This window comes from Nomascus leucogenys, unplaced genomic scaffold (assembly GCF_006542625.1).
Source record: "Nomascus leucogenys isolate Asia unplaced genomic scaffold, Asia_NLE_v1 001123F_53179_qpd_obj, whole genome shotgun sequence".
Taxonomy (NCBI): domain Eukaryota; kingdom Metazoa; phylum Chordata; class Mammalia; order Primates; family Hylobatidae; genus Nomascus; species Nomascus leucogenys.
Window position 1 is genome coordinate 1 of NW_022096854.1, and position 53,217 is coordinate 53,217.

The window sequence follows — 53,217 nt, forward strand, 5'->3', positions numbered from 1 at the left end:
GGAAAATAACTCCAAAGGACTAGCTTTATTTATTTATTTATTTATTTATTTATTTATTTAGAGCAGAGTCTCCCTCTGTCGCCCAGGCTGGAGTGTAGTGGTGCTATCTCGGCTCGCTGCAACCTCTGCCTCCCAGGTTCAAGAGATTGTCCTGTCTCAGCCTCCCAAGTAGCTGGAACTCTAGGTGTGTGTCCCCATGCCTGGATAACTTTTGTATTTTTTTTTTTGAGACGGAGTCTCGCTCTTTCGCCCAGGCCAGACTGCAGTGGCACTATCTCGACTCACTGCAAGCTCTGCCTCCCGGGTTCATGCCATTCTCCTGCCTCGGCCTCCCGAGTAGCTGGGACTACAGGCATTCGCCACCACACCTGGCTAATTTTTTGTATTTTTAGTAGAGATGGGGTTTCACCTTGTTGGCCAGGCTGGTCTTCAACTCCTGACCTCAAGTGATCTGCCCTTCTTGGCTTCCCTAAGTGCTGGGATTACAGGCGTGAGCCACCAACCCCGGCCGACTGGCTTTGTTTAATATATCAGTTTTCATAAGTAATCTAGGTATAATTGTTAAAATGAATAAATGAGGTAACTGTGAGATACATGTTTATAAGTGAACTTTTCATGTAATTTGAGATGTTTTTTTCTTTTGCTCTTACCATATGGAGATGAAATATTAAAGTTACGTTATGTCAGATTAAGTAATAGGTACTCACTAAATGCCAGGATCATTTCCAACTAAGAAAACAATGGATCCACCTGCCTAGGCCTCCAAAATGCTGTGATTAGAGGTGTGAGCCACCATGCCCAGTGAGGAAAAGAAGTATTAAACGCTATTGTTATTAAAGAAATCAAAGATCGTGATGCCTGGAAGGTGATTCTAAGACTCGAGATAATGGACTTCTGGCCAAGCCAACCCATGGTGACATCATCAGGTTTGCGCCTCCACTGGTGACCAAGGAGGATGAGATTTGAGAGTCCAGTGAAATCATTAACAAGGCCATCTTATCGTTCTGAGGGTAGCAGCTGTTTTCAGTGGTCCCTGGGAGCCGGCTGGAGACAGGTGGTCCTGTAAAAGCTCTGCTCTAAATGTAGGCACATTCCACTCCATGTGTCTTCAAAACTGTTTCTTGGAATATATGTTTTTCTTCAGTTGATACATAATAGAAGAATGTTTATGAACCTGCCGTTTGCTTTGTAATATAAGTAAGAGAATGTAGTGGCATCTATATTCAGTGAAAGTGTTTTGATGTGCACATGTACTTTATAAGGTGAAACACATCTATGTATACAGATAGCTTTTAAATCACATCCTTCACTATACTTTATATAGGCTTTCATAATTTCCTTGCTGGTATAAATGTTTTGTATTTGAAAAAGTTATCTCTAGCATATTACACAAAAGGCTTCACCTTATAAAGTCAAATCATTGTTATCATTGAATTTTAGGAAGGATGAATGGTTAAGCATATATAAAATACTAATATTAAGTAAACTTCATGTTGGCCAACATCAGGATGTATTCTATGGATGTCATTATTTTCAATTAAGAATTAGTGTTTAAAATTCCTAAATTGTTTGAGTGCTTGATCATAATTTGTAAAAAAAGTTTAATATTTCTTTAAATTTAAAATAAAGCTTATATTTCAGAAAAAAAGAAAAGATAAAGAACATGGCCAGGTGCAGTGGTTCACGCCTGTAATCCCAGCACATTGGTAGGCCAAGGTAGGCAGATCACTTGAGGTCAGGAGTTGGAGACCAGTCTGCCAAGATGGTGAAACCCCGTCTCTAATAAAAATACAAAAATTAGCCAGCGTGGTGGCACGTGCCTGTATACTCAGCTACATGGGAGTCTGAGACAGGTGAATGGCTCAAACCTGGGAGGCAGAGGTTGCAGTGAGCCGAGATCCTGCCACTGCATTCCAGACTGGGTGACAAAGTGAGACTCAGTCTTGGAATAAAAAGAAAAAGGTACAGACCATTTCCATCACCACAATGCCATCCCTTGTGCTACTCATTTTTAGTAATACTCACTCTCCTCCCATCCACCATCCCTAACCCCTGACAACCACTAATCTATTTTTCATTTCTACAATTTTATCTTTTCTACAATGCTGTACAAATGAAATCTCATAGTATATAACATTTTAGAGGCTTGTTTCACTCAGCATAATTCCCTGGAGATTCATCCAAGATATTAATATTTGTGTATCAATAGTTCATATTTTTGTTGTTGTTGTTGTTGTTGAGATGGAGTCTCAGTATGTCACCCAGGCGGGAGCGCAGTGGTGCAGTTTTGGCTCACTGCAACCTCTGCCTCCCGGATTTAAGCGATTCTCCTGCCTCAGCCTCCCAAGTAGCTGGGACTACAGGTGCATGCCACCACGCCCAGTTAACTTTTGTATTATTAGTAGAGACAGGGTTTCACCATATTATCCAGGCTGGTCTCGAACTCCTGACCTCATGATCTACTTGCCTCCTGACCTCATGATCTGCCTGCCTCGGCTTCCCAAAATACTGGGATTACAAGTGTGAGCCGCCACACACGGCCAGCGGTTCATTTTTATTACTGAGTAGTATTCCATGGTATGGATGTACCACAGTTTGACCATTCACCTATTGTAGGACATATTGATTATATCTGGCTATTTGGCTATTACAAGTAAAGCTGCTATGAACAATTATGTACAAGTTTCTGGATGGGGATAAATTTTAATTTCTCTGAAGTGTAATTGATGAATTGTATGGTCACTGCATGTTTAGTTTTATAAGAAACTACCAAACTGCTTTCCAGAGTGGCTGTAAGATTTTACCTTCCCAGCAGCACTTTACTAGATGTCCAGTTTCTCTGCATCCTTTCCAGCATTTCGTATTGCCACTATGTCTTTTATTTTAGCTGTTGTAATAAGTGTGTAGTGATGCCTCATTGTGGTCTTAATTTGCATCTAGTGAAGCAGATAAGTGTTGAACAGTCTTTCATGTGCTTATTTGCTTATTTCCTCTTCAGTGAAATGTATGTTCATATATTTTCATAATTTGCTAATTGAATTATTTGTTTGTTTGTTTTTACCATTGTTTTGTTTTGTTTTGTTTTTGAGACAGAGTCTCGCTCTGCTACCGAGGCTGGAATGCAGTGGTATGATCTTGGCTCACTCCAACCTCTGCCTCTCAGGTTCAAGCGATTCTCGTGCCTCAGCCTCCCGTGTAGCTGGGATTACAGGTGTGAACCATCTTGCCTAATTTTTGAATGTTTAATAGAGATGGGTTTTGCCATGTTGCCCAGGCTGGTCTCGAACTCCTGGCCTCAAGGGATCTGCCCTCCGTCCACCTCGACCTCCCAAAGTGCTGGGATTACAAGCGTGAGCCACCACGCCTGGCATACCATTGAGTTTTGAGAGTACTATACATATCCATTATATATTCTGGATGTGAGTCCTCTGTTGGATATGTGGTTTGCAAACATTTTCTCCCAGTTTATACCCTGTTTCTTCATCCTTTCAACATGGTTTCTACAGAGCAAAAGTTTTAAATTGGATGAAATCTAATTTATTTTTTCCTTATGGATTATGTTTTTTGAACCGTTCGCTATGCCTAGATCTCAGACGTTTCTCCTACTCTTTCTTGTAAAAGTATTTTTCGTGTTATATTTTAGATTTAAAATCTATGATCCACTCGAGTTTTATATATATATACATATGAAGAGCAGGTGTTGTTTGTTGTTGTTTGTTTGTTGTTGTTGTTGTTTTGTCTATGGATATGCAACTGCTCCAGCACCATTTGTTAAGCAGACGATCCTTCCTTCTTTTTGTCTCTTGGGAAAAATCAGTGTGGGGCTATTTCTAGGTTCTCCATTTTGTTCCAGTGATCTATGTGTCTATTCTTCTCCCAGTACTACACAGTCTTGATTCCTGTAGCTCTATAAGAAGTACTGAAATATGGTAGAGCCATTCCTCCCACCTTATTCTTCTTTTTCAAAAATTGTCTTAGCCACATATACATTTTTTGAGAAGGAGTCTCACAATTGTCGCCCAAGCTGGAGGGCAGTGGGGTGATCTCGGCTCACTGCTATCTCTGCCTCCCGTGTTCAAGCGATTCTCCTGTCTCAGCTTCCCAAGTAGCTGGAATTTCAGGTACCCGTCACCACACCCAGCTAATTTTTGTATTTTTAGTAGAGACGGGGTTTCTCCATGTTAGCCAGGCTGGTCTCAAACTCCTGACCTCAAGCGATCCACCCATCTCGGCCTCCCAAAGTGTGTTTGTTCAGTTCAGAAAATTCTAGGACATTATTTCTTCAAGTGCTGCCTTCTCCCCAGTCTTAATATTCTTTTTTTTTTTTCATTTTTGTGACATAGTTTTGCTCTGTCACCCAGGGTGTAGTGCAGTGGCAAGACCTCAGCTCACTGCAACCTCCGCTTCCCAGGTTCAACTGATTCTCCTGCCTCAGCCTCCCAAGTAGCTGGGATTTCAGATGCCCACCACCACACCGGGCTAATTTTTGTATTTTTAGTAGAGACAGGGTTTTGCCATGTTGGACAGGCTGGTCTCGAACTCCTGACCTCAGGTGATCTGCCTGCCTCGGCCTCCTGAAGTGCTGGGATTACAGGCGTAAGCCACTGCGCCCGGCCCAGTCTTTCTATTCTGTATGTCTGGAACTTCTATTGGATGAACGGTGAAACTTCTGGGATCTATTCTCCATTTCCTTTATTACTTTACTTTCACACTTTCTATTTCGTAATCCTTTTCTACTAGACGGTGAAGTAGTGCCGTGCCTGAATTTTTTCATTGGGTTATTCCAATTTCTCTTATGATATGCAAAAGCTTTGTTGCATATTAGACATGGTTACTTTTACTGCGGATGCTTCACCATTTTCTCCCAAATTGCCTTTTTACATACACAGTTGTTTATGGTGTCTTTTCACTTAAATGATACTTTAATTTTTACATCTTTAAGTATGTCAGATTCATTGTTCATAGCCTTGGTGTAATGTCAGGAAGTGCCTATGCCAACTCAAGATGTCTTACACTGTAGTATTTTCCTGAATTTTCATCTAGTTCTTTATGACTTCACGTTTTCACATTTAGGTCACTGAATTTTAGAATTTATTGTTTTATGTGGTTTAAAGTAAGTATTTTAATCTTTATTTTTTCAAATGGATAGACACTTGTCAAGCAATCATTTATTATACAACCCGTCTTTTGCCCAGTGTTTGGAAATGCATGCTGAATTTTGCACATAACTTAGTCTGTTTCTTGAGTATGTTTTTTTCACTAATCTGTTTCTATATGTATTCATTTTTTATTGTTGCTGTAACAAATCGTCAATAGCTAAGACAACGCTGGGCTGGGCATGGTGGTTCACGCCTGTAATCCCAGCACTTTGGGAGGCAGAGACGGGGGAATCGCTTGAAGTCAGGAGTTCGAGACCAGCCTTGCCAGCATGGCGAAACCCCGTCTCTACTAAAAATACAAAAATTAGCCGGGTGTGGAGGTGCACGCCTGTAAGCCCAGCTATTCGGGAAGCTGAGACAGGAGAATCCCTTGAACCCGGGAGGCAGAGGTTGCAGTGAGCCGAGATCACCCCACTGCCCTCCAGCTTGGGTGACACAAGTGAGACTCCATATCAAAAAAAAATTTATATAGCTAAGACAATTTTTGAAAAAGAAGAATAAGGTAGGAGGAATGACTCTACCATATTTCAATACTTCTTATGTAGCTACAGGAATTAAGACTGTGTAGTATTGGGAGAAGAATAGGCACATAGATCACTGGAACAAAACAGAGAACCTAGAAGTAGCCACACACTGATCTTTTACAAAGAGACAAAAAGAAGGAAGGATCGTCTGTTTAACAAATAGTGCTGGAGCAGTCGCATATCCATAGGCTAAAAAAAAAAAAAAAGAACTAATCTTCATAACTTTATACAAAAAAGTAACTCAAGTGTATCATATATTTAAATCTGAAACATAAAACTAAAAAAAAAAGCTTTTACAAGAAAACACAGGAGAAACGTCTGAGATCTAGGGCATAGTGAACAGTTCAAAAAGCATAATCCATAAGGAAAAAAAGTAAATTAGATTTCATCCAATTTAAAACTTTTGCTCTGCAAGAAACCCTGTTAAAAGGATGAAAAAACAAAGGATGGACTGGGAGAAAGTGTTTGCAAACCACATATCCAAGAAAGGACTCACATCCAGAATATATAATGGGTATGTGTAGTACTCTCAAAACTCAACCATAGGCTGGGTGTGGTGGCTCAGTCGTGTAATCCCAGCACTTTGAAAGGTCGAGGTGGATGGAGGGCAGATCCCTTGAGGCCAGGAGTTTGAGACCAGCCTGGGCAACATGGCAAAAACCCATCTCTACTAAAAATACAAAAGTTAGACAGGCATGTTGATGCATGCTGGTAATCCCAGCTACACGGGAGGCTGAGGCACAAGAATCGCTTGAACCTGGAAGGCAGAGGTTGGAGTGAGCCAAGATCATGCCACTGCACTCCAGCCTGGGTAACAGAGAGAGACTCTGCCTTAAAGATAATAATAATAATAATAATAATAACTCAACGGTAAAAAAACCAAATAATCCAATTAGAAAATTATGAAAAGATGTGAACATACATTTCACTGAAGAGGAAATAAGCAAATAAGCACATGAAAAGATGTTCAACACTCATTTGCTTCATTAGATGCAAATTAAGACCACGATGAGGTATCACTACACACTTATTAAAATAGCTAAAATAAAAGACATAGTGACAACACCAAATGGTGACAAGGATGCAGAGAAACTGGACACCTCATTAAGTGCTGCTGGGAAGGTAAAATCTTACAGCCACTCTGGAAAGCAGTTTGGTAGTTTCTTATAAAACTAAACAATGCAATGACCACACAATTCAACAATTACACTTCAGAGAAGTTAAAATGTATGCCCATCCAGAAACTTGTCCACAATTGTTCATGGCAGCTTTACTTGTAATAGCCAAAAGCTGGAAATAATCAATATGTCCTACAATAAGCGAATGGTAGAACTGTGGTACATCCATACCATGGAATACTACTCGGTAATAAAAATGAACAATTGGCCGGGCGCAGTGGCTCAGGCATGTAATCTCAGCACTTTGGGAGGCCGAGGCGGGCGGATCACGTGGTCAGGAGATTGAGACCATCCTGGCTAACACGGTGAAACCCCATCTCTACCAAAAAATACAAAAAATTAGCCGGGAGTGGTGGCGGGTGCCTGTAGTCCCAGCTACTCAGAAGGCTGAGGCAGGAGAATGGCGTGAACCCAGGAGGCAGAGCTTGCAGTGAGCAGTGATTGTGCCACTGCACTCCAGCCTGGGCAACGGAGTGAGACTCTGTCTCAAAAAAAAAAAAAAATTACCCGGTCGTGGTGGCACGCACCTGTAGTCACAGCTGCTCGGGAGGCTAAGACAGTAAAATCTCTTGAACCTGGGAGGCAGAGGTTGCAGTGAGCCAAGATCGCACCACTGTACTCCAGCCTGGGCAGCAGAGTAAGACTCCGTCTCAACAACAAAAACAACAACAATGAACTATTGATACAAAAATATTAATATCTTGGATGAATCTCCATGGAATTACGCTGAGTGAAATAAGCCCGTAAAATGTTATATACTATAAGATTTCATTTGTACAGCATTGTAGAAAAGACAAAATTGTAGAAATGAAAAAGATTAGTAGTTGCCAGGGGTTAGGGATGGTGGATGGGAGGAGAGTGGGTATTACTAAAAATGAGTAGCACAAGGGATAGCACTTTGGTAATGGAAATGTTCTATACCTTTTTTTTTCTTTTTTTTTTTGTCTTTTTTTATTTTTTTTTTTCCCGAGAGGGATTTTCACTCTGTCACCTAGGCTGGAGTACAGTGACACGATCTCGGCTCACTGCAACCTCTGTCTTCCTGGTTCAAGCTGTTCTCCTGTCTCAGCTTCCCATGTAGCTGGGATTACAGGTGCCTGCCACCATGCCTGGTAAGTTTTGTATTTTTAGTAGAGATGGGGTTTCTCCATGTTAGCCAGGCTGGTCTCAAACTCCTGACCTCAAGTGATCCATCCACCTCGGGCTCCCAAAGTGCTGGGATTACAGGTGTGAACCACCACACCTGGCCATGATCTGTATCTTTTTTTTTCCTGAAATATAAGCTTTATTTAAAATTTAAAGAAATATTAAAAATAAACATTTTTCGGCCAGGCGCGGTGGCTCATGCCTGTAATCCCAGCACTTTGGGAGGCCGAGGCGGGTGGATCACAAGGTCAGGAGATGGAGACCACGGTGAAACCCCGTCTCTACTAAAAATAAATAAAAAATAAAAATAAAAATAAAAATCTCAAAAAATAAAAACTAAAAAACATTTTTCTACAAATTTTAATCAAGCACTCAAAACAATTTAGGAATGTTAAACACTAATTCTTAATTGAAAATAATGACATCCATAGAATACATCTTGGTGTTAGCCAACATGAAGTTTACTTAATATTAGTATTTTATATATGCTTAACCATTCATCCTTCCTAGAATTAAATGATAACAATGATTTGACTTTATAAGGTGAAGCCATTTATGTAATACCCCAGAGCTAACATTTTCAAATACAAAACATTTAGACTAGCATGGAAATTATAAAAACATATGTAAATTATACTGAAGGATGTGATTTAAAGGCTGTCAATATACATAGATGCATTTTACCTTAGAAAGTACACATGCGCATCAAAACATTCATTGAATATAGATGCCATTAAATTCTCTTACTTACGTTACAAAGCAACGGGCAGGTTCGTAAACGTTGTTCTAGTATGTATCAACTGCAAAAAAACATATATTCCACAAAAAGGTTTTGAAAACACATGGAGTGGAATGTGCCCACATTAAGAGCAGAGCTTTTACAGGACCACCGGTCTCCAGCTGGCTCCCAGGGACCACTGAAAACAGCTGCTACCCTCAGGAAGACAAGATGGTCTTGTTAATGATAACAACTGACCCTGGAATCTCATCCTCCTTGACCACCAGCGGAGGCGAAACCTGATGATGTCGCCATGGGTTGGCTTGGCCAGAAGTCCATTATCTCGAAGTCTTAGACACACTTTCCAAGCATCACAATCTTTGGTTTCTTTAATAACAATAGTGTTTAATAATTCTTTTCCACGCCAGATGCGGTGGCTCACACCTGTAATCCCAACACTTTGGGAGGCCAAGGTGGATGGATCGATCACCTGAGGTCAGCAGTTCGAGACCGGTCTGGCCAACAGGGTGAAACCCCATCTCTACTAAAAATACAAAAGTTAGCTGGGCATAGTGGTGCGTGCCTGTAATCCTAGCTACTCAGGAGGCTGAGTCAGGAGAATCACTTGAACCCAGGAGGCGGAGGTTGCAGTGAGCCAAGATCACGCCATTGCAATCCAGCCTGGGCAACCAGAGTGAACCTGTGACTTAAGTAAACGAATACATAAATAAAATAATTATTTTCTTCTTACAGCAGTTACAACATCAGAAGATAGCTTCATGGGTTCATTTCTCAAGAGAATACCCATTTTTTCTGCATTTTCAGCAAGGTTTTCTTCTTCTAAAACTTCAAGGGCTGCGATGGCCACTTGGCAGCCTAGTGGATTGCCACGGTATGTGGACCCATGTTCCCTTGGCTTAATGGTCAGCATTATATTATCATTCCACAGCACCACAGACACAGAGTATCAGCCCCCAGAAAGGGCCTTTCCAAGGAGGACTATATCAGGCCTAACATTTTGATGATCAACAGCCAGCCATCTACCAATTCCGGCCACTCCTGTCTGTATTTCATCAACAATAAACAGAACCAAGCTGGGATCACGAGATGGGACGAGGGTAAGTTAAAATATCACAAAGCTTACTGTTCTTACGGAGATTCAGCTGGTCTTTCTTTCTTTCTTTCTTTCCTTCTTTCCTTCCTTCCTTCCTTTCCTTCCTTCCTTCCTTCTTTCCTTCCTTCCTTTCTTCCTCCCTCCCTCCCTTCCTTCTTCCCTTCCCTTCCTTCTTCCCTTTCCTTCCCTTCCTTCTTCTCTTCCCTTCTTCCCTTCCCATCTTCCCTTCCTGTCTTCCCTTCCCGTCTTCCCTTCCCTTCCGTCCTCCCTTCCCTTCTCCCTTCCCTTCCTTTCCCTTCTCCTTTCGCTTCCCTTCTCCCTTCCCTTCTCCCATCCCTTCTCCCTTCCCTTCCTTTTCTTTTCGATAGTTTTTCTCCGTCGCCCAGGCTGGAGTGCAGTGGTGAGATCTCAGCTCAATGCAACCTCCCCTTCCCGGGTTCAAATCATTGAGTGAACCCAGGAGATCGACACCAGCCTGGGAAACATAGCAAAAGGCAGGGTGGTGCAGGCCTGCAGTCCCGAGGCCAAGGCAGGAGGATCACTTGAGCCCAGGAGGTGGAGACCAGCCTGGACCACACAGCGAAACTGTCTCTACCAGAAAAATTAAAAACATTAGTGGGGGCTGGGTGGTGTGTGCCGATGGTCCCGAGGCCGAGGCAGGAGGATTGCTTGAGCCCAGGAGGTCAAGGCAAGCCTGGCCAACATGGTGAAACCCCATTTCTACTAACAACGAGAACAACAAAAAATAGCGTGGGCGGGGTAGCTCACCCCTGTAGTTCCCAGGCTGAGGTGGGAGGATTGCTTGAGCCCAGAAGGTCGATAGCAGCCTGGTCAACATAGCAAAAGCCTGTCTCTCCTAAAAAAAATTATCAGGGCAGAATGGCACACGCCTGTAGTCCTGAGGCCGAGGCGGAAGCATTGGCTTGAGCCCAGGAGGTTGAGGCCAGTCTGTGCAACATAGCAAAACCCGGTTTCTACTGAAAAACAAAAAAAATACCGTGGGCAGGGTGGTGCATGCCTGTAGTCCCCAGGCTGAGGAGGCGGGAGGATCCCTTGAGCCCAGGAGGTTGAGGCCAGCCTGGCCAACATAGAGAAAGCCAGTTTCAACTAAAACAAAACAAAACAAAACAAAACACAACCTGGGCAGGGTGGTGCATGCCTGTAGTCCCGAGACCGAGACAGGAGGATTGGCCAAGGCAGATGTAACCAATACCACAATCACATCCCATAAGTAAATACCTTTTCCTCTCTCCAGGGCTACAGGTAAAGGATGGTAATTGTGCGCACCTTACTTAGATTCCCTTCCAAAAATGCAATCAGAGGTTGGAGGGCCTTGGACTGTTTTTTTAGTTCCAACAGATGTAGAAGCCACTGAAGAATGAACTCCACGCTAAGTACAGCAAAGCTCCGCAAATGTGCTAGTTTGGAAAACATTGTGTCTTTCAAAGAGAAAAATCACAGATCGACTGTTGTTTTCTTCCCACGGTTCAGACTAGAATACAGATGTTTAACCCAAGATCCAGGGACGGTCTTCAGAGAGTTCAAAATCTCCTGATGGCGCCTGAGGACCATCCACTTTGTCGCACGAAGTGTTGCTGGAGGAGGCGACAATAGTCTGCAATGTCACTGCCCAAGGATGATGGACCAATCAGGGCAGTTAGTGAACTCCATCTGGCCAATTAGAAGTCAGAACACTAGGCGAAACAAGCAAAGCTGATGTGGCTTCTGTCAGTCCAGGCTCTAGGGACAGAACCTTCTCAAAGGGGGGGCAGGGGCGGAGACTCTGATTTTCCCGCCGAAAGCGTCCCCTTGGATTGGCTACTTTAAGTTCAGAGTACACACACTCTGATTGGCTCTTTTGATTCTTCCACAATCAGGGTAAGCATGCGCTGATTTTCTCTTTCCATTCTTCCTACCCCTCCGCTCCCCCGTGGTGCATTTCTTATCTAATTTTAATAATGTATTTATGTGAGGCAGGTCGCCATCTCAAATCCTTCCTGTCAGTTTCTAACTTTTTCAGGTATGGGATTTTTCCTAGGAGCTCTGTAGTAACTTAAGAAATCTGGACTGGGCGTGGTGGCTCACGCTTGTAATCCCAGCACTTTGGAGGCCACAGGTGGCGGATCACTTGAACCCGGGAGGCGGAGGTTGCAGTGAGCCACGATCGTGCCACTGCAACACAGCCTGGGCAACAGAGCGAGACCCTGTCTCAAAAAAAAAAAAAAAGCTCACTCAAATCATTCCTCCTGGGCTCAAGCGATCCTCTCGCCTCAGCCTCCCAAAGGGCTGGTACTACAGACATGAGCCACTGTGCCAGGCCTAAGCTTGTCTCTTAAGAAATAAACATTTTTGCTCCTTTCTAGGTTTCAAGGTCACCCTCCCACCTTTCATGTGTAGCAAACGGGCTGCAGACTTCCAAGGGAATGATTTTTATAATGATCGAAACCACAGGAATCAAGGTGAGTAGATGGGAAGGGGCTGGAAAGGGTCTCCTCAAGCCCAGTTGCTTTTCAGCTCAGCTACCTGGGAAAGATCCTCAGGCATTTGTTCCCTCACACACATCAGGGCTGAGTGAAAAAAAAATTGCATGCAGAAAGTTAACTACAGAGGCCAATCACATAAAATTCTAAAACATGCAAAACAAGAAAATATATTTTTATGGATAATAAGTAAATGGTAAATGTATACAAACATGAATGTGAATAAAAAGCCATCAAATTAAGGTGACTGGCTGTAAGTGGAGGAGGGAGGGAGGGCAGGGATTGATGAGTGCTGCACAGACAGCTTCAGCTGTGACTTGTCGATAGTGTGTTTTGTGTTTTTTGTTATTGTTATTTTTTTTTTTGAGACAGAATTTCGCTCTTGTCACCCAGCCTGGAGTGCAATAGCAAAATCTGAGCTCACTGCAACTTGCACCTCCCAGGTTCAAGTGATTCTCCTGCCTCAGCCTCCCGAGTAGCTGGGATTACAGGCGCTCGCCCCCACACCCAGGTAATTTTTGTATTTTTGGTAGAGACGGGGTTTCACCATGTTGGCCAGTCTGGCCTCAAACTACCTGACCTCAGGTGATCCACTCGCCTCAGCCTCCCAAAGTTCTGGGATTATAAGTGTGAGCTACCACTCCTGGACTGTTTATACTATTGCTAATATTCTGAATAAATAAATCAGATCTAAGATAACTGTGGGGTAATGTTGAGACCCGACTGTGCTCAATTTTGTTCCCCATACTTTTCTGTGTTTTTGAAATATTTCTTTTTTACATGACATGTTGTTCTTCCTAAGCACTGTTAACGAATCAAAGGACATTTAAGAAAATGTTAAAAGTGGAAAAAAAAAAAAGAAAATGTTAAAACTGTAGATCCGCCAAAAACTTCCAGAGTTTGTTTCATTAACAGCATGTAGGTATTAGATAGGTATCTTAGGAGTGAGGGTGATGAACACATTATGTGATAAAGATCGCTGTTTCTCTGTATTTTATCAAAACCAAATAGTCCTCACATTCCCCAGCAACCCCAATTCTCCATGATGAGCTTGGAAGAGAGTTTGAAAGAGTGATCCCTCATCCAACACACAGAGAGCTTTCCCACTTCTCAGTGAGCAGAGATAACATAGGGTGAATAAAAGGCAAGTTTTGCGTAGAGATCTTTGTGCATTTCAGGAATATAAAGGGGATGTATGTGTTTACTTGCTCTTCTGCTCTGAGAACACAGTTATAAGACAAGGTCAGAATGTCCAAACTGTCTCCAATAGACCTGTTACTTCCCAACTAAACAGGCCAGATTCTACAATCTCCCACAATCACTATAAGAGGTCTGAAAAGCCAGTGCTCGAGTATCTGCCAAGTTTTTGACATTAAATGAGTGTCAAATATTTATACTGAAAATATTTCAGAGCCACTGGACTAAATCATCGATGGTTCATCACACATTTAACAGCTTAATTGACATACCATAAGATTCACCCATTTTAAGTGTACAGTGATTTTTAGTTGTTGCACATCTTGAGTGATTACAGTTTAGATTCCCAGTCAATTTAACTATTTGGGAAAAAGTAAAAGATATGTAATGGAATAAGATGAGACTGTGATGGGGTTTAATACCCACGTGATAAACCATGAGATGGAAAATTCTGAATTGAAGCCACAGATAAATGCACCAACTATTACAAAGCATAATTCAGAAGCAAATCTCAAATAACTCCTCAACAATGAGTGGACTCGTAACCTCTGCTGCAGAGTGCCCTCATGCGACAAAAGTCTCTCTAGAGTTTGGAAATGTTTACCAACAAAGAAAAATCCTGATGTATTCTCTTTCAGTTGAACGTCCTCAGACGACTTTCGGCAGGCTCCAGAGAATCTTCCCGAAGGTGTGTATCTCTCAAATCTAAAGGACCAGAGAACCTTTGTCCCTCCACGGATGCGAACACTGCTAAGAGTGGGAGAATATAAAAAATGTCCTCACTGCCTCCTTCTCCCCATGTCTATCACAACAACTTATGTAGCATCGACAGCTTGATAATATTAACAGCTGTGATCCTTAATACTTCTTTGGTTTTCATAGTGATGCCAGATTACTATTTTAAGCAGTTCACATGGGTTAATTTATTTAATCCTTAAGAAGACCTCTATGACGATGTTTCTATTACTATCTCCAAATACTATTGAGCCACACACTTCAATTGTCACCCATATAAAAGCCATGTAACTTGGCGCAAATCTTCTAAGTTCTCTGAGCTCCAGATTCCTGGTCCACGAAATGGAAGTAAAGAATCATAGTTCATGTTTTAGATCATAGCTATCAGCAACATAATAATACAATGAGGCTATCGGGGTACAGAGATGTTAAAGAATTTTCCTGGGGCGCAGCGGCAGTGGTAGTCTAATCCAGAGCTCCAAGCCATTTAAAGCTCATTCACGTTTGCATTTGTTTATGAACTTCAGATGTTGCTCACTAGGGCTTCACCCCATAGGGCCTGCTGGTGCTTCCATTGACACACCCACTCTCACAACAGGAAGGACCAGCTGGCCTCTGCTCTGTTACTGGGGCCACTTGCATGGCTTAGGAATCACTTTGACTGTTGGCCCCTCCCTACTGTGAGCTCCTTGATGGCCTTGTGTGTACCTGGGGCATCCGGGAAGCCCCGGTCCCAGCTCAGGGGATCCCTCGAAGGCCCCTGAATGAGTGATCCCACAAGTGCAGATCCAACTCTGTTTGGAGGGTCAAGGGATCTGGGAGTTGGGTTGCCAGTGTGGAGACCAAATTCAAAGAAGGATCATGAAAAGTATTAGTTTTTTATTATTACTACATTTAAACAGTGTTTACAAGCTCAGAGAGCACTTTCCCTTAGCCTATTTTACATGTATTGTTGACTATTTCGTAAGTGAGGAAGCTGAATAAAAATAGCTTAAGGGCTGGGCGCAGTGTCTCACGACTGTAATCCCAGCACTTTGGGAGGCTGAGGCGGGTGGATCACGAGGTGAAGAGATCGAGACCATCCTGCCCGACATGGTGAAACCTCGTCTCTACTAAAAATAGAAAACTTAACGGCGCGTGTTAGAGCCTGCCTGTAGTCCCAGCTACTCTGGAGGCTGAGGAAGGAGAATGGTTGAACCTGGGAGACGGAGGTTACAGTGAGCTGAGATCGCGCCACTGCACTCAAGCCTGGCAACAGAGCAAGACTCCGTGTCAGAAAAAAAAAAAAAAAAAAGGAAAAAGAAGTAGCTTAAGATTGTTGGTCAGTGACACATCCCAATGCAACCAGAACTGGTAAGGGTACCACCTGACTGAATTCCACATTCAATGTTGGTGCCTCGGTAGGGTGGTATGTCATATCTGGTACTGCTTTCTTTGCTGCCTAGTTTAATTTCAGCAAACCATTTCTTTACCTCTCCTGTCCCTGTATTCATCTCCCCACACCATCTTTCCCAGCAGTGTTTTATCGCCTCTCTATGTTTTTACATTTACTCTCCCAGCAGCTGTCTACCAGCTTATATGGGATCCCTTGTATTTTATAGAAGCTCTTTCTTTTCTAGACCTTGTGAATCTTAGAATGCTATTCTCCAAATCTTCCGTATACCAAACTCTCAATTAAATGGAGACTTTTGCTTTTTGCAAGAATGTGAGTCTTAAAAGAGTGTGAAGATAAGCATTCTAGCCCTGGAAAGCCCATTCATTTAGGCCATTCCTTTCCCTACTAACCTCCCAGGTTTCTCCTATTTAGGCAAGTGTAACTCTCCCCGCGTTGTTGAGAACATTGATTAAGGTAATGCATGTGAAGACCCTTTGTAAGCTCTAAAGCACTATACAAATGTCACTCATACTGTTTATCTGTGACCTTCACATTATAAAGATCACCCCCGAGAAGCCAGCAGAGGAAGGAAGTGGTTGGAAGGGAGTGTCAGAAGCATCTGCCCCACAGAACCATGGGAAACAGCTGTGCCCCCCGGGAAATCCAAGTACCTCTGAGAAGATTCACGAGACATCTGGTAAGAGGAAAGAATGCGGGAACAACCCCTCTGGCTTCCCTGGCGATGTTCAGGTGTGTGGACTGGGTGTGTGGCTTGGATCCCAGACAAGCCCGGGTCCAGGCTGGGCTGAGGAGCTCGCCCAGCTCCAGATGAGATGTTAGACGTGACCTCCAGAGACACAGACTGGAGTTCTCATCCATAGAAAAACCACGTGACTTGGGGCAAGTCTTCCAAATTTTCTCAGCTCCAGATTCCTCGTCCATAAGATGGAAATAAAGAATCATAGTTCATAGATTGTTTGGAGGCATTAAATTTAATCTAGAAGGCCTGATGACATGAACGGTGCTCAGGCGATTCTATCTGTGATAACCTGGGATCGTATCTTACTCAGCTCAGTGCCTGTTACCCAATACAGGTGTACTTCAGAGATATTGCAGGTTCGGTTCCAGACCACTGCAATAAAGTGAGTCACACACATTGTTTTTTTGGTTTTGCAGTGCATACAAACATTATGTTTACACTACAGTGCAGTCTACTAAGAGTGCAATAGCGTTATGTCTAAAAATGTACATACCTTAATTTTAAACTAATTCATTGTTAAAATGCTAACAATCTTCTGAGCCTTCAGTGAGTCACTCTTTTTGCTGGTGGAGGCTCTTGCCTGGGTGGTGATGGCTGCTGGCTGATCAAGGTGGTGGCTGCTGAAGGCTGGAGTGGCTGTGGCAGTTTCTTAAAAGAACACAACAGTGAAATTTGCTACATCGATTAGCTCTCCCTTTCATGAAGGGTTTCCCTGTAGTATGTGATGCTATTGGACAGCATTTTACCCACAGGAGAACTTCTTTCAAAGTTGGAGTCAATCTTCTCTAGCTATGAAAGTCCTAGATGGCATCTGCTTCCAATAGAAGGCTAGTTTATCTACATTGAAAATCTGTTGTTTAGTGTACCACCTTCATCAGTGATCTTAGCTAGACCTTCAGGATAACGTGCTGCAGCTTCTCCATCAGGGTTTGCTGCTTCACCTTGCACTTTTATGATATGGAGACGGCTTCTTTCCTTAAACCTCACAAACCAACCTCTGCTAGCTTCACACGTTTCTCCTGCAGCTTCTTCACCTCTCTCAGCTTTCACGGACTGGAAGAGAGTTTGGCTGTTGCTCTGAATTAGACTTTGGCTTAAGGGAATGCTGTGGCTGGTTTCATGTTCTGTCCTGACCACTCGAACTTCCTCTATTTGAGCAGTAAGGCAGTTTTGCCTTCTTCTTCGTGTGTTCACTGGAGTATTAGTATTATTATTTCCTTCAAGAATTTTTCCTTTGCATTCACAGCTTGGCTGGTGCAAGAGGTCGAGCTTTCAGCCTGTCTTGGCTTTCAGCATGCTTCCTCACTAAGCTTAGCCATTTCTAGCTTCTGATTTAAAGTGAGAGACATGCGACTCTTCCGTTCATTTGAACACTTAGCGGCCATTGTAGGGTTCTTAATCGTCCTAATTTCAGTGTTGTTATGTCTCAGGAAATAGGGAGGCCCAAGAAAAGGAGAAGAGATGGGGAAGAGCTCATCGATGGAGCAGTCAGAACACACACAACATTAATCGATTAAGTTTGTCATCTTCTATGGGTGCAGTTCATGGTACCCCAAAAACAATTACATACAACAGGATGATTATAGTCAATAATAACTTAACCATACATTTAAAAAAACCAAAAAGAGTGTAAATGAATTGTTTGTAACACAAGGATAAATGGCTGAGGGGATGGATACCCTATTTTCCATGATGTGATTATTACGCATTGCATGCGTCTATCAAAACATGTCACGTACCCCATAAGTATATACACCTACTGTGTACCCGCTAACATAAAAAACAAAAATTATTTTAAAAGACTAAAGAACAACAAAACAATTGCAATAATAATATCAAAGCTCACTAATGACAGATCACTATAACAGATATACTAATAATGGAAAAGTATAAAATTGGTGAGAATTCCCCCCAAAAATTGCAGTATCTGTGAAGCACTATAAAAATGAAGTGCAACAAAACAAGGTATGCCTGTCTGCCCTTAACAAATACATGCCGAATGAAAGGAGGTATCGGTGAATGTTCCCGTAAGTGAAGAGGTTGGGAATTTAACCTGACAACGGAAGGAGCCAGAAGCTAAAATTTTAATTGGCATTTGGCCTGCATTGGTGTGGATCTAAGGTCTCAGCCTCTCTAAACTAGGGAATGTGAAAAACTGGATAAAGAAGGTCCGGGGCACTTGGGAGGGGGGAGGCATCTCCTTCTTTTGAGAAAACAGAGCCTAACACTCTCCAATCTACCCAACCCTCATTTTCCAACTCTTCTCCATCATAGGAGCCAAAAGGGGGGAACATGCCTGGACCCACAGACTGCATGAGAGAAAGCAGCTGGTGATTTATGAAGAGATCAGCGACCCTGAGGAAGATGACGAGTAACTCCGTGAGTGAACCTTGGGCTCACCCCCCACATCCCTGCAGATGTGCTATTCTGTTATGGTGCTGGTATCCCATCTTCTCACTTATTCCCCAAATCATTCCCTTCTCATAATTTGCTAGGGTACAGCACTGAGGCTGAATGATGAGATTTCCCATGCTCTTTCTTTCTATTTTTTTTTTCCTTTTTGAGAGGGAGTCTTGCTCTGTCGCCCACGCTGGAGTGTAGTGGCGCGATCTCGGCACACTGCAACTTGTGCCTCTCAGGTTCAAGCAATTCTCCTGCCTCAGCCTCCTGAGTAGCTGGGATTACAGGTGCACATCACCACACCAGGGTAATTTTTGTATTTTTAGTAGAGACGGAGTTTCACCATGTTGGTCAGGCTGGTCTTGAACTCCTGACCTCGTGATCCACCTGCCTCGGCCTCCCAAAGTGCTGGGTTTACAGGCATGAGCCACCGTGCCCGGCCAATTTCCCATGCTCTTTCTACTCCCTGCCCTGTATATCCAAGGTTGCTCCCTACCCAGGATGCTGTGGGTTCCCAAACCCCAGGTCAGCCCTGATATGCGGGCCACACCTTCCTCCAGCCTAGGAATTGATAACCCATGCGAGGAAGTCACTGTGGCATGAACAGATGGTTCACTTCGAGGAACCGTGGAAGGTGTGTGCAGGTCCTGAGATAGGGCAGAATCGGAGTGTGCAGGGTCTGCAGGTCAGGAGGAGTTGAGATTGAGTTGTCACATGGTGGGAACTCACTGCCACTTACGTTCCTTCTCTCTTCTTGCCTCAGCCTCAGGGATATGACACATGCCCATGATGAGAAGCAGAACGTGGTGACCTTTCACGAACATGGGCATGGCTGCGGACCCCTCGTCATCAGGTGTACAGCAAGTGAAAGCAAGTGTTCACAACAGTGAAAAGTTGGGCGTCATTTTTCTTAGTGTGACAAGAGTTCGATGTTGGCGTTTCCATTGTATTTTCTTACAGTGTGCCATTCTGTTAGATATTAGCGTTTTCATTGATGAGCAAGACATGCTTAAAGCATATTTCGGTTTGTGTATCCATGCACCTACCTCAGAAAACAAGTATAGTCAGGTATTCTCTCCATAGAACAGCACTACCCTCCTCTCTCCCCAGATGTGACTGCTGAGGGGAGGTCTGAGTGTTTAATTTCCGATTTTTTCCTCTGCATTTACACACACACCACACACGCGCACACACACAGCAAGTACCAGTATAAGCATCTCCCATCTGCTTTTCTCCATTGCCACGCGTCCTGGTCAAGCCTCCCTCACTCTGTTTCCTGTTCAGCATGTACTCCCCTCATCCGATTCCCCTCTGTCCGTCACTGACAGTTAATAAACCTTTGCAAATGTTCCCCAGTTGTTTGCCCCTCTCATTATTGTGCACACAGCTCTGTGCACGTGTGTGAATATTTCTTTAGGAAAGATTCTTAGAAGTGGAATTGCTGTGTCAAAGGAGGCATTTATTCAACAAAAAACTAATGAGTGTGTACTAGTGCTGAGCCCTGTTCGAGGTGCTGGAGAGACATCAGGGAACAAGGCAGACAGATGTTCCTGACCACCATTCTAGAGGAGGATATTTCCAGTTGTTGGTATTGTTTGTTTCTTTGTTTCTTCTAGACGTGGGGTCTTGCTCTGTCCAGGCTAGAGTGCAGTGGCACGATCATAGCTTAATGCAGCCTTGAACTTGTGGGCTTAAGGGATCCTCCCACCTCAGCCTCCAGAGAAGCTGTGACTACAGCCACGCACCATCATGACCCACTAATTTTTTTAGGTTTTGTCAAGAAAGTCTCGCTATATTACCCAGGCTGGTCTCCAACTCCTGGGCCCAAGCAATCCTCCCACCTTGGCCTCCTAAAGTGCTGGGATTACAGGAGTGAGCCACTGCACCTGGCCTCCAGTTTTTATTTTGATAGAGACTATACACTTCAGTCCTGGAGCAGGATACTGCAGCAGGAGGTTGGGCATCTGGGCCTTTGCTCTCTGAATGATTTTCAAGTTCAAGGGCTGGGACGGTCCATTTGGGAGTATGTGGGAGGAGACACAGATGAAATCGTCATCTGGGGAACGTGGAGGAATGAGGAAGATGCGTGCACTGTAGACCGTGATGGCCAGGGAATAGAAGAGTCCACTCAGTCTCCATGCAGGGGAGCAACGGTGGGAAAGTCCCCTGGACAGAAGCATGAGACTGCCCATCAAGGGTCTCACCAACGAAGGGCCTGGGACTGGGGTGGGGACGATGATTTCGGAAGGGGCCAGTTCTTTCTCACATGTACCATTGCACAGTGTGGAGGGGAAACAGGTCTGCGGAAGGGGAGCGCAGATGGGAGTCTGTTTTCAAACAAACCATTGTGTGTGATTGTGTGTGAATGGAGACATCAAGGCCTCCCGCTTCTCCCCAGCCTTGGAAGGAGGACACTGTCATCTTTATGCTTATATATTAGGTGAGAGACGGAGTCCCAGACAGATGGTAGGCGTCTTGTCTGAGGTCCTACAGCTGGCAGGTGCAGGAGGGGCTGAGTTTGGAGCTCACTGACTTCAGAAACATTAAGGAGGACAGGTGTGTGTGGTGGAGGGAGGGAGAATTGAACAAGCCCCGGCTTCTGTCCCCAGTCACAAGGTAGAGGTTGCGGGTTCATTTTCCCAAGACAAGGAGCCCCAGGAGAGAGAGAGTGCAGGGAGGGAGAGGCAGTCGTGGTCACAGCAGGGACAGTGGGAGACAGAGATATGCAGGGTGGGCAGAAGAGGGGCAGGCAAAGAAGCAGGGGAGATCCAAGGCCAAGTGGGGGCTGTCACAGCCACCAGAGGGAGAGGGTGCCAGGAAGGAGGTTGTGGGGCTCCGGGAGCAGTAGAGATTCCCCAGATCTGCGAGCATGCCCTGCCTGGCACTGCAGGAAGAGGTGGCTGCCACCCAGGTCAGTGTGGACGTGCCTCTACCTGTGTCTCAGAGGAAACAAATTCTATTTTATCCCAATATAGTTCTGTATTACACAAATGTAACATTCAGCTACTAGATATCGAGAGCCTTATCCTCCATGCAAATAGAGGAGAGGATACCCTAAGAGAGATACTGAAGGTTTTGATTTTTCTTTCTCCCTGGGAAGATGGGATCCATAAGTTGGGTCCCCCAGCCCACAAGACAGGTGCCAGGAAGGGTGGCTGGAAGATTGTGAGTTATGACAGGGAACATTATTTCTTAGGTTCCTTGGGTATATAAAGCTCCCGACTATCTGTCTATCATGGATAAAGAGTGAATATGGTCCCCTCTCCACAAATGTGTTTTTCTCCTCGGTTATTACTGTAAAGGGCTGAAGTTGCATCAAGTTCCGATACATTAAGTTTTTGTGTTATTTTTGAGACAGGATCACAGTCTGTCTCCCAGGCTGGAGTGCAGTGATGCAATTACAGCTCACTGCAGCCTCGAGCTCCCAGGCTTAAGGGATTCACCCGCTTCAGCTTCCGAACTAGCTGGGACTACAGGCACACGCCACCACACCCAGCTAATTTTTTATTTTTGGTAGAGACGGCATCCACTATGTTGCCCAGGCTGGTCTCGATCTCCTGGCCTCAGGCAATCTTCCTGCCTCAGCCTCCCAAAGTGCTGGGATGGCAAGTGTGAGCCACCTCGCCAGGCCTTCACTTTCTTTAATGAACAATTATCAGAGTTTCATCTTAGAGGCAAAAGTGGCTACTGCCAGCCAATCTGAGTGTGGTGTTGGAGGCGAATCTGAACTTTTAAATTAACCTACATGATGATTATCCTAAGGCCGTTTCCTGCTCCGTGTTTTTTTTTGATTCAGGGTTTGGAGTTTTTCAGAGGCTTTGTTACAAAGAGCATCTCCTGGTCGGGCACAGTGACTCACGCTGTAATGCCAGCACTTTGGGAGGCCGAGGCAGGCAGATCACTTGATGTCAGGAGTTTGAGACCAGCCTGGCCAACAGGGTGAAACCCCCGTCTCTACTAAAAATACAAAAATTAGCCGGTAGTGGTGGCTGGCCTCTGTGAATTCCAGTTACTGCAGGGGCTGAGGCAGGAGAATCTCTTGAACCTGGGAGACGGAGGGTGCAGTGAGCCGAGATCACGCCACTGCACTCCAGCCTGGGCGACAGAGTAAGTCTCCGTCTCAAAAAACAAACAGCATCTCTTGCCTACAGTGATTTGAGCTGTGGTCTTGTCTCCTTGGGTTTCTCTGTCAGTCTGATCCCATCTACTCTATCTCCCAGGAATGCCTCAATATTTCTAGTGGACCGCTGACATGCTTTCCTATTTTCCTCTACTGTTAAGAGTTGACCCTTGAAACCATTTTCTTCCCAGTTCGATGGAATGTTGACTGGGGCACGGGATCTATCTGCCATCTTGCTTCAATCATCTGGTTTTAGATATTTTATGTACTTTTCTCACTATATATGTGTAATTTTTTTCAATTTGGTTTTCTAAATGGTTATCATTGGTATGTAGAAAACCTATCTATTACTGTATATAATATTTTGTTACCTGTCTGGGTGCAGCTTCCCCTGCATTTTGGCACAAGACTCAATCTGTTTTATTCTCCAAAAGAAAACTGACAGGCTGGGCGCGGTGGCTCACACCTGTAATTCCAGCACTTTGGGAGACTGAAGAGGGTGGAACACCTGAGGTCAGGAGTTCGAGACCAGCCTGGCCAAGATGGTGAAGCCCCATCTCTACTAAAAATACAAAAAAAAAAAAAAAAAACAATTAGCCATGCGTTGTTGGCGCGCGCCTGTAGTCCCAGCTACTAGGGCAGCTGACGCAGGAGGATCACTTGAACTGAGGAGGTGGAGATTGCAGTGAGCCGAGATCGCCCCACTGCACTCCAGCCTGGGCAACGGCAATTCTATCTCTAAAAAAAAAAAAAAAAGAAAAGAAAAAGAAAAGAAGAAAATTCACATCACAGGCAATAGATAGTTATAAAAGGATACTTTATGGAAGATTTCACAGGAAAGACTGATGGAAAGAAAGAAGTATATATTTTACAGAGCTAAGCAGTTCACTGCAAAAATCAACAGAACTGCCTTTTTCTCCAAAAATAGTACCCCTAAGCTGTATTACTACTGGTTCTTCTAGTCCTTCCCCCTACTCCAAATCCTCAAATTGTCCATTTCCTTATTGGGATAATTTTCCTCTGCCCAGATCTGGGTCCTCCACAACACTTACCACTGTCTTCGGGTGTTTGAATGCCCATTGTTTTAGCTCAGGTTCACAAGGAAACAGGCTTTGGGCCATACAGGACACATCTAGGCAGACTATACTGAGAAACCATGGCTGGAACGGTGCAGAGGAAGAGGAGAGGAGAGGAGAAGAGAGGAGAGGAGAGGAGAGGAGAGGAGAGGAGAGGAGAGGAGAGGAGAGGAGAGGAGAGGAGAGGCAATTTACGTACCTGACTCTCACTCCTGGTTCCTTTGCTTATTGGTCAAAATTTACCCCACAGGCACGAACTCCCCCACACTTCTAGATTGCACCATCTGCCCCTTTGGCAGCTGTCTGGGAAGCCAGATCCCACACTTTGAAGTGTAATGTTTCATACAATCCAAAAGTGGTAGCAGAGGCCAGGCATGGTGCCTTCCTCTGTAATTCAATGCCATCCCCATCAAGCTACCAATGACTTTCTTCACAGAATTGGAAAAAACTACTTTAAAGTTCATGTGCAACCAAAAAAGAGCCCGCATTGCCATGTCAATCCTAAGCCAAAAGAACAAAGTTGGAGGCATCACGCTACCTGACTTCAAACTATACTACAAGGCCAAAACTACCAGTAACCAAAACAGCATGGTACTGGTACCAAAACAGAGATATAGACCAATGGAACAGAACAGAGCCCTCAGAAATAATGCTGCATATCTACAACTATCTGATCTGTGACAAACCTGACAAAAACAAGCAGTGGGGAAATGATTCCCTATTTAATAAATGGTGCTGGGAAAACTGGCTAGCTATGTGTAGAAAACTGAAACTGGATCCCTTCCTTACACATTATACAAAAATGAATTCAAGATGGATTAAATACTTACATGTTAGACCTAAAACCATAAAAACCCTAGAAGAAAACCTAGGCAATACCATTTAGGACATAGGCATGGGCAAGGACTTCATGTCTAAAACACCAAAAGCAATGGAACAAAAGACAAAATTGACAAATGGGATCTAATTAAACTAAAGAGCTTCTGCACAGCAAAAGAAACTACCATCAGAGTGAACAGGCAACCTACAGAATGGGAGAAAATTTTTGCAATCTACTCATCTGACAAAGGGCTAATATCCAGAATCTACAATGAACTCCAACAAATTTACAAGAAAAAAACAAACAACCCCATCAAAAATGGGTGAAGGGTATGAACAGACGCTTCTCAAAAGAAGACATTTATGCAGCCAAAAGACACATGAAAAAATGCTCATCATCACTGGCCATCACAGAAATGCAAATCAAAACCACAATGAGATACCATCTCACACCAGTTAGAATGGCGATCATTAAAAAGTCAGGAAACAACAGGTGCTGGAGAGAATATGGAGAAATAGGAACACTTTTACACTGTTGGTGGGACTGGAAACTAGTTCAACCATTGTGGAAGTCAGTGTGGTGATTCCTCAGGGATCTAGAACTAGAAATACCATTTGATCCAGCCATCCCATTACTGGGTATATACCCAAAGGATTATAAATCATGCTGCTGTAAAGACACATGCACACGTATGTTTATTGCAGCACTATTCACAATAGCAAAGACTTAGAACCAACCCAAATGTCCAACAATGATAGACTGGATCAAGAAAATGTGGCACATATACACCATGGAATACTATGCAGCCATAAAAAATGATGAGTTCATGTCCTTTGCAGGGACATGGATGAAGCTGGAAACCATCATTCTTAGCAAACTATCGCAAGGAAAAAAACCCAAACACCGCATGTTCTCACTCATAGGTGGGAATTGAACAATGAGAACACATGCACACAGGAAGGGGAACATCACACACCGGGGACTGTTATGGGGTGGGAGGAGGGGGGAGGGATAGCATTAGGAGATATACCTAATGCTAAATGACGAGTTAATGGGTACAGCACACCAACATGGCACATGTACACATATGTAACAAACCTGCACGTTGTGCCCATGTACCCTAAAACTTAAAGTATAATAAAAAAATTTTTTTTTGGTAAACAAATTCAGAAAACAATTTTGAAAGGTAATAAGGTAATTGAAAGATATTATTTTCAGCAATTGGAATCAGTTTCTGACCTACTCTATTTGATGTGGCCTTTTGGTGTTTTGTTTGTTTTTTTTTCTTTCTATAACATGACATGACAGGTTTTATTCTCACTGTTAATTGCAGACCAGAGTACAAAAAATTATTAAAAGTTTGCTTGTGAGCATTTAATAAATGGAATTGTTGAACTCTAGACAACATCTGGGGTTCACTAAAAAAATTATATACGTTAATACCAATCTTCTTTTGTTTCGTTTGTGTTTAGATGATAGTCATGGGAATGCAATAAATTGGTTGCATCTGGAGGTCAGCAGGGTATTTTGCTAGGCCTCTCTTGATTTTAGGGTGTATGATGTAAAGATACGTGAGCTTGATGAACACTGAAACAAAATTCCAGGGTCTGTTTCTCTTGTGTTTTATTTTTTAAATTTATTTTCCATTATCGAGTTTTGTTACTTCCTATAGAGGATGAGACAAGTGTCAACCAGGGAGAAGAATCTAGGGCCATGCCTTCTCTGTATTTGGCCCTCTCTCTTATTGCCTTTTAAAATATTTTTAGCTTTTTATTTTGAAACAATTATAAGTTCACAAGAAGTTTCAAAGATATGTATATGGAGTCCTTATGTACCTTTCAACCAGTCTCTCCCAATACTACACTCTTCAGTATGCTACCACATTACACTATCAAAACTAGAACACCGACATTAATATAATCCAGAGCTTTTTAAGATTCAACACTTGTGTTTTGGGTATTCTAGGCACTTTACATTTCCATGTGGATGTTGTAATTATCTTGTCAATTTCTATTAAAAACTATTTTAGGATTTTGGTTAGATTGAGTTGAAATTATAGATGAATTTGGAAATAACTGCCATCTTACAATATTGAATCTTCCAACCAAAAATCAAAAATACATTTTAATTTTTTCTTATGCCATTTTCTTTGCAATTTTTTTTGTAGTTTTCAGTGTACAAGTCATTTACATCTTTGTTCAGATTTGTCCCTAAGCCTTACTATTTTTAGTGATATTTTAAGTTGCACTGTTCTTAGTTTCAACTTTCAGTTGTTGAAATTAACTTCCAGTCCACCCTAGGACTACCATTGGCTGAAACACTGTCTCTTCTAATATATAAATTTCTAATATATAACTTCTAATAGATAAACATACAATTGATTTATATGTTGATTGCTTACTCTGAAATCTTGCTAACCTCAATTATTGTAGAAGCAGTTTTTTTAGATTGACTTTTCTACATACACTCTCATGTAGTCTTTGACAAAAGATACTTTTACTTCTCCCTTCCAATCTGAATGCATTTTTTTTCGGCACTGGACACAATCTCCAGTACAAAGCTTAACTATGCCCACATTCTTGCACATGTTAGTCTTAGATTGTAGTATCCTGCAGGTGAATACTTAGAACAACTTCCACCACTTGAACATTTACTCCTTCCCCCACCCCACGTACTGGTAGAATTCATGTTGGGATACTACATTTACTATGAACATACACCCCTGATTTGAAACAAGACTAGGATACACGGTAAAGAATGTTTATTCACTAAAGTTGTGACAGACTGAAGGCCATTGTTGCAGATTGGAAATAGGAAACTTAAAAGAACTACATGGACATTGGGTAAAAGAACATGGGTTGAAATTTGCCTGGCAGTAGCCCAAAAGTAAATGGTCTTCAAGGTGCATATGAAGGAACTGTAGGAGGGAAATGGGATAATGCACATCTTCACCAATAATTAAATGTAGCCACACTAGCTTGGGGGATTTGAGGTGAGATATCTAAAATACTAAGTCACGGTGAGGGCTGGAAGACAAAAGAATGAATCACTTAATAGGAAGGGCTGTGGGGAAGGGCTTGAAGGAATCATCCTCTCACTTCCATGTGAACCACGAACATTAAACATGGAGAAATGAGGAGCGGCAGCAGATCAGTTTGGGATGCATCTTCAGGGGATGCTGAAAGAACAACAGCATTTGGTTTCCTCTACACCCCTGTCACCCCTCCCCCACAAGCCCAGGCAGTGGTCAGCAGTGGTGCTTTGTGATGTCTAAGCCACCCTAGGGCTGCCATTGGCTGGGACACTTGCCTGTATGATCGAACAAAGCTCAAGGGTGTGGCTTTGCCTTGTCACCAGGAGGGTATGTATAGGGAGGGCAAGAGCTCTGGGCCACTGGGAAGCTTCAATATAGCTGTGGAAGTCTGGACTCTACAAGATCCTGCTGTAGACATTCAACAACCAACTAGAATCATGGAAAAGCCCACTTCAAGCACCAACGGGGAGAAGAGGAAAAGCCCCTGCGACTCCAACAAAAATGATGAGGTAAGATTGTTAGGTTTTGAAGCGAAGGCGAGGGTGAAAGAAAGACACACAGAGAGGGGGCAGCTCAAACAGCAACACAAGAATACTGCAGACACTTGTGGAAGTGGGGGATCAGCTTAATGCCAGATCCCACCGCCGCTTACAGCCTGGGGTACTTACAGGTATGGGTGGGAGGGATCTGGGCAGCATGGCTTGCTGCCCAGCAGGATATTGATAAGATGTTATGACCAGGTGGTTTGGCCCTCTTTCTGGTGGAATATCATTGTGGTGTTCCTTAGAACTTTGCCAAGCAAGATATGATAGGGTTGTTTCTTTAGTTGGGCCTTTGTCTGCCTTGTGGACAGGTGGTTAGGCAGGATGTTTCTCACGGCCTGAACCCCCATGGGATGTTTCACTTTGACCAAGGTCTGCAAAATAGCAAAGAACTTTCAAAATGGTGCAGTTTGGACTAACAGATGACCCTACCCATGCTCCTCTTCTTCTTCCCCATAGATCCCTACCCTGTGATTCAACCTTGTTCTTCTCTGGATCAAACCCCTTCCTCAACCTGCATTCCTTCTCATGAAGCCCCCCTTGCTATCCAGTCTCTATCCTATTCACCCAAAAGAATGTCTTTCTGGCCTCTCTCTGTTTTCTTAACAGATGCAGGAGACACCAAACAGTGACTTAGCCCCCGAACCAAGTTTGAAAAAGATGAAAACATCAGAATATTCAACAATATTAGTGTTGTGCGACAGGAAAACTAAGAAAATACATTCAAATCAACTGGAGAATGACCAGTCTCTGGAGAACTCCATCAATCCAGTCCAAGAGGAGGAGGATGAAGACCAAGATTCTGCTGAAGGATCTTCACAGGAGGACGAAGACCTAGACTCAGCTGAAGGATCTTTGATAGAGGAAGAAGACCTAGACTCATCCGAAGGATCTTCGACAGAGGAAGAAGACCCAGACGCATCTGAAGGATCATCAGAGGAGGGTGACAAAGACTAATTAAACATGGAGAGACCAAATTGGACAAATCCTCACCACCAACAGTGATGATTACAATAAAATCAAGTTTGAGAAGCTGATGGCTGTGTATATCTCTGCCTGTTTTCTGATGGTGGGGGGGAAGGGAAGGGAAGAGGTAGGCATTTGAGAAGGGAGGGATATGAGGTCCTGTAGGGTTGGTGGGCAGACCCACAGGTTGACAGTAAGCCAGACATTGTAAATAAGGCCTGGGGGAAGACTGATTCCTAAAGAAAATTTTCTTCTTAAAATTTTATCTCACGGGAAGTGGACATGTGTATATGTTCATGCAACTGTACCCGGCAGCACATAGTTCTGCTGAATGTACATATCAAAGGTATTCCCATCCCCTTTCCATTTTATATTTTCCTAGGTTAGAAATATGTGCCTTATAAAGAGTAAATGTTCTGTAAAACACAAAGCACAATACAGACATACACAGACATCTCTGCTCACTCTCTCTAGAGGAATACAACTAAAAGCATTGGTTATAGGGCCGGACACAGTGGCTTGTGCCTGTAATCCCAGCACTTTGGGAGGCTGAGGCAGGTGGATCACCTGAGGTTTGTGAGGTTTTCAAAGAAAGATCTTGATCAAAAGAGGGAATGTGAAAGCTGACTGTGCGAATGAACCAGCTTCTCCAGTGCCAATGAGCCTCACTTCAAAGCAGTGGAGACAATTAGAAAATTGTACTGTTACTATAAAAGAATAACAAAAGGGGGAAACTGTAAGTGTAACTAAACAGAAAATTGAGATTTTCCTGTTGCCAAAAGAGCAAGAAGAGACCTTCCCCATTTCACTTTCCTTAGAGCATTTCCTTGAGAAAATTTGTATTTATAAATTCTTCCTTTGATATGTAAGCCTCTTTCCACCCTAGAACCCAGGAATATCTTGAACTTGAACTCCAGGCCTCAAGTGATCCTCCAGCCTCAGCCTCCGAAAGTGTTGGGATTACAGGCATGAGCCACCACGCCGGTCCCCTGGAAATGTCTTTCTTCAGGGCCTTGGAGCCATCTTTGAAATGTGAACGTCTAGAAAGATGATGTCCTTGTCTCCCTGTCACCAGGGGAGTTTAGCCTAGGTGACTTGCTCTAAGCTGTAAGCACCTGGTTGTCATAGAGATAGGAGTTTCATTTTTCCTTCAGATAAAGGCAATTAATTAACACAGATGGGTACTGCAATTACTTGGTGAACTTAGGACTTCTGTGGGAGTATTCAGTTTTCACCCTTGGCTGCTGCTGTACAACCAGGCAAAGTAGCTACATACCTGGACTTTCTGATTTCTGCTACCACTTTTGTTTGTTTGTTTGTTTGTTTTTGAGATGGAGTCTTGCTTTGTCGCCCAGGCTGAAGCACAGTGGTGCGATCTCAGCTCACTGCAACCTCTGCCTCCTGGGGTCAGGTGATTCTCCTACCTCAGCCTCCCGAGTAGCTGGAATTACAGAAATGCACCACCATGCCTGACTAATTGTTGTATATTTGCTAGAGACAGGGTTTCACCATGCTGGTCAGGCTGGTCTCAAACTCCTGACCTCATGATCCGCCTGTCTCGGCCTCCCAAATTGCTGGGATTACAGACGTGAGGCACCATGCTTGGCCTCTGCTACCACTTTTGGATTGTATGAAACGCTACACTTCAAAGTGTGGGATCTGGCTTCCCAGACAGCTGCCAAAGGGGCAGATGGTGCAATCTAGAAGTGTGGGGGAGTTCGTGCCTGTGGGGTAAATTTTGACCAATAAGAAAAGGAACCAGGAGTGAGAGTCAGGTACGTAAATTGCCTCTCCTCTCCTCTCCTCTCCTCTCCTCTTCCTCTGCACCGTTCCAGCCATGGTTTCTCAGTATAATCTGCCTAGACGTGTCCTGTATGGCCCAAAGCCTGTTTCCTTGTGAACCTGAGCTAAATCAACGGGCATTCAAACACCCGAAGACAGTGGTAAGTGTTGTGGAGGACCCAGATCTGGGCAGAGGAAAATTATCCCAATAAGGAAATGGACAATTTGAGGATTTGGAGTAGGGGGAAGGACTAGAAGAACCAGTAGTAATACAGCTTAGGGGTACTATTTTTGGAGAAAAAGGCAGTTCTGTTGATTTTTGCAGTGAACTGCTTAGCTCTGTAAAATATATACTTCTTTCTTTCCATCAGTCTCTCCTGTGAAATCCTCCATAAAGTATCCTTTTATAACTATCTATTGCCTGTGATGTGAATTTTCTTCTTTTCTTTCTCTTTTCTTTTTTTTTTTTTTTTTAGAGATAGAATTGCTGTCGCCCAGGCTGGAGTGCAGTGGGGCGATCTCGGCTCACTGCAATCTCCACCTCCTCAGTTCAAGTGATCCTCCTGCGTCAGCTGCCCTAGTAGCTGGGACTACAGGCGCGCGCCAACAACACATGGCTAATTGGTTTTTTTTGGTTTTTTTTTTTTGTATTTTTAGTAGAGATGGGGCTTCACCATCTTGGCCAGGCTGGTCTCAAACTCCTGACCTCAGGTGTTCCACCCTCCTCAGTCTCCCAAAGTGCTGGAATTACAGGCGTGAGCCACCGCGCCCAGCCTGTCAGTTTTCTTTTGGAGAATAAAACAGATGGAGTCTTGTGCCAAAATGCAGGGGAAGCTGCACCCAGACAGGTAACAAAATATTATATACAGTAATGGATAGGTTTTCTACATACCAATGATAACCATTTAGAAAACCAAATTGAGAAAAATTACACGTATATAGTGAGAAAAGTACATAAAATATCTAAAACCAGATGATTGGAGCAAGATGGCAGATAGATCCCGTGCCCCAGTCAACATTCCATCGAACTGGGAAGAAAATGGTTTCAAGGGTCAACTCTTAACAGTAGAGGAAAATAGGAAAGCGTGTCAGCGGTCCACCAGAAATATTGAGGCATTCCTGGGAGATAGAGTAGATGGGGTCAGACTGACAGAGAAACCCAAGGAGAAAAGACCACAGCTCAAATCACTGTAGGTGAGAGATGCTGTTTGTTTTTTGAGACGGAGACTTACTCTGTCGCCCAGGCTGGAGTGCAGTGGCGTGATCTCGGCTCACTGCAACCTCTGCCTCCCAGGTTCAAGAGATTTTACTGCCTCAGCCTCCTGAGCAGCTGTGACTACAGGTGCGTGCCACCACGATCGGGTAATTTTTTTTTTTTTTGAGACAGAGTCTCACTCCGTCGCCCAGGCTGGAGTGCAGTGGCACAATCACTGCTCACTGCAACCTCTGCCTCCTGGGTTCACGCCATTCTCCTGCCTCAGCCTTCTGAGTAGCTGGGACTACAGGCACCCGCCACCACTCCCGGCTAATTTTTTGTATTTTTTGGTAGAGATGGGGTTTCACCGTGTTAGCCAGGATGGTCTCAATCTCCTGACCGCGTGATCCGCCCGCCTCGGCCTCCCAAAGTGCTGGGATTACGTGCGTGAGCCACTGCGCCCGGCCAATTGTTCATTTTTATTACTGAGTAGTATTCCATGGTATGGATGTACCACAGTTCTACCATTCGCTTATTGTAGGACATATTGATTATTTCCAGCTTTTGGCTATTACAAGTAAAGCTGCCACGAACAATTGTGGACAAGTTTCTGGATGGGCATACATTTTAACTTCTCTGAAGTGTAATTGTTGAATTGTGTGGTCATTGCACGTTTAGTTTTATAAGAAACTACCAAACTGCTTTCCAGAGTGGCTGTAAGATTTTACCTTCCCAGCAGCACTTAATGAGGTGTCCAGTTTCTCTGCATCCTTGTCACCATTTGGTGTTGTCACTATGTCTTTTATTTTAGCTATTTTAATAAGTGTGTAGTGATACCTCATCGTGGTCTTAATTTGCATCTAGTGAAGCAAATGAGTGTTGAACATCTTTTCATGTGCTTATTTGCTTATTTCCTCTTCAGTGAAATGTATGTTCACATCTTTTCATAATTTTCTAATTGGATTATTTGGTTTTTTTACCGTTGAGTTATTATTATTATTATTATTATCTTTAAGGCAGAGTCTCTCTCTGTTACCCAGGCTGGAGTGCAGTGGCATGATCTTGGCTCACTCCAACCTCTGCCTTCCAGGTTCAAGCGATTCTTGTGCCTCAGCCTCCCTCGTAGCTGGGATTACCGGCATGCATCAACATGCCTGTCTAACTTTTGTATTTTTAGTAGAGATGGGTTTTTGCCATGTTGCCCAGGCTGGTCTCAAACTCCTGGCCTCAAGGGATCTGCCCTCCATCCACCTCGATCTTTCAAAGTGCTGGGATTACACGACTGAGCCACCACACCCAGCCTATGGTTGAGTTTTGAGAGTACTATACATACCCATCATATATTCTGGATGTGAGTCCTTTCTTGGATATGTGGTTTGCAAACACTTTCTCCCAGTCCATCCTTTGTTTTTTCATCCTTTTAACAGGGTTTCTTGCAGAGCAAAAGTTTTAAATTGGATGAAATCTAATTTACTTTTTTTCCTTATGGATTATGCTTTTTGAACTGTTCACTGTGCCCTAGATCTCAGACGTTTCTCCTATGTTTTCTTGTAAAAGCTTTTTTTTTAGTTTTATGTTTCAGATTTAAACATATGATCCACTTGAGTTACTTTTTTGTATAAAGTTATGAAGATTAGTTCTTTTTTTTTTTTTTAGCCTATGGATATGCGACTGCTCCAGCACTATTTGTTAAACAGACGACGATCCTTCCTTCTTTTTGTCTCTTTGTAAAAAATCAGTGTGTGGCTATTTCTAGGTTCTCTGTTTTGTTCCAGTGATCTATGTGCCTATTCTTCTCCCAATACTACACAGTCTTAATTCCTGTAGCTACATAAGAAGTATTGAAATATGGTAGAGCCATTCCTCCTACCTTATTCTTCTTTTTCAAAAATTGTCTTAGCTATATAAATTTTTTTTTTATGTGGAGTCCCACTTGTGTCACCCAAGGTGGAGGGCAGTGGGGCGATCTTGGCTCACTGCAACCTCTGCCTCCCGGGTTCAAGGGATTCTCCTGTCTCAGCTTCCCGAATAGCTGGGCTTACAGGCGTGCACCTCCACACCCAGCTAATTTTTGTATTTTTAGTAGAGACAGGGATTCGCCCTGTTGGCAAGGCTGGTCTCGAACTCCTGACTTCAAGCAATCCGCCCATCTCCGCCTCCCAAAGTGCTGGGATTACAGGCGTGAGCCACCGTGTCCAGCCCAGCGTTGTCTTAGCTATTGACAATTTGTTACAGCAACAATAAAAAATGAATACATATAGAAACAGATAGTGAAAAAAAATAGTCAAGAAACAGACTAAGTTATGTGCAAAATTCAGCATGCATTTCCAAACACTGGGCAAAAGATGGGTTGTATAATAAATGATTGCTTGACAAGTGTCTATCCATTTGAAAAAATAAAGATTAAAATACTTACTTTAAACCACATAAAACAATAAATTCTAAAATTCAGTGACCTAAATGTGAAAACGTGAAGTCATAAAGAACTAGATGAAAATTTAGGAAAATACTACAGTGTAAGACATCTTGAGTTGGCATAGGCACTTCCTGACATTACACCAAGGCTATGAACAATGAATCTGACATACTTAAAGATGTAAAAATTAAAGTATCATTTAAGTGAAAAGACACCATAAACAACTGTGTATGTAAAAAGGCAAATTTGGGAGAAAATGGTGAAGCATCCGCAGTAAAAGTAACCATGTCTAATATGCAACAAAGCTTTTGCATATCATAAGAGAAATTGGAATAACCCAATGAAAAAATTCAGGCACGGCACTACTTCACCGTCTAGTAGAAAAGGATTACGAAATAGAAAGTGTGAAAGTAAAGTAATAAAGGAAATGGAGAATAGATCCCAGAAGTTTCACCGTTCATCCAATAGAAGTTCCAGACATACAGAATAGAAAGACTGGGCCGGGCGCAGTGGCTTACGCCTGTAATCCCAGCACTTCAGGAGGCCGAGGCAGGCAGATCACCTGAGGTCAGGAGTTCGAGACCAGCCTGTCCAACATGGCAAAACCCTGTCTCTACTAAAAATACAAAAATTAGCCCGGTGTGGTGGTGGGCATCTGAAATCCCAGCTACTTGGGAGGCTGAGGCAGGAGAATCAGTTGAACCTGGGAAGCGGAGGTTGCAGTGAGCTGAGGTCTTGCCACTGCACTACACCCTGGGTGACAGAGCAAAACTATGTCACAAAAATGAAAAAATATATATATATTAAGACTGGGGAGAAGGCAGCACTTGAAGAAATAATGTCCTAGAATTTTCTGAACTGAACAAACACACTTTGGGAGGCCGAGATGGGTGGATCGCTTGAGGTCAGGAGTTTGAGACCAGCCTGGCTAACATGGAGAAACCCCGTCTCTACTAAAAATACAAAAATTAGCTGGGTGTGGTGACGGGTACCTGAAATTCCAGCTACTTGGGAAGCTGAGACAGGAGAATCGCTTGAACACGGGAGGCAGAGATAGCAGTGAGCCGAGATCACCCCACTGCCCTCCAGCTTGGGCGACAAATGTGAGACTCCTTCTCAAAAAATGTATATGTGGCTAAGACAATTTTTGAAAAAGAAGAATAAGGTGGGAGGAAAGGCTCTACCATATTTCAGTACTTCTTATAGAGCTACAGGAATCAAGACTGTGTAGTACTGGGAGAAGAATAGACACATAGATCACTGGAACAAAATGGAGAACCTAGAAATAGCCCCACACTGATTTTTCCCAAGAGACAAAAAGAAGGAAGGATCGTCTGCTTAACAAATGGTGCTGGAGCAGTTGCATATCCATAGACAAAACAACAACAACAACAAACAAACAACAACAAACAACACCTGCTCTTCATATGTATATATATATAAAACTCGAGTGGATCATAGATTTTAAATCTAAAATATAACACGAAAAATACTTTTACAAGAAAGAGTAGGAGAAACGTCTGAGATCTAGGCATAGTGAACGGTTCAAAAAACATAATCCATAAGGAAAAAATAAATTAGATTTCATCCAATTTAAAACTTTTGCTCTGTAGAAACCATGTTGAAAGGATGAAGAAACAGGGTGTAAACTGGGAGAAAATGTTTGCAAACCACATATCCAACAGAGGACTCACATCCAGAATATATAATGGATATGTATAGTACTCTCAAAACTCAACCGTATGCCAGGCGTGGTGGCTCACACTTGTAATCCCAGCACTTTGGGAGGTCGAGGTGGACGGAGGGCAGATCCCTTGAGGCCAGGAGTTCGAGACCAGCCTGGGCAACATGGCAAAACCCATCTCTACTAAACATTCAAAAATTAGGCAAGATGGTTCACACCTGTAATCCCAGCTACGCGGGAGGCTGAGGCACGAGAATCGCTTGAACCTGGGAGGCAGAGGTTGGAGTGAGCCAAGATCATACCACTGCATTCCAGCCTCGGTAGCAGAGTGAGACTCTGTCTCAAAAACAAAACAAAACAAAACAACGGTAAAAAGAAACAAACAAATAATTCAATTAGGAAATTATGAAAATATATGAACATACATTTCACTGAAGAGGAAATAAGCAAATAAGCACATGAAAGGCTGTTCAACACTTATCTGCTTCACTAGATGCAAATTAAGACCACAATGAGGCATCACTACACACTTATTACAACAGCTAAAATAAAAGACATAGTGGCAATACGAAATGCTGGAAAGGATGCAGAGAAACTGGACATCTAGTAAAATGCTGCTGGGAAGGTAAAATCTTACAGCCACTCTGGAAAGCAGTTTGGTAGTTTCTTATAAAACTAAACATGCAGTGACCATACAATTCATCAATTACACTTCAGAGAAATTAAAATTTATCCCCATCCAGAAACTTGTACATAATTGTTCATAGCAGCTTTACTTGTAATAGCCAACTAGCCAGATATAATCAATATGTCCTACAATAGGTGAATGGTCAAACTGTGGTACATCCATACCATGGAATACTACTCAGTAATAAAAATGAACCATTGGCCATGCGCGGTGGCTCACACTTGTAATCCCGGTATTTTGGGAAGCCGAGGCAGGCAGATCATGAGGTCAGGAGTTCGAGACCAGCCTGGATAATATGGTGAAACCCTGTCTCTACTAATAATACAAAAGTTAACTGGGCGTGGTGGCATGCACCTGTAGTCCCAGCTACTTGGGAGGCTGAGGCACAAGAATCACTTAAATCCGGGAGGCAGAGGTTGCAGTGAGCCAAAACCGCACCACTGCGCTCCAGCCTGGGTGACATAGTGAGACTCCATCTCAACAACAACAACAACAAAAATATGAACTATTGATACACAAATATTAATATCTTGGATGAATCTCCAGGGAATTATGCTGAGTGAAACAAGCCTCTAAAATGTTATATACTATGAAATTTCATTTGTACAGCATTGTAGAAAAGATAAAATTGTAGAAATGAAAAATAATAGATTAGTGGTTGTCAGGGGTTAGGGATGGTGGATGGGAGGAGAGTGAGTATTACTAAAAATGAGTAGCACAAGGGATGGCATTGTGGTGATGGAAATGGTCTGTACCTTTTTTTTTTTTATTCCAAGACTGAGTCTCACTTTGTCACCCAGTCTGGAATGCAGTGGCGGGATCTCGGCTCACTGCAACCTCTGCCTCCCAGGTTTGAGCCATTCACCTGTCTCAGACTCCCATGTAGCTGAGTATACAGGCACGTGCCACCACGCTGGCTAATTTTTGTATTTTTATTAGAGACGGGGTTTCACCATCTTGGCAGACTGGTCTCCAACTCCTGACCTCAAGTGATCTGCCTACCTTGGCCTACCAATGTGCTGGGATTACAGGCGTGAACCACTGCACCTGGCCATGTTCTGTATCTTTTCTTTTTTTCTGAAATATAAGCTTTATTTTAAATTTAAAGAAATATTAAACTTTTTTTACAAATTATAATCAAGCACTCAAACAATTTAGGAATTTTAAACACTAATTCTTAATTGAAAATAATGACATCCATAGAATACATCCTGATGTTGGCCAACATGAAGTTTACTTAATATTAGTATTTTATATATGCTTAACCATTCATCCTTCCTAAAATTCAATGATAGCAATGATTTGACTTTATAAGGTGAAGCCTTTTATGTAATATGCTAGAGATAACTTTTTCAAATACAAAACATTTATAACAGCAAGGAAATTATGAAAGCATATATAAAGTATAGTGAAGGATGTGATTTAAAAGCTATCTGTATACATAGATGTGTTTCACCTTATAAAGTACATGTGCACATCAAAACACTTTCACTGAATATAGATGCCACTACATTCTCTTACTTATATTACAAAGCAAACGGCAGGTTCATAAACGTTCTTCTATTATGTATCAACTGAAAAAAAACATATATTCCAAGAAACAGTTTTGAAGACACATGGAGTGGAATGTGCCTACATTTAGAGCAGAGCTTTTACAGGACCACCTGTCTCCAGCCGGCTCCCAGGGACCACTGAAAACAGCTGCTACCCTCAGAACGATAAGATGGCCTTGTTAATGATTTCACTGGACTCTCAAATCTCATCCTCCTTGACCACCAGCAGAGGTGAAACCTGATGATGTCGCCATGGGTTGGCTTGGCCAGAAGTCCATAATCTCGAAGTCGTAGACACACCTTCCAAGCATCACAATCTTTGGTTTCGTTAATAACAATAATGTTTAATAATTCCTTTCCTCGCCGGGCACAGTGGCTCACGCCTCCCAACACTTTGGCAGGCCGAGGCAGCTGGATCACCTGAGGTCAGGAGTTCAAGATCAGCTTGATCAACATGGCAAAACTCCATCTCTACTAAAAATACAAAATTTAGCTGGGCATAGTGGTGCGTGCCTGTAATTCCAGCTACTCAGGAGGCTGAGGCAGGAGAATCACTTGAACCTGTGAGGTGGAGGTTGCAGTGAGCCGAGATTGCGCCATTACACTCCATCCTGGGCAACCAGAGTGAACCTCTGACTCAAATAAATAAATAAACGAATAAGTAATTATTTTCCTCTTACGGCAGTTACAACATCAGAAGGTAGCTTCATGGGTTCATTTCTCAAGAGAATACCCATTTTTTCTGTATTTTCAGCAAGGTTTTCTTCTTCTAAAACCTCAAGGGCTGCGATGGCCACTCGGCAGCCTAGTGGATTGCCACCGTATGTGGACTCATGTTCCCCTGGCTTAATGCTCAGCATTATGCCATCGTCCCACAGCACTTCAGACACAGAGTATCAGCTCCCAGAAAGGGCCTTTCCAAGGAGGACTATATCAGGTCTGACGTTTGCATGATCAACAGCCAGCCATCTACCAGTTCTGGCCAATCCTGACTGTATTTCGTCAGCAATATACAGATCCTGGTGCCTGGTGCGGAGCTCTCGCACTCCCATTAGGTAACCTGGATCTGGAACAACACCTGCTTCACCCTGAATTGGTTCTACCATGAATGCAGCTACATTTGGATTCTGAAAAGCACGCTCCAGTGCAGGCAGATCATTGCAGGGAATGACGTCGAAGCCCGGCATAAACGGTCCAAAACCATCGTAACTCGTCAGGTCTGTGGAACTGGAGATAGCAGACAACGTCCTACCCCAAAAGTTTCCAGCTGCGAAAATAACCTTTGCTTTGTACTTCTGAATGCCCTTCACGGTATAGCCCCACCTATGAGCTAGTTTACAGGCAGTCTCTCCAGCTTCCATTCCTGTATTCATAGGAAGAATTTTGTGGTAGTTGAAAAGTTTAGTAATATACTCCTCATATTCACCAAGTACGTTATTATAGAAAGCTCTAGAAGTTAAGGTCAATTTGTTCCCTTGACTCTTTAGCGCATTCACAATCTTGGGGTGACAATGCCCTTGGTTGACAGCACTGTAAGAACTCAGAAAGTCAAAATATTTTCTGCCTTTTACATCCCATAAGTAAATACATTTTCCTCTCTCCAGGGCTACAGGTAAAGGATGGTAATTGTGCGCACCACACTTAGATTCCCTTTCAAAAATGTAATCAGAGGTTGGAGGGCCTTGGACTGTTTTCTTTGGTTTTTTTGCTTGTTTGCTTGCTTTTTGTTTTGAGATGGAGTTTTGCTCTTGTTGCCCAGGCTGGAGTGCAATGGTGCAATCTCGGCTCACTGCAACCTCTGCCTCCCGGTTTCAAGCAATTCTCTTGCCTCAGCCTCCCAAGTAGCTGGGATTACAGGCATGTGCCACCGTGCCGGGCTAATTTTGTATTTTTAGTAGAGATGGGGTTTCTCCATGTTGGCCAGGCTGGTCTCAAACTCCCGACCTCAGGTGATCTGCCCACCTTGGCTCCCAGATTGCTGGGATTACAGGTGTAAGCCACCAGGCCGGGTCTGGATTGTTTTTTTGTTGCAAAAGATGTAGCAGAAGCCACTGAAGAATGAGTTCCACAACTAAGTACAGCAAACCTCTGCAAAGGTGCTAGTTTAGAAAACATTGTGTCCTTCAAGTAGAAAAACCACACAGATCGACTATTTTTTTCTTCCCATGGTTCATACTAGAATACAGATTTTTAACCCAAGATCCAAGGATGATCTTCAGAGAGTCCAAAATCTCCTGACAGTGCCTGAGGACCACCTGGGACACATGCCATCTACAAAGCGCAGCCATGTTCTGTATCTTGATTACGGTGTTGGTTACAGGAGTCTACAAATGGGATAAAAAGGCATAGGACTATACACACTATTGTACCAATGTCAATTTCCTGATTTTGATATTGTACTATAGTATTTTTACACTACTATAATATAGAGGAAACTGAGTAAAGGGTATATGGGACATCTCTGTACTATTTTTGCAATTTCCCATAAATCTATACTATTCCCAAGTAAAAAGGGAAAAACAAACAATTTTTTTTGAGACAGGGTCTCGCCCTGTCATCCAGGCTGGAGTGCAGTGGGGCAATTATAGCTCACTGCAGCTTCAAACTCCTGGGCTCAAGCAATCCTCCTGCCTCAGCCTCCCAAGTAGCTAGGACTACAGGCACATGCCACATATCCAGCCATTTTTTTTTTTAGAGATGGGGTCTTACTATGTTGCCCAAGCTAAAAATACATTTCTTAATGAAAGATCAGGATGAGAAACAACAGGCTTATCTGAGTATCTGCACAATAACCAAATACAACTTCTAGAAGTGAAAATGGTGATTTAAATAATTCATAAACATATTAAACTGCAGATTAGACACAAACAAAGAAATAATTAGTGAACTAAAATATAGCTCTGAGGAAAACACACAATTAGAGATAAAGAAACAGAAAATAGGCCGGGCATGGTGGCTCAAGCCTGTAATCCTAGCACTTTGGGAGGCCGAGGCGGGTGGATCACCTGAGGTCAGGTGTTTGAGACCAGCCTGACCAGCATGGTGAAACCCCATCTCTACTAAAAATACAAAACTTAGCCAGGCCTGGTGATGCATGCCTGTAATCCCAGCTACTCAGGAGGCTGAGGCATGAGAATTGCTTGAACCCGGAAGGCAGAGGTTGCAGTGACCCAGATTGTGTCATTGCACTCCATCCTGGACAAGAGTGAAACTCCGTGTCAAAAAAAAAAAAACAAAAAAGAAATGGAAAATATAAAGATATGGAGGATAGAATGAAAAGAGCTCACATATATTGAACACAAATTCTAGAAAGGGAGAATAGAAAGATTTATGGAGAACAATGTTCAAAGGAATAATGGCTGAGAATTTTCCAGCTTTGGTAAAAAGCACCAATGCTCCTTATGTGAGCTCACCCAGACCTATTACTTTATTATTTAAGGAATTATTTACTAAAACACATGCTGTTTTAATGTAGTTTAATTATAATCCAGTGTTCATTAAGATGATGTCATTTGCAAAAATACTGATTGGGAGCATTTGGAGATCATAAATTTGAAGTGGTACTAAAATACTAGGCCACATTAGAACATGTGGAAAAAGAAAAAGTAACAAAAATAAAGTTCTAGGCCACAATAACACAAACATTGAAAGAAGAGATGAGAGTTAAAGTAATCAAAGGACATTTGAAAATGGAAACTAAAGTTATCAATCGAATTTAAACCTTTTAATGTCAAGTAATGATGTTTAAAATGTTTAATGTTGCTAACACAAAGTAAATGGTGGAATAGAGAACTCCAAAAATCTATGCCTCTATAAAAATCAGTGAAAAAACTGGCAAAAACTGTCAGGATCAACTTTTTCAGAACTTTGAAAACTAACCGAAAGCTTATAACAAGCAGAGGAATGTTTAATCAAGAAAAACCAGCTGAGTGGCTCATGCCTGTAATCCAGCACTTCGGGAGGCCGAGGCAGGCAGATCACCTGAGGTCAGGAGTTCGAGACCAGCCTGGCCAACATGGTGAAACCCCATCTCTACTAAAAATACAAAAATTAGCCAGGCATGGTGGCGCGTGCCTGTAATCTCAGCTACTCAGGAGGCTGAGACACGAGAATTGCTTGAACTCGGGAAGTGGAGGTTGCAGTGAGCTGAGATGACACCACTGCACTCCAGCCTGGGCAACAGAGCAAGACTGTCAAAAAAAAAAAAAGAAAAAAGAAAAAGAAAGGAAGAAAAAGGAAGGAAAGGAAGGAAGGAAGGAAGGAAGGAAGGAAGGAAGGAGGGAAGGAAGGAAGGAAGGAAGGAAGGAAGGAAGGAAGGAAGGAAGGAGAAAAACCAGCTGAATCTCCATAAGAACAGTAAGCTTTGTGGTATTTTAACTTACCCTCGTCCCATCTCCTGCTCCCAGCTTGGTGGTAGCCCTGAAGATAATGATCTGCATTCCCAGTACAGGTACCAGTACCAGAGAGAAAAGAATGGACCTTATTCACAAAGAATTACAGTTGTTTGTTTTGACTTGTCTGGTGGTTCCCTGGAAGAACCCACTTGAAAGCCTTGTCTTCATTTGACCTCACTCAAACTGACACTACAACCTGGGGTAGTGAATAGCAGTTGGGGCAAACAATACATCAACCGGCAAGCTTAAAAGGAAAGGCTGGAGGCCAGGCGCGGTGGCTCATGCCTGTAATCCCAGCACTTTGGGAGGCTGAAGCAGGTGGATCACGAGGTCAAGAGATCGAGACCATCCTGGCCAACATGGTCTCTACTAGACACCCCATCTCTACTAAAAATGCAAAAATTAGCTAGGTGTGGTGGTGTGCACCTGTAATCCTAGCCACTCAGGAGGCTGAGGCAGGAGAATTGCTTGAATCCAGGAGGCAGAGGTTGCAGTGAGCCGAGACAGCATCACTGCACTCCAGCCTGGTGACAGAGCGAGACTCTATCTCAAAAAAAAAAAAAAAAGAAGAAGAAGGAAAGGCTGGAAAATGGGATATCTATTGGGGCTTGAATAACTCTAACACATGCCTGGGAATCTAGAAGGTCACACACATAGGCCCTGGGCTGCAGCTAGGCGAACGCCCACAGAAGAACCAAGTAGGCTTTAATCGCTCACCTCTGCAGACCTCGAGGCTCTGAGCAAGCAGGAAGAGAAAGATAAGGCAATGTTGTAAACTGCCAGGCTGAGTGCAGAAGGTATGTCCCAACACATACACAAATACCTTTGGCAAAGACTGGGAGACGTACTGGTTCCAGGCATTTAAAGAAATTTCTGTTCAATCATTAGTGGCCACTAAGCTAACCAAGAGAGTTCAGTGGCCACAGAGGACAAGTAATGGAGACTACAGAATTTGTTCAGGAAAAAAACTAAACAAACTTGTGTTTTGAGACAGGCTCTTGATCTGTCTCTCAAGCTGGAGTACAGTGGCACTAACACAACTCACTACAGCCTTGATCTCCCAGGCTCAAGCAATCCTCCAGCATCAGCCTCTGAGTAGCTGGGACTATAGGCATGCGCCACCACACCAAGCTAATTTTATTTGTTTATTTATTTATTTATTTATTTTGAGATGGCATCTCACTCTGTCGCCCAGGCTGGAGTGCAGTGGCGCGATCTCGGCTCACTGCAAGCTCTGCCTCCCAGGTTCACACCATTCTCCTGTCTCAGCCTCCCGAGTACCTGGGACTACAGGGGCCCGCCACCACGCCTGGCTAATTTTTTTGTATTTTTAGTAGAGACGGGGTTTCACCGTGTTAGCCAGAATGGTCTCGATCTCCTGACCTTGTGATCCACCCGCCTCGGCCTCCCAAAGTGCTGGGATTACAGGCGTGAGCCACCGTGCCCAGCCAATTTTTTTTTTTTAAGAGACGGGGTCTCACTATGTTGCCTGAGCTGGTCTCAAACTCCTAGGCTCAAGTGATCCTCCTGCCTTGGCCTCCCAAAGTGCTGGGATTACAGGCATGAGCCACTAAGCTCAGCCTAAACAAACATTGAAAACAAACAAACAAACAAAACAGCAACAAGAAACCTTAGGGAGGGGACAGAATCTGGTTTCCAGAGTTGCCACATTACATTATTCAAAATGTCCAGTTTTCAATAAAAAATTATGACACATGCAAAGAAAGAAAATATGACCCATCCACAGAATAAAGAAAAAAGACCACCTATAGAAACCATCCCTGAGAAAGCCCAGATGGTGGGTTTTCCTTTTTTCTCAATGTATTTTATTTTATTTATTTATTTATTTTGAGACAGAGTTTCACTCTGTCGCCCGGGCTGGGGTACAGTGGTGCGATCTCGGCTCACTGCAACCTCTGCCTCCCGGACTCAAGCAATTCTCCTGCCTCAGCCTCCCAAGTAGTTGGGACTACAGGCACCCACCACCACACCTGGCTAATTTTTGTATTTTTAGTAGAGACAGGGCTTCACCATATTGGCCAGGCTGGTCTTGAACTCCTGACCCCAAGTGATCCACCAGCCTTGTCCTCCCAAAGTGCTGGGATTACAGGTGTGAGCCACCATGCCCAGCCAGATGCTGGGTTTTCTAATAAAAAGACTTTAAATGAGCTATTTAAAATATGTCCAAAAACCTCAAAGAAACTATGTCTAAAGAACTAAAGTATAGAAACAATATCTCACCAAATAGAGAGTATCAATATAGACATAGAAATATAAAAAATGAACCAAATAGAAATTTCTGGAGTTTAAAACGTAATAATCAAAATGAAAAATTCATCTTCTGCTGATGCTAGGAGTAGGGACATCGCCCTCATCTCTTTTTGGGGTGCTTTCTGTTAAATATGAAGACTTGCTTTTTTCTTCTTTTTGAGACAAGGTCTCACTCTGTTGCCCAGGCTGGAGTGCAGCAGTGCAATCACAGCTCACTGCAGCCCTGAACTCCTAGGTTCAAGCAATTCTCCCACCTCAGCCTCCCTGAGTAGCTGGGACTGCAGTTGCAAACCACCATGCCCAACTAATTAAAAAAAAAAAAAAAATTGGAGGCTGGGCACGGTGGCTCACACCTGTAATCTCAGCACTTTGGGAGGCCGAGGCAGGCGGATCACCTGAGGTCAGGAGTTTGAAACCAGCCTGGCTAACATGGTGAAACCCTGTCTCTACTAAAAATACAAAAATTAGCTGGGCACGGTGGTGCATGCCTGTAGTCCCAGCTACTCAGGAGGCTGAAACAGGAAAATCGCTTGAACCCAGGAGGCAGAAGTTGCAGTGAGCCAAAATCGCACCATTGCACCCCAGCCTGAGCAACAAAGCAAGATTCTGTCTCTAAATAAATAGATAAATAAATAAATAAATAAATAAAAATATTGTGTAGGGACAGGATCTCACTATGTTGCCCAGGTTGGTCTCAAATTCCTGGCCTCAAGTCATCCTCCTTAGCCTCCCAAAGTGCCAGGATTATAGGCATGAGTCATCATGCCCAGCCAAGACTTGCGGTTTTAAGGCCAGTCTTAATTCCATGCTGGAATTTCGGGTTACCGTTATTATCAAAAAGAATGGTTTGTTGAGCTTAAGTTTAGTGGCAGTAAAGGGAGTGGACAAAGCTATATAAGAGCAATGTCTTATACAGTATTGAAATTAAGTTGGTATCAATCTGAACTAGATTGCTAAAAATTAAGATGTTATTTTTAATCCCTAGTATGGTTTGAATGTGTCCCCTCCAAAATTCAGGTGTTGTCAATATGACAGTATTAAGAGATAGGGTCTTTAAGAAGTGACTAGGCCATGAACGGTTCTCCCCCATAATGAGATTAGGTGTCCTTATAAATGAGACGGAGGGAGTTGCTTCTCTCATGTCTTTCTGCCTTCTGCCATATGAGAATGCAGCAAAAAGCCCTGACCAGATGCTGGTGCCTTGATCTTGGACTTTCCAGCCTCCAGAACTGTGAGAAAATAGATGTCTGTTCTATACAAATTACCCAGTCTGAGGTATTCTATCACAGCAGCACTAAAAGACTACTAAAATCCCCTAAGTAGGACTTGCATCCCAAGGAAGTGTAAGACTTCTGCACTGAAAACTACAAAACATTGCTGAAGGAAATTAAAGACCTAAATAAATGGAAAGATAGCCCATTTTTCATGGATCGGAAGATTTAATGAAGTACTGATACATGCTGTGGCATGCATAAACCTTGAAAATATGCTAAGTGAAAGAAGCCAGACACAAAAGGCCACAGTGTATGATTCCACTTATATGAATGCCAAGAATAGGCAAATCCATAGAGACAGAAAGTAGATTCATGGTTCCCAAAGGCTGGGTGGAGTGGGGAGTTACTCTTAATGGGTATGAGGCTTCTGGGGGGCTTTTTGTTGTTGTTTTTCGTTTTTTGTTTTTTGTTTTTTTTGTTTTTTTTGAGACAAGGTCTCACTCTGTTGCCCAGGCTGGAGTGCAATGGTCCAATCCAGCTCACTGCAGCGTTGAACTCCTTAGTTCAAGCAATTCTCCCACCTCAGCCTCCCTGAGTAGCTAAGATTGCAGGTGCACACCACCATGCCCAGCTAATTAAAAAAAACTTAGGGACAGGATCTCATTATGTTGCCCAGGTTGGTCTCAAATTCCTGGCCTCAAGTCATCCTCTTGCCTTGGCCTCCCAAAGTGCTGGGATTACAAGCATGAGTAATCGTGCCCAGCCAAGACTTGCAATTTTAAGGCCAGGTGCTGGAATTTCAGGTTACTGTTATTATCAAAAAGAATGGCATGTTGAGCTTAAGTTTAGTGGCAGTAAGGGATAAGAACAGTGAAACAAGGAGCATATAGTATTAAGCAACTACAGTCAACTGCCCTATTTGTAAATAGAAGCAGGGAAATAATATATATGTGTAGTAGCTTATAAATGCATAAAAATTATCTGGGAAGATAAACAAATGTGTCTCAAACATCTAAAAGCTTCCTTCAGGCTGGGGGCAGTGCTTCATGCCTATAATCTCAGCAATTTGGGAGGCCGAGCTGGGTGGATCACTTGAGCCCAGGAATTCAAGACCAGCTTGGGCAACATGGTGAGACCCTGTCTCTACAAAAAAATACAAAAAAGGCAGGGCGTGGTGGCTCACACCTGTAATCCTAGCACTTTGGGAGGCTGAGGCAGGCGGATCACGAGGTCGGGAGATCGAGACCATCCTGGCTAACATGGTGAAACCCCGTTTCTACTAAAAATACAAAAAATTAGCCAGGTGTGGTGGCACACACCTGTAGTCCCAGCTACTTGGGAGGCTGAGGCAAGAGAATCACTTGAACCTGGGGGGCAGAGGTTGCACTGATCCGAGATCACGCCATTGCACTCTAGCCTGGGAGACAAGAGCAAGACTTCATCTAAAAAATAATAAAATAAAATAAAATAAGCCGGGTGTGGTGGCATATGCCTGTGGTCCCAGCTACTTGGGAGGCTGAGGTAAGAGAATCACTTGAACCTGGGAAGTTGAGGTTGCAGTGAGCTGTGATCTCGCTACTGTACTCCAGGCTAGGTGACTGAAACCCTGCCAAAAAAAAAAAAACAAAACAAACCTTATTTCATAAATATGGCTCATGCCTGTAATCCAAGCACTTTGGGAGGCCAAGGTGGGAGGATCACTTGAGCCCAAGAGTTTGAGACCAGCCTAGGCAACATAGAGAGATCTCATTTCTACTGAAAATTTTAAAAAGTCATCCAGGCACTGTGGTGCATGCCTGTAGTCCCAGCTACTCAGAAGGCTGAGGCAGGAGGATAGCTTGAGCCTGGGAGGCTAAAGCTTCAGTGAGCCGTGATGGCACCACTGCACTCCAGCCTGGGTGACAGAGCAAGACCCTGTCTCAAAAAAAGTTAAAAATTAAAAATTAAAGAATTAGAAATACACACACACACACACACACACACACACGCATGTGAATTGTAATGGCAATACCATTTTTTCTATGAGGCTGACAAAAATCTGTTTCATTGCTCAGGCTGTTGACAAGGCTGTGGTGAAAATGGCACTAACATACTCATGCTAGCTTCTCCTTGCTCTTGCTTGGACCAGCCATGCTCGCTCCTACCTCGGGGCCCTTGCACTTGTTGCTCCCTCTGTCTGGAACACCTTTGCCAAAATAACCATGAGGCTTGCTCCTTTCAGCCAACCTAGGACCAAACTCATTGTTCCCTCCTTGGCGAGGTCTCGCTGAACACCTCCTCACCCACACCTCCCCACACCACTCTCACATCGCTCATTTTCTTCATTGCATTCATCTTTATGAGGAATGATTTCTCTTTTATTCTCTTTGTTAGGTCAGAGGTCAGCTAACATTTTCTGAAAAGGGCCAGAGAGTTAATAGCTCAGGCTTTGCAGGCCATATGGTCTCTGTTGCAAATCCTCAGCTCTGCATGAGAAAGCCACAAACAATATGTAAATGAAGAAGACACTGTGAATGATATGTAAATAATTTACAGACACTGAAATTGATATGTAAATGATTTAGACACTGAAATTTGAATTTCACATAATTTCCAAGTGTCACAGAATATTATTTCTTTTAATAATATTTTTCATTTTCTTTTCTTTTTTTTTGAGACAGAGGCTGGAGTGCAGTGGTGAGATCTCGGCTCACTGCAACCTCTGACTCCCGAGTTCAAGCGATTCTCTTGCCTCAGCCTCCTGAGTAGCTGGGATTACAGGCGCATGCCACCATGCCTGGCTGATTTTTGTATTTTTAGTAGAAACGGGGTTTCACCATGTTGGCCAGGCTGGTCTAAAACTCCTGACCTCAGGTGATCTGCCCGCGTCGGCCTCCCAAAGTGCTAGGATTACAAGCATGAGCCACCACACGCAGCCCCTTTTCTTTTTGAGACAGGGTCTCACTCTGTCACTCAGGCTAGAGTGCAGTGGCGTGATCATGGCTCACTGCAGCCTCAATCTCCTGGGCTCATGCGATCCTCCCACTTCAGTCTCTCAAGTAGCTGGGACTATAGGCTTGCACTACCACACCCGGCTATTTCTTTTAATATTTTTTGTAGAGATGGGGTCTTGCCGTGTTGCCCAGGCTGGTCTCAAATGATCCTCCTGCCTCAGCCTCCCAAAGTGCTGGTGATTACAGGCATGAGCCACCGTGCTGGGTCCACCTTTTTTCAATCATTTAGAAATATGAAAGCCAGTCTTAGTTAAAGGGCCATACCAAAATAGGCAGCAGGATGGATTTGCCCACTCGTGTGTCAGAACATCAACTCCAGGGCACTATTGTCTGCTTGGTTCACTGCTATATCCCTAGCACCTAGAATAGTGCCTGGCACCCAGTAAGCTTTCGGGAGATGTTTACTGAGTGAATGAGTGAAGTCTTTTTCTGTGTGTGAGATGGAGTCTCACTCTGTCACCCAGGCTGGGAGTACAGTGGCATGATCTCGGCTCACTGCAACCTCTGCCTCCCGGGTTCAAGCGATTCTCCCGCCTCAGCCTCCCGAGTAGCTGGGACTATAGCGTGCACCACCACACCCAGTTAATTTTAGTATTTTTTAGTAGAGATGGGGTTTTGCCATGGTGGCCAGGCTGGTCTCAAACTCGTGATTTCAAGTGATCCGCCGGCCTCAACTTCCCAAAGTGCTGGGATTACAGGCGTGAGTCACTGCTCCTGGCCAAGTGAGTGAAATATTAAGTTGAGTAGCAAGTTACTGAAAGAGTGAAGTGAGTGAACGCATGATCAGGCACAGTCCCACTCGCAGGGCTCCAGTTTGCTCCAGCCTGGACTCCGGCAGGCTCCCCCAGCAAGACTCGGAGAAAGATCAGAAGGCTGAGTCCAGAGTGGTAGCTCAACATCTTTATTTTTCCTCTTTAGCCCGAGGGTAATCCTGACAAACAGCTTCAGCCAGGAGGAGGCAGAGAGGACTGGGCTGGGTAAAGGCTCCACCAGGACCTGGCCTCCTCCTCCTCCTCTTCCTCCTCCCATGGGGTTGGGGTTGGGATTAGGGCCATGATCCAAGCTTGGCATCCCTGGGGAGGAGGGAAGTGGGCCAGTCTGCAACCTCTGCTGTCCCCCGCCTCTGACAACCACGTTCATGGGAACCAGCCACCTCCACATGCCGGGCAGGAGGGACCCTAGGGAGTGGCCCCGACCCCTCCATGTGCATGCGCACAGGGACCTGGGCCAGCAGGGCCTGATCAGTGTCCAGACATGCGGCTCTGGCCTGTGGCCCAGTTGGCAAACATAAAGCCTAGACTGACAGCCATGAAGAGGACTCCCAGGACTCCAAAGCACAGGGCCTGCGGGCCAGAGAGACAAGATGGGGCTGGTTGGGACTCCTCACCCAGTTGCCTTCTGAGAATGTTCCTCAAGTCTTCCACCTCCTTCAGAGAGTGCTCCATCCATTCCTGACCCTCCTCTGCGTGCCCTCTCCTTCCTTACAGCCAACCCCTTTCTGCGAGTCCTTTCACCTTCCCAGGACCCATGAGAGAACACGTTCCTCCATCCTCCTTCTTCAAAGTGCTTCCAGCTCTCTTCCCAATAGTGCTCCTCCATCTGTCTGGAGAATGCTCCCTCTATGCCAGCCTCCGTTTGAGTGCTCCCTGTCTTCCTGGACCCTGCTGGTGCTCTGTCTCCTCTGCCTCTTCCTAAGACAATCACCTCCATTCTTCCAGACCATTCTTTCAGATGCTCTCCCAGCTCCCTCCTATGCATGTCCCTTTCACCTCCAGCCATCCTGGAGTGAGCACTCCCTCCTTGGAGTGCTCCCTCTCTCCCTACTCTGCCCTGGAATGCTTACCTGGATCTTGGGCCAGGATAAGAAAGGCTCCACCTCAGAAGGTACGATGCGGAGGTAGAAGATGCTGGGGAGGATGAAGATGAGGCTAGGGGCTGAGGTGGACCCTGGAGAACAAGAAGGAGGGACAGGAGTCAACCTGACTTGGGGACAAGGCCCATATTAGATGGGGTATGGGACTGGGGTGAGGTTTACTGACCGATAACTCCAAAGATATCCCGGATGGGTTGGCACACAAATGACAAGGACATTGACCAAAACAAGCAGGATCAGAGCTATGGCCACATGTCGTGGCCAGCTGAAGGCCTTGCCTGGGAAAAGCAGCTGCTGCAGGGCCCGGCGGATCTGTGGCCAGAGTAGGGTGGGACAGAAGTCAGGACCCAAGTGCTGCCCCCCTTCCACATGATCATCTGTCTTTAGCTCCACCCTCTGGCTGAGATCCCTGACTTCCCCTCCCTCTGACTATCTATGGCTCCACCCTGCCTAACCCAACATCTGTGTCTCCATGTTCTGAACAGGCTTCCTGCCTCCATCCTCTGACAATCCACGTCTCTTCCTTCTGTCTGAACACCCATCGGCACCTGCACCCACTGTCTGAAATCTTGCCTCCTCCTCTAGCTGACCATCTTCGCCTTCTCCTTCTGTCTGACCATCCACCGATCCTTCCACCCTGTGTGAGCTCCCTGCCTCTCTCCATCCGACCTCTACCTCCCTCCTCTGTCTAATTAGTTCTGCCTCCCCATCTGGGAGCCTTGACCCTCCTACATTCCATCACTTCAGCCTCCACCCTTTTTTCTGTCCATCCCTGTTTCTTAATTCTACCCTCCAACTGACCCTTCCTGCCTCCCTCTTCTTTCTAGCCATCCATCGGTGCCTCCTCCTTCCAACTGACTACTCCGTCCCCTGACCCTCTCTCCCCTACTATCTATGTCCTCCCTACTTCTGTTTATCGATTTTTGCCATCTCTGTCCATCTGAAAACGCTGCCCTTTCCTGTCTGTCCATCCTTGCCTCCTTCATCCATGCATCCACTCCTGTCTCCAGCCTCGACTCACACATCCATGCTATGCCCTCTACCCATCCATCCATGTCCCTCTGAGCCATAGGCCCCACGCACAGGGAACAGCACGACTGGCACAGTGAGGGTCACCGCGAGCAGCACGGCAGGCGCACGCAGAGGATGAGCGGGTCCTTCTGGCTGTACATGTGCAGCATCTCCGCCTTCACGCTGCCTGGGCCATGAGACAGGGGGTACGGGATGCAGATGTGGAGACAGCACCAGGATCAATGCCCCAGAAACCCATACATACATGCACAGTGACAAAATCCACACAAGTGAGGCACACCTTCTGTTTGGAAACTGACAGGTCCGTGGTCACAGAAGGAAAGAGCTCAGAGGCTCCCGCCCCAGGCCTTCCCCTCCCCCAGCCTAGCCCCAGCCCCACTCACTGTAGAAGGTGAGGTATCCAAAGGTTGCTGTGAGCCCATACATGCAGAACATGGCCCCAATAGACACGTTGGCACGGCCTGCATCCTGCGCTTGGAGGCTGAGGTGTAGAGGTCGTGAACTGTCATGCTCAGACCCTGGGACTTGCCCAGGTCCTCAAAGCCAGCCTCCACCTCCAGAGTCCCCTTCTCCCAGACTGACATTCAGCTGGCACACATGGGACACCCGTCTCCGCCTCCCCTGTGACTAGCCAAAATCCCCTCTCTGACCATCCATATTCCCCCCCATATGACCGTCTCCCTCTCCCCTGCATTTGACTGCCACTGCCTCTTCCATCTGACCATCCATGCTGTCCCTCTGTCTGATCATCCACACATCTCCCATCATATCATCCCTG

General features: G+C 44.1%; 2 protein-coding genes and 3 pseudogenes across 3 annotated transcripts; 2 read left to right on the top strand and 3 right to left on the bottom strand.

The window, feature by feature from the left end:
- Positions 1-8,943: 8,943 nt before the first annotated feature.
- Positions 8,944-11,746, bottom strand: LOC100598013 (annotated as a pseudogene).
- Positions 11,747-12,204: 458 nt separating this feature from the next.
- On the top strand, positions 12,205-20,137 carry LOC100580298 (protein SSX4). Its single transcript, XM_030808849.1, has 5 exons — positions 12,205-12,298; positions 14,155-14,204; positions 16,188-16,323; positions 18,661-18,765; positions 19,550-20,137. The coding sequence occupies exons 1-4, from the start codon at positions 12,229-12,231 to the stop codon at positions 18,759-18,761; spliced, it is 357 nt and encodes a 118-aa protein (XP_030664709.1). The 5' UTR covers positions 12,205-12,228; the 3' UTR covers positions 18,762-18,765; positions 19,550-20,137.
- An 8,136-nt stretch (positions 20,138-28,273) lies between these two features.
- Positions 28,274-29,335, top strand: LOC115834068 (sperm protein associated with the nucleus on the X chromosome N5-like). Its single transcript, XM_030808850.1, has 2 exons — positions 28,274-28,345; positions 28,988-29,335. Exons 1-2 carry the CDS (start codon positions 28,274-28,276, stop codon positions 29,333-29,335), a joined length of 420 nt encoding a protein of 139 aa, XP_030664710.1.
- Positions 29,336-38,819: 9,484 nt separating this feature from the next.
- On the bottom strand, positions 38,820-40,777 carry LOC100579624 (annotated as a pseudogene).
- A 9,642-nt stretch (positions 40,778-50,419) lies between these two features.
- LOC115834069 lies at positions 50,420-52,920 on the bottom strand (annotated as a pseudogene). The gene is made up of 5 exons (XR_004029187.1): positions 52,823-52,920; positions 52,491-52,605; positions 51,574-51,719; positions 51,378-51,481; positions 50,420-50,877 (listed from the first exon to the last, which is right to left on the bottom strand). The product of XR_004029187.1 is annotated as a sodium-coupled neutral amino acid transporter 5-like (transcript).
- Positions 52,921-53,217: the final 297 nt, after the last annotated feature.

Coding starts and splice junctions, on each gene's coding strand:
- LOC100580298 (XM_030808849.1), top strand. CDS start 12,229: ATGTGTAGCAAACGGGCTGCAGACTTCCAAGGGAATGATTTTTATAAT. Junction 12,299..14,154: donor TCGAAACCACAGGAATCAAG/GTGAGTAGATGG, acceptor ATTCTCTTTCAG/TTGAACGTCCTCAGACGACT. Junction 14,205..16,187: donor TCCAGAGAATCTTCCCGAAG/GTGTGTATCTCT, acceptor CACATTATAAAG/ATCACCCCCGAGAAGCCAGC.
- LOC115834068 (XM_030808850.1), top strand. CDS start 28,274: ATGGAAAAGCCCACTTCAAGCACCAACGGGGAGAAGAGGAAAAGCCCC. Junction 28,346..28,987: donor ACTCCAACAAAAATGATGAG/GTAAGATTGTTA, acceptor TTTTCTTAACAG/ATGCAGGAGACACCAAACAG.